Here is a 52,500-nt window from a genome sequence, read left to right on the forward strand (position 1 = left end):
AGAGAGAGAGAGGGAGGGAGAGAGAGAGAGGGAGAGAGAAAGAGAGAGAGAGGGAGGGGGAGAGAGAGAGGGAGGGGGAGAGAGAGAGGGAGAGAGAAAGAGAGAGAGAGAGGGAGGGAGAAAGAGAGAGAAAGAGAGAGAGAGGGAGAGAGAGAGAGAAAGAGAGAGAGAGAGAAAGAGAGAGAGAGAAAGAGAGAAAGAGAGAGAGAGGGGGGGAGAGAGAGAAAGAGAGAGAGAGAGGAAGAGAGAGGGAGGCAGTGAGAGACAGAGAGACAGAGAGAGATAGAGACAGAGGGACAGAGAGAGAGAGAGAGAGAGACAGAGAGAGAGAGAGACAGAGAGAGAGAGATTGACAGGTGCCTCCCACACATGCCCTAACCGGGGCCAGAGGTCGAACCTGCAACCCAGGTACGTGCCCCTCGACCGGGAATCGAACCCAAGACCCTTCGGTCCCAGGGCCGATGCTCTAACCACTGAGACACACCAGCCTGAGCCCCAGTTCCCTCCTCAAGGGATAAAATCGTCTGCCCGCAGGGCGCCCCCACCCACTTTATATGCAGGACCTAGAGGGGACCTCCACAACCCACCCACCCACCCCCCCACCCCCCACCCATCCGGGGGCCTCAACATTGCCTGGTTAATAGCATGAGGTCACGCCAGCACCTCCTGCTGGCAAATAAGTCAGCGCAGCCTTGGGTGGTGTTGCCCAGTGGTTAGAGCCCCAGCTCACCCATTGATGGGTCTGTCTCACATCCATGTTTCTCTCTCCGTCTCCCCCTTGCTCCCTGCCACTCTCTCTAAAAGTCGATGGGAAGCCCTCACCGGTGTGGCTCAGTGGATAGAGCGTTGGCCTGCGAACGGAAGGGTCCCGGGTTCGATTCCGGTCAAGGGCATGGACCTTGGTGGCGGGCACATCCCCAGTGGGGGGCTTGCAGGAGGCAGCGGATCGATGTTTCTCTCTCATCGATTTTTCTAACTCTCTATCCCTCTCCCTTCCTCTCTGTAAAATATCAATAATATATATTTCAAAAAATTTTATTTTATTGTTTAAATATGACACATAGTAGTACATATGTCTCCTTTTTCCCCCCAATGACCTTCCCCCGGCCTCCCCCACCCCCGGGAACACACCCTCACCGCCCCCCCAGTGTCTTGTGTCCATAGGTTATGCTTATATGCACGCATACAAGTCCTTCGGTTAATCTCTTACCTCCCCCGCCCCAGCCCCCCGAACCTTCCCCAGCCTTCCCGCTGTCATTTGAGTATGTTCAATGCTGCTCTGCCTCTGTAGCTGTCTTTTTGTTCATCGGGATATACACCGAGTGGCCAGATGATGATGATCTCTGAACGCATAATAATCTGGCCACTCAGTGTGTGTGTGTGTGTATATATATATATATATATATATATATATATATATATATATATATATATTAGAGGCCCGGTGCATGAATTCGTGCATGGGTGGGGTCCGGCCAGCCTGGCCAGGGGGAGGGGACATGGGTGGTTGGCCGGCCTGCCTGCTGGTCACACTCCTGGTCGAGGGGACCATGTGTATATGAGCCTTTTATTCTATAGGATTGACACGGAGTGGCCCGAGGATGATGCGTTCAGAGATCATCCTCATCTGGCCACTCTGTGTCATACTCTTCATTATCCACAAGTGAGTGAGATCGTGCGGTATTTTTCTTTCACCGACCGGCTTCTTTCGCTGAGCATCATGGTCTGCAGGTCCAGCCATTCCTCGGATGAAAATCTGTTTGGTTAGAATTCAAATTTACTTTTATTTTATTTTATTTTTTTTAAAAAAACTATTTCTTAAATTGATTTCCGAGAGGAAGGGAGAGGGAGAGAAAGACAGAAACATCCATGAGGAGAGAGAATCATGGATCGGCTGCCTCCTGCATGCCCCCTCCTGGGGATGGAGCCCACAACCCGGGCCTGTGACCTCCTGGTTCATAGGTCGAATGCTCAACCACCGAGCCGTGATTCTCTCTCATCATGGATGTTTCTCTCTCTCTCTCTCTCTCTCTCTCTCTCTCTCTCTCTCTCTCTCTCTCCCTTGGATGTTTCTCTCTCATTAATGAGAGACCAAGGTCCATGTCCTTGACTGGAATCGAACCCAGGACTCTTCCGTCCGCAGGCTGACGCTCTATCCACAGAGATCATCATCATCTGGCCACTCCGTGTATATCCCAATGAATAAAAAGACAGCTACAGAAACATCTCCCATGGATGTTTCTCTCTCTCTCTCTCTCTCTCTCTCTCTCTCTCTCTCTCTCCCTTCCTCTATGAAGTCAATACACACATATTTTAAAAATACAACACTTTACCATAAAATATCTCCTTGGATTTGGGACTGGAAAAGGCAACCCCCTTGACGGTTTGGGGTTCAGGGACAGTGTCCCTCCAAATCCATCAAAGCCCCCCACCCCCACCCCAAGCTCCCCGCATCCGGCCTGAGGCCCTGGGGGGGCTGCTAGGGGAGAAAGCAAACCCCTGAGGTTGTCTCCGCTTTCTGAGGCTTTGGGGACAACCCCACAGGACGGGGTGGGGGGTGGGGGGGTTCGTGGGCACCCCCATATTTTGGGGGTGACTTTTGTCATCGCGGCTGTCCCCATTTTGAGGCCTCAGCAAAGTGAGACCGTGCTGGGGATGTGGGGACGTTGGATGGATGAAGGACAGCCCGCACGGGGGGGGGGGCTCCCCTCGAAGGGATGGGGACCCAGAGAGATACCTGGACGGGGTCATGGATAGGTCACGTGTCGGTGTCACACCCCCCCCCCCCCCACCGCCCGCTTCTGCAGCCGACTCTGTCACCGGGGATGTCACCCAGCGCGTGGAAACCACGCCAGCAGCGCGCGCACGCCGCCTGCCAAGGAGCCGGGAAATGAAGGGAGAGGAATTAGAGCAATTACCCGTGCCGCCCGCCGAGACCCCGCTTCTCCTCTTGTCATTCACGCCCGGGTGCAGCCCCGCCGAGCCTGACTTCTCTGCCTGTGGCGTTTTCTCACACAGGGTTTCGTTGTGCAAAAAAAAAAAAAAAAACAATAAAAATAGATTCCTCTCCGTCACGGGGTTGTTTGGGGGAGCGTTGGGGCTGGGAGGCGGGAGGCAGCAGCTTTTCAAAGGGGGGAGCTGACTTTGTCTGCTTCTGCGTCTCGTCCGTCCGCAGAGGCTGTTTGTCGGTGCGACGCTGTGTGTGCGTGGAGGGTGTGCATGGAGGGTGTGCATGGAGGGTGTGCATGGAGGGTGTGCATGGAGTGTGTGTGTGTGCATGGCCTGTGTGCATGGAGTGTGTGAGGTGGAGTGTGTGCATGGCCAGTGTGCATGGAGGGTGTGCATGGAGGGTGTGCATGGAGTGTGTGTGTGTGCATGGAGGGTGTGCATGGAGTGTGTGTGTGGAGTGTGTGCATGGCCAGTGTGCATGGAGGGTGTGCATGGAGGGTGTGCGTGGAGGGTGTGCATGGAGTGTGTGTGCATGGAATGTGTGCATGGAGGGTGTGAGGTGGAGTGTGTGTGTGGAGTGTGTGCATGGAGGGTGTGCATGGAGTGTGTGTGCATGGCCTGTGTGCATGGAGGGTGTGAGGTGGAGTGTGTGTGTGGAGTGTGTGCATGGCCTGTGTGCATGGAGGGTGTGCATGGAGTGTGTGTGTGGAGGGTGTGCATGGCCTGTGTGCATGGAGGGTGTGAGGTGGAGTGTGTGTGTGGAGTGTGTGTGCGTGGAGTGTGTGTGCGTGGAGGGTGTGCATGGAGTGTGTGTGCATGGAGGGTGTGAGGTGGAGTGTGTGCATGGAGTGTGTGTGCGTGGAGTGTGTGTGCGTGGAGGGTGTGCATGGAGTGTTTGAGGTGGAGGGTGTGCATGGCGTAAGGGCTAGGAAGGATTGCGGCCACGCGGGTCTGCGCACAGCCCAGAGTGTTCCCGGGCTCACAGGGCTGATTGCGAAGAACAGAAAGCCGCCTCTTAGACAGACAGACAGACAGACACCTCAGCGCCCCTCCCCCACCTGCTCCGATTGGGCCCGGGAGCACTTTTCCTGCGCACACCCCGCTCTCACCCCGGCGCACACCCCGCTCTCACCCCGGCGCACACCCCGCTGTCACCCGGCGCACACCCTCCTGAAGCCACGTTGCCCTCTGGCCGTCCGGTGCCTCTCTCGAGTCGGGTCCCACGGGTGTTATTTTTCTCCTGTGGGAAGTGACAGTGATTCTGCGGCCCGTTGGGCTGTTCTGAGGAACGGAGACAGGCGTGAGGGGGCCGGATGACCCGTGGGTGCTGGGAAGCAGGAGTGGCTCCTGGGTGGGCCTCGGCCAGCGGGGGGTGGATGCGGGAGCCTTCGCCCGGCCCAGGGGACGTTCGGGGCGGTCTGCAGACTTGGGTGGTGCTCACTGTTGGGGGGAGGGGGAGGGGTCTCCCGGCATCTGGTGGGTGGAGACCAAGGAGGCTGCTCCACACGCTACAGGGCACAGGGCGCCCCGCAGAGACGGGTGTAACCCCAAATGTCAATGATGCTTTTGCTTGTGGGACTAAGTCCTCATATCGATGTATCTATCGCTTATCTATTACCTATCGATCCACCCGTGGGGCATCCTTTCTTCCTTCTTATCTATCATCTGTCATCTATCATCTATATCCATCATCTATATCCATCTATCATCTATCTATCTATCTATCTATCTATCTATCATCTATATCTATCATCTATCTATCATCTATATCTATCTATCTATCTATCATCTATATCTATCATCTATCTATCTATCATCTATCTATCTATCTATCTATCTCTATCTCTATCTATCATCTACCTATCTATCTATCTATCTATCTATCATCTATCTATGTCTATCATCTATCTATCTATGTATTATTTTTCTATCATCTATCTATTATCTAGCTATCCATACTATCTATTATCTATCCATCATCCATCCATTATTTATTATCTATCCATTATCTATCTATGTATATCTATCTATCTAACTATCTATCTATCTATCTATCTATCTATCTATATCTATCTAAATCTATCTATCTATGTATCTATCATCTATGTATCTATCATCTATATCTATCTATCTATCTATTTATATTTATCTATCTATATATATCTATCTATATATCTATCACCTATCTATCTATCTATCTATCTATCTATCTATCTATCTAATCTATCATCTATGTCTGGACGTGGTTTACATCTAGAGATGACATTGTCTCTCCCCAGGGAATGACTGGGGATGTGGGGGTGACATTGGTGCCACTGTTGGAGGGAGGAGCTGGTGCTCCAGGCCCCGAGGGGGTAGAGAGCAGGGATGGTGAGCAGGCTGCCCCACACCACAGAGCGACCTGCCCCTGAGTGTCCCTAACCACTGGCCTGCCTGATCGCCCCTAACCCCTCTGCCTGCCTGATCGCCCCTAACTGTCTCTGCCTGATGGCCTGATCGGCTCTAACCGTCTCTGCCTGCCTGATCGCCCCTAACCACTCGCCTGCCTGATCGCCCCTAACCGTCTCTGCCTCAGCCCCTGCCTCTATGGCTTCATCAAGAAGGATGTCCAGAATGACGTCCAGAAGGTCGTTCAGCTGTCCAGTCTAGTTAGCATATTATGCTTTTAATATAGATATAGATAGATATAGATATAGATATAGATATAGATATAGATATAGATATAGATATAGATATAGATATAGATATAGATATAGATATAGATATAGATAGATATAGATAGATAGATAGATAGATATAGATATAGATATAGATATAGATATAGATATAGATATAGATATAGATATAGATATAGATAGATAGATATAGATATAGATAGATATAGATATAGATATAGATATAGATATAGATATAGATGATATAGATATAAAGAGTGGTGAATGGCTTGTATGGAAGAGAGAACTCGACCTGTTTGTCTATCTAGGAGTCACCTGTCCATCTATTTAACTCTCTATGACCCACCTCGATGTGGCGTTTCACTCAGTCCCTAGAGCAGGGCCGTTGGCATTTCCCAGGTGGGGTGTCTGCTCTGTGCAACCACGTTCGTGGAAGATCCTGACCTTTTCCAAGTCAGGGAGAAACGGGCCTCCGGAAGGGACCTGGGAACGCTAATGAAACACACACACACACACACACACACACACACACACACACACACACACAAGAGCCCGGCTGGTGTGACTCCGTGGCTGAGTGTCGACTCAGGAACCAGGAGGTCACGGTTAGATTCCCGGTCGAGGTTCCATTCCTGGTCAAGGGCACATGCCCGGGTTGCAGGCTCGACCCCCAGGACGGGGCGTGCAGGAGGCAGCCGGTCCATGATTCTCTCTCCTCGAGGATGTTTCTCTCTCTCTCTCTCTCTCTCTCTCTCTCTCTCTCTTTCTCTCTCTCTCTCTCTCCCTCTCCCAGAACACAGTGCCATCTGCCTCGAGGGCGTGTTTACGTGGGAAGAGTAAATGCGGACCGTTTGTCCCAGTTCACGGGTTCTCCAAAGCTGCGAGTTCAGCAGACGACCTACAAAAAAATCCCTCTGGTCTGTCAGCTGCCTCGAGACACCCCTCCGGCCCCGCGCCATGGCCTGGAGGGGGGACTGCCTGGTGGACTTAAAATTAGGACCGCGCTCGGGAACAAAGCCTCGTCTCCGAGGCACCTGTCTCTTGCAGAATGGGGCCTCTTTGGATTTGGGTACCTCGTCCAGCAAGGGGCAAAACCTGGGATGGTTGTGTGGGGGTAGCTATACGAATAAAAGGGTAATGGGCTAATTAGACCGGATAGACTGGACGTCTTCTGGACGTCCTTCCAGACAAAGCCAGAGTGACGGGGGCAGAGACAGAGGCGGTTAGGGGTGATCAGGTCAGCAGGGGAGAGCGGTTAGGGGTGATCAGGCCAGCAGGGAGAGCAGTTAGGGGTGATCAGGTCAGCAGGGGAGAGCAGTTAGGGGCGATCAGGCCTGCAGGGAGAGCAGTTAGGGGTGATCAGGTCGGCAGGGGAGAGTGGTTAGGGGTGATCAGGCTGGCAGGGGAGAGCAGTTAGGGGTGATCAGGTCAGCAGGGGAGAGTGGTTAGGGGTGATCAGGCTGGCAGGGGAGAGCAGTTAGGGCGATCAGGTTAGCAGGGGAGAGCAGTTAGGGGCGATCAGGCTGGCAGGGGAGAGTGGTTAGGGGTGATCAGGCTGGCAGGGAAGAGCAGTTAGGGCGATCAGGTTAGCAGGGGAGAGCAGTTAGGGGCGATCAGGCTGGCAGGGGAGAGTGGTTAGGGGTGATCAGGCTGGCAGGGGAGAGCAGTTAGGGGTGATCAGGTCAGCAGGGGAGAGTGGTTAGGGGTGATCAGGCTGGCAGGGGAGAGCAGTTAGGGCGATCAGGTTAGCAGGGGAGAGCAGTTAGGGGTGATCAGGTCAGCAGGGGAGAGTGGTTAGGGGCGATCAGGCAGGCAGGCAGAGTGGTTAGGGGTGATCAGGCCTGCAGGGGAGAGCGGTTAGGGGTGATCAGGCAGGCAGGCAGAGTGGTTAGGGGTGATCAGGCCAGCAGGGGAGAGCAGTTAGGGGCGATCAGGCAGGCAGGCAGGTGAGCGGTTACGAGCCAATGGTCCCGGATTGTGAGAGGGGTGTCTGACTGCCGGTCCCGGGCCTAAAACGGCATTTGGACATCCCCTGAGGGGTCCCGGATTGGAGAGGGTGCAGGCCGGGCTGAGGGGACCTCCCCCCGCCCCCCGTGCATGAATCTCATGCCCTGAGCCTCTAGTGTGGCAATAATCATGGTCAGGACCCCTTGGTGAAGGGTGATGACCCTCAACGTGTTTTCCTGCGAATCCCCCCAAAAACATTCCCAATGGGGCATCGAGTGCTGCTTCCGGATGCTTCTCTTCGTTCCCCAGCCTCCCCAAACCGTGTCCGTGTCCCCATGTTCTAACCCAAAATGCTGCGTCGTGGAGTGTGTCCCGGGGGGATCACGGATGCTCACCTGTGGTGCCTGTGGACGGTGTGTCTGCTCACCTCCGGCTTCCTCCAAGAGCAGGCCCTGCTGATGTGACATTCTCCCTTCGCCTCCAAACGGGAAATGAATCATTCCTGCCCCTCTCACCTCCAAAATTCATGCCGTCAGCACCCTTTTCCTCTTGCAATACCTGGTATTGGCTATGCACAGACAGAGAAGACCTTTCAGCACAGGTGTATCTCACCTGTACACCCAGCACCAGGCACAGGTGTATCTCACCTGTACACCCAGCAACTGACACAGGTGTATCTCACCTGCATCCCCAGCACCTGGCACAGGTGTATCTCACCTGTATCCCCAGCACCTAGAACAGGTGTATCTCACCTGCACCCCCAGCATCTGACACAGGTGTATCTCACCTGTACGCCCAGCAACTGACACAGGTGTATCTCACCTGCATCCCCAGCACCTGGCACAGGTGTATCTCACCTGTATCCCCAGCACCTAGAACAGGTGCATCTCACCTGTATCTCCAGCGTCTGACACAGGTATATCTCACCTGCACCCCCAGCACCAAGCACAGGTGTATCTCACCTGCACCCCCAGCACCTGGCACAGGTGCATCTCACCTGCATCCCCAGCACCAAGCACAGGTGTATCTCACCTGTATCTCCAGCACCTGGCACAGGTGTATCTCACCTCTATCCCCAGCACCTGGCACAGGTGTATCTCACCTCTATCCCAGCACCTGGCACAGGTGTATCTCACCTGTATCTCCAGCACCTGGCACAGGTGTATCTCACCTGTATCACCAGCACCTGGCACAGGTGTATCTCACCTCTATCCCCAGCACTTGGCACAGGTGTATCTCACCTGTATCTCCAGCACCTGGCACAGGTGTATCTCACCTCTATCCCCAGCACTTGGCACAGGTGTATCTCACCTCTATCCCAGCACCTGGCACAGGTGTATCTCACCTCTATCCCAGCACCTGGCACAGGTGTATCTCACCTCTATCCCAGCACCTGGCACAGGTGCATCTCACCTGTATCTCCAGCATCTGGCACAGGTGCATCTCACCTGCACCCCCAGCACCTGGCACAGGTGTATCTCACCTGCATCCCCAGCACCTGGCACAGGTGTATCTCACCTGTATCCCCAGCACCTAGAACAGGTGTATCTCACCTGCACCCCCAGCATCTGACACAGGTGTATCTCACCTGTACGCCCAGCAACTGACACAGGTGTATCTCACCTGCATCCCCAGCACCTGGCACAGGTGTATCTCACCTGTATCCCCAGCACCTAGAACAGGTGCATCTCACCTGTATCTCCAGCGTCTGACACAGGTATATCTCACCTGCACCCCCAGCACCAAGCACAGGTGTATCTCACCTGCACCCCCAGCACCTGGCACAGGTGCATCTCACCTGCATCCCCAGCACCAAGCACAGGTGTATCTCACCTGTATCTCCAGCACCTGGCACAGGTGTATCTCACCTCTATCCCCAGCACCTGGCACAGGTGTATCTCACCTCTATCCCCAGCACCAGGCACAGGTGTATCTCACCTGTATCTCCAGCACCTGGCACAGGTGTATCTCACCTCTATCCCCAGCACTTGGCACAGGTGTATCTCACCTCTATCCCAGCACCTGGCACAGGTGTATCTCACCTGTATCTCCAGCACCTGGCACAGGTGTATCTCACCTGTATCTCCAGCACCTGGCACAGGTGTATCTCACCTCTATCCCCAGCACTTGGCACAGGTGTATCTCACCTGTATCTCCAGCACCTGGCACAGGTGTATCTCACCTCTATCCCCAGCACTTGGCACAGGTGTATCTCACCTCTATCCCAGCACCTGGCACAGGTGTATCTCACCTCTATCCCAGCACCTGGCACAGGTGTATCTCACCTCTATCCCAGCACCTGGCACAGGTGCATCTCACCTGTATCTCCAGCATCTGGCCCAGGTGCATCTCACCTGCACCCCCAGCACCTGGCACAGGTGTATCTCACCTGCATCCCCAGCACCTGGCACAGGTGTATCTCACCTGTATCCCCAGCACCTAGAACAGGTGTATCTCACCTGCAGCCCCAGCATCTGACACAGGTGTATCTCACCTGTACGCCCAGCAACTGACACAGGTGTATCTCACCTGCATCCCCAGCACCTGGCACAGGTGTATCTCACCTGTATCCCCAGCACCTAGAACAGGTGCATCTCACCTGTATCTCCAGCGTCTGACACAGGTGTATCTCACCTGCACCCCCAGCATCTGACACAGGTATATCTCACCTGCACCCCCAGCACCAAGCACAGGTGTATCTCACCTGCACCCCCAGCACCTGGCACAGGTGCATCTCACCTGCATCCCCAGCATCTGGCACAGGTGTATCTCACCTGTATCTCCAGCACCTGGCACAGGTGTATCTCACCTCTATTCCCAGCACCTGGCACAGGTGTATCTCACCTCTATCCCCAGCACCAGGCACAGGTGTATCTCACCTGTATCTCCAGCACCTGGCACAGGTGTATCTCACCTCTATCCCCAGCACTTGGCACAGGTGTATCTCACCTCTATCCCAGCACCTGGCACAGGTGTATCTCACCTGTATCTCCAGCACCTGGCACAGGTGTATCTCACCTGTATCTCCAGCACCTGGCACAGGTGTATCTCACCTCTATCCCCAGCACTTGGCACAGGTGTATCTCACCTGTATCTCCAGCACCTGGCACAGGTGTATCTCACCTCTATCCCCAGCACTTGGCACAGGTGTATCTCACCTCTATCCCAGCACCTGGCACAGGTGTATCTCACCTCTATCCCAGCACCTGGCACAGGTGTATCTCACCTCTATCCCAGCACCTGGCACAGGTGCATCTCACCTGTATCTCCAGCATCTGGCACAGGTGCATCTCACCTGCACCCCCAGCACCTGGCACAGGTGTATCTCACCTGCATCCCCAGCATCTGGCACAGGTGTATCTCACATGCACCCCCAGAACCTGGCACAGGTGTATCTCACCTGCATCCCCAGCATCTGGCACAGGTATATCTATGCTCAAGAGATGTTGGTGCATGTCAGCTGCCCAGGGGTCTGTCTTTGGGGCCAAAGGTGGTGAATGAACGGACGAACGAATGAATGAATGAATGAAGTGAATCCAGGGCCGCCTTTGCCTGCGTGAGCCCCTGGAGGCCTGGCACCCACTGTCCACGCCTGGCCTCACGCACCCTCGCACCCTCCTCGCTGGGAGGGGCCAATGACAGGTGTTGCGCTTCCCTCAGCCCCTCAGAACGCCCCAGCCGGCGGCGGGACAGCACACGGGGCAGGAAGGTGTCCAGGCCGGCGCTTGGGGACATGTCTGGTGGATTCTGCTTCTGTTCTCACCCAGCACCAGACACAGAGCCCTCCTGTCCTGCCCCCCTTCTTGCGCCTCCCCCCCGCCCTGCAGCCTGAAGACACCCTCCCCGCCCCCCCAGGGCGCGCATGCCTGCACCCCTCCCCTGCACAGTCCGCGCGCTGGAGCGGCAGGCGCGAGGGGCGGGTGGTTGGTGGTGCGGAGCGGAGCGCAGAGGTGGGCTCCTGGACTGTGTCCAGCCGCCCCGCTCAGCCCTCTAGCCCCAAGCTTCGCCTCAGGCCAGGAGGCTGAGCCTCCGTGGCAAGGCCAGAGGCAGGCGCGCGTGTAGCATTCCCTCCCTCCTCGCCCCTGGGGGGGGGGGCCACCCCCGCTCTCTGGCTGGGGGGGGGGAGGAGGGCTGCGCCTAGACTCCCCAATTAGCCTGCCCCCACATCCTCAAACCTGTGTCCCACCTGCCCCTGCCTCCTCCCCCCTCCGGCCCACAGACAACCCATTACTCAGTGTATTTAGGGCAGGGGGCACACCCCTGCTCTCCCCGCGCCCCCCCCCCCCCCACTATCAACCCTGGCCAGTCAGCATGGATGCCTCATTAGTGGGGGGCGGGGCATGAATGGGTCCCTGGAGAGAGGCAGTACACGCCCCCTTATCACTAAAGCTCTGATGAATGATCCCCCCTGTTCCTTGGAGTGTGTGTGTGGGGGGACCCAGTCCTGTGGTTTGACAGTGAACTTGGGGGGGGGGGGGGACGCGTGCGCAATGTGTGGGTGGCAGAGACAAGCTGTGACCTCCTGGTGCGCCCTGGGAGGCCGCTGGGTGGGTGGGTGGGGGGGCAGGGGCCCTGGGGTTCCAGGGATGGGCAGCTTGGGGCCCAAGCATTCTTAGGCGCCCCCCCCCCGCCCCCCGCCCCGTTCCCCAGCGTCCTGACGCTTGCGGGCTCCCAGATGAGCTGTGGATACGTACACTGGGGCCTGCTTCCTGAGGGGATGCTGGGTTCCAGGGCAGCCCCCAGAGGTGGAGGATTGGGGACGGGGCGGGGAGCGGGGGGAGTAGGTGGTCATCTTCTGCAGAAATTGGGCTCCCCAATTTCCAGGAGGAGGGTGGACAGATGGCCCTTCCCTGGGAGATATATATATATATATATATATATATATATATATATATATATATATATATATATATATATATTTTTTTTTTCTCTAAGATATTGGCACCTGAAAGTCGAGGCCAACCGAACACACCGCTCTCGAGCGCAGAGCGCGCTTAGCCCTTCAGCTTGGGAGGGACCCCCTGCAAAGTGTGGGGGGCGGGGGGAGCCAAGGAGGGTGCCCCGCAAGGCTGCACAGAGAGAAGCTCAATATTCGTTGGCACGGGGGTAGGGGGGGGGCGCGGGGGGCGCACAGACAGGAGCCTGCACCAGGGCTGAAGGCAGCGCTGGCGCGCGCGCATGGGCACCGGTCCAACAGGGCCCGCGGGGACAGCGCCCTGGGCGCGCCGCGTGCGCACCCGGGAGGCCCGCGACCTCCTGCTGTCAGCACCACCGGGCCAGGCGGGTGCCAGCTTCCCACCCGGGGGCCGCTGTCCGCGGGAAGAAAAGGAAAAGTCTGGCTGGCTCGCTCTAGCTCGCTCTAGCTCGCTCGTCGCTTTCATTTGCATTTTGAAGTGGGAGGGTGCGCTGGGGGCCTCTGTGCGCCAAGGGGAGGCCGATTTGGGGAGGTGGTGCAGGAAGAAGTTAGGACGGAGGCCTGGTGAGAGAGAGAGAGAGAGATGAGAGAGAGAGAGAGAGAGAGAGAGAGAGAGAGAGAGAGAGAGAATCAAATCCAAACACACCCCACGCTGATGGATTCCTCGGGACATTAATTACTGAGAAACTGCTCCCCGCGCGCGCTTGTCCGCGGGGAGAGGGCTGTTTTGTTGGTTTAGCGCGGGAGGGAGGGGGGCCTCCAGAAAAAAAAACAAAAACAAAAAAACCCCAAAAATCAAAAAACACGACCCTTCCTAGAGGTGTCATCGGCGCTCCACAGCCTGGCTTCCTGCAAAAAATAATGTTTTTCCTCCAATGAAACCGAAAGTGAGGGCCCGTGGTTCCATCAGAAGCAGAGAAGTTTAAAGCCCACCGTATGTTCCGAAGAACACGGGGCGAGGGAGGGGGGAAAGGGGGGGACAAGAACATTTCACAGGAAGCAAATCGCGTAGCTTCCCACGATGTATATTGTTAATCATGTATTTTCTTTTATTTTATATTTTATTTTATATTTTATATTTTATATTTTATTTTATTTTACATTTTATTTTATATTTTATTTTATTTTATATTTTGTTTTATATTTTATTTTATTTTATATTTTATTTTATATTTCATTTTATTTTTTATTTTATTTTTTATTTTATTTTATATTTTATTTTATTTTTTATATTATATTATATTATATTATATTATATTATATTATATTATATTATATTATATTATATTTTATATTTTATATTTTATATTTTATTTTATTTTATTTTATATTTTATTTTATATTTTTTTATTTTATTTTATTTTAATTTTATTTTATTAGCATGGGCGGCCAGTTTAGGATCACCTCTCCCCCTCCCCTCTTACCCCTTCTTACACACATCCATCCTGGGATTTCTGGCAAAAGTGAGACCAAATGAAAGAAAAATAACCGTGCGTTTTTTTGTTTTTTTTTTTCCTAGGCAAAGCCCACGGGCTAGCCAGACGCGGGCTGCGAGCCTGCCCCGTGGTGGAAACCGTGACCAATATTATAGATATCGGCCGTGGCCCACACAATCCGTCTCCTCCGTTCAGGAGTCGGATTCAGGGCTCCCCCCTGTTTGAAACCATGATGTTTTGGGGTCAACGGATACCCAGCAGGGCAAGACAGGTGACAGATGCAGGTTTTTACACGAAAAAAAAAAAAAAATCCGGGAGGAGGGACGGAAAGGAAGCTGCGTGGAAAATATGTGAAGACTCTGTGAATTGCTGACCCGGATCGATAGGGATAAATATTTCATGGGCGGGGACCGCTGGGTGGTGATTGTTGTTAAAAAGGCTCATGGATCAGCTGGAAAAAAAAAAAAAAACACCAAAAAAACAAAAAACAAGCCCATGAACATTTTCCTCTTTGTTGTTTTTTTATTAATAAGAAAAGGTCGTTGGAATTACAGGCTGGGAGACAGGCCCCGGGGGGAAAGGGGGATTTCTGGATATTTGTTTTTCTGGATTTCTGGGGAAACAGAGTGTGTGTATGTTGGGGGGGGGCGGGATCCTGGTTGGGGACAGGGGTCTGAGTTGATGGGGTGTTGGGGGGACAGGGACTAGGCCGGTAGACACTCCGCCCCCCCCCCCCCCCAAGTCCTGTGGGAGCAAATACCTGCTATTAAGAGCTCAAGGCGTGGGGTTTGAATTAAAGGAAGTACATCCTGGGTCAAAAGCAGCTTCGTTCCACTGGGCCGACGGACGGGGGGGAGAACGCCCAGCCTTTAGTACGTGGCAGGAATGAAATAAGGCAAATGTTAAATATTGAAGTATTCATTGCGTCTTTCTCTTAGCATTGTAAATAAGGGGGAGAGAGAGAGAGAGAGAGAGAGAGAGAGAGAGAGACCAGGGAGAGAGACAGAGAGAGAAAGAGAGAGAGACAGAGACAGATGAGAGAGAGACCAGGGAGAGAGACAGAGAGAGAGAGAGAGAGAGAGAGACCAGGGAGACAGAGAGAAAGAGAGAGAGGGGGAGAGAGAGAGAGAGAGAGACTGAGATTGAGAGACAGAGACCAAGGGAGAGAGAGAGATAAAGAAAGAGAGACAGAGAGAAAGAGAGAGAGAAAGAGAGAGAGAGAATGAGAGAGAGAAAGAGAGAGAGAAAGAGAATGAGAGACAGAGAGAAAGAGAGAGACAGAGAGAAAGAGAGAGAGACACAGAGAGAGAGAGACAGAGAGAGGAAGAGACAGAGATGAGAGAGACTGAGAGACAGAGAGACAGAGACCAAGGGAGACAGAGAGATAGAGAAAGAGAGACAGAGAGAAAGAGAGAGATGAGAGAGAGAGAGAGAGAGAAAGAGAGAGAGAGAATGAGAGACACACACACAGAGAGAGAGAGAGAGAGAGAGAGAGAGAGAGAGAGAGGAAGAGAGAGAGAATGAGAGACAGAGAGAGAGAGAGAGAGAGAAAGAGAGAGAGAGACAGAGAGACAGAGAGAGAGAGAGAGAGAAAGAGAGAGAGAGACAGAGAGACAGAGAGAGAGAGAGAGAGAGACAGAGAGACAGAGAGAGAGAGAGAGAGAGAGACAGAGAGAGAGACAGAGAGAGAGACAGGAGCACTATATTCATTAAAATTCTACCTGACTCCCATACCCAAAGCCAGATGGTTTTATAAAATCCAAAAAACGCCCATGTCCACTGAGTCTCCCCAACCCAAGTCTGCCCCCCCCTTGGGGTGTGTCTCCCCCGCCTGGTGTGCCCCCTCCCCCCGCCGGACTTGGGGTCCTCTGGTGGCCGGGGTGGGCCGTGTCCAGTTTCTGTACCAGGTTTCCTGGGGATTTGACGGACAGGAAGTACATTTAAATCTCGTCTTGTTTTCCATGAAGGTCCCGTGAATGTTCTGGCCCATTTCTCTCCTGCAGATGGAGGCGAAGACGGGGGGTGGGGGGAGCCCCCCCATGAAACGGGGAAGGAGACAACCCCTTCATCACCACCACCAGCACCCCCAGGGTCCTGCCTGCATTCATCGCTCTGGCCAGAGGGGTGCATCCAGGAATGGCCCCTTCTGGCCATTTTCAGAGGCTCCTGGGACCAGCGTGGCCGAGCTTTCTGGCTCTGCCTGGGTCCTCGGGGTGAGGTTGGGGCGGGGGGGGGGGGGCATGTCCAGCTTGGAAACAGCCAGCCTGACCTGGCATTCTTCAGGGCCTCATCTGAGGAAAGGTCCCCAGCATTTGGGGGGGGGGGAAGGGGAGGGAGGGAGACTGAGCCAGGGTGGAGAGGGGGGGCAGGTGCCTGAGAGCAGTAAGGATGGGGTGTCTGGATTGGGAAGCGTGTTGGCCTCCTGCCTGGGGTGCACCCTATGGAGGGGGCCTCAGAACCTCATTCTGACTTGGGGGTGCTCACTTCTCCCCCCACAGGGTGCTTGCCTATTTGCTCCAAACTCCAGGAGCGAATTTTTGTTTCAAAACAACCCTGCCTCCCTCCTCCTTCTCTCCCCCACCCCCCGCCCCCGCCTAAGACAAGCTCTCCTGGCATTTTTTAAAAAAAATATCTTTCTTTTTATTGCATTTTTTTTTGTGGGGCGTCAAGGCCGGAACCTTAGGGTAAGTCCCGGCTGTGAACTCACAACCAGTCACAATTCTGGGGTGTGTTGTGTGCAAGGCAGTTTCTTCCAGAAAGTAGACCCTGTGAATTAGTCTCTTCCCCCCCCACCTCTCTCCACCTCAGAATGTCTTTTTAGGGTGGCGGGTGTTTTTGTTACCGGGAACCCTGTCCCCCCCCATTTGGGCTTGGGCTGCCTGTGGCTGTGTCCAATCACGAAGGCAGGGTTGCATCCTATCAGGGGTTTATTGAGAGGCCAGCCCACCAAGAGGACAGGGCGCTTACAAGCATCAAATCCTGTCTCCCAGCAAGGTGCAGGGGACAGGGTCATAAAGGGGAAGGGGCTGGGGTGCCACATGCAGCTCTGGGGGTCCATGGATATCAGCTGTAGTCCTTCGTCCTCAGGCGATGAGATGACGTGGACGAGATGATGTGGGTGAGATGATGTGGGTGAGATGATGTGGGTGAGATATTGTGGGTGAGATGATGTGGGCGAGATGATGTGGGTGAGATGATGTGGGTGAGATGATGTGGATGAGATGATGTGGACGAGATATTGTGGGTGAGATGATGTGGGTGAGATGATGTGGATGAGATGATGTGGATGAGATGATGTGGGTGAGATGATGTGGATGAGATGATGTGGGTGAGATATTGTGGGTGAGATGATGTGGGTGAGATGATGTGGGTGAGATGATGTAGGTGAGATGATGTGGGTGAGATATTGTGGGTGAGATATTGTGGGTGAGATGATGTGGACGAGATGATGTGGACGAGATGATGTGGATGAGATGATGTGGGTGAGATGATGTGGATGAGATGATGTGGATGAGATGGTGTGGATGAGATGATGTGGATGAGATGATGTGGGTGAGATGGTGTGGATGAGATGATGTGGATGAGATGATGTGGGTGAGATATTGTGGGTGAGATGATGTGGATGAGATGATGTGGGTGAGATGATGTGGATGAGATGATGTGGGTGAGATGGTGTGGATGAGATGGTGTGGACGAGATGATGTGGGTGAGATGGTGTGGATGAGATGATGTGGATGAGATGATGTGGATGAGATGGTGTGGGTGAGATGGTGTGGGTGAGATGATGTGGGTGAGATGATGTGGATGAGATGATGTAGATGAGATGATGTGGGTGAGATGATGTGGGTGAGATGATGTAGGTGAGATGATGTGGGTGAGATATTGTGGGTGAGATATTGTGGGTGAGATGATGTGGACGAGATGATGTGGACGAGATGATGTGGATGAGATGATGTGGGTGAGATGATGTGGGTGAGATGATGTGGGTGAGATATTGTGGGTGAGATGATGTGGGTGAGATGATGTGGGTGAGATGATGTAGGTGAGATGATGTGGGTGAGATATTGTGGGTGAGATGATGTGGACGAGATGATGTGGACGAGATATTGTGGGTGAGATGATGTGGGTGAGATGATGTGGATGAGATGATGTGGATGAGATGATGTGGGTGAGATGATGTGGATGAGATGATGTGGGTGAGATATTGTGGGTGAGATGATGTGGGTGAGATGATGTGGGTGAGATGATGTAGGTGAGATGATGTGGGTGAGATATTGTGGGTGAGATGATGTGGGCGAGATGATGTGGACGAGATGATGTGGATGAGATGATGTGGGTGAGATGATGTGGGTGAGATGATGTGGATGAGATGGTGTGGATGAGATGATGTGGATGAGATGATGTGGGTGAGATGGTGTGGGTGAGATGATGTGGATGAGATGATGTGGGTGAGATATTGTGGGTGAGATGATGTGGATGAGATGATGTGGGTGAGATGATGTGGATGAGATGATGTGGGTGAGATGGTGTGGATGAGATGGTGTGGACGAGATGATGTGGATGAGATGATATTTTGAGTCCTGGTGGGTCGGCCTGACCCTGCGTATGGGTTCTCCTTGCTGGATTCACAGCTGAGTCACCTCCCCCATCGCTTCCCACAGGCAAAGGAAACTTAAGAAAAACGTAACCCCGATCTTCCCATACGAGAAACTGAACCCCCTCTTCACATACTAAGTATATGTGTTCTAAGATTTAAAATAGAATTTTTTTTTGCAGACGAATCCAGGGGCTCTATCAGATTATAAGTCTATCATTTTGAGGAATCAAAGATGCTCCCCTTTTTAGACCCTGCAGACACCCTAGCACCCACGTTCTCACCAGACACCACGAGGCTGTGAATTGCTATCCTGGCCTCCAGCCCGGTCCTTCCGCCCTGCCCTGGCAAGCACCTGAGAAGTTCCAACAAACACCCCTTATCCCTCCACCAGGGAGGGGTGTTTCTCCTTCCCCTATCGCCTGCCCCCCGCCCCTGCCCCCCAAATGTACCCACCCTGTGACCTCAGGGAGTGCCTTGAATTAGCAAATCTAAGCGGCAGGGAGGGTCCTTGCTGGGGCTAAAATATAAAGAAGAAGACGAATAGGTGACGTTTGGTGTCTGTCTTGATGTTTATTTATTTTTTTAAATATATATATATATCATTTATTAATTTGGGATGGCAAACCCACTTTATCTTGTTCGTTCTGCATATATATATATGGATTTCAGAGAGAGCAAGGGAGAGAGAGAGAGAATCATGGATTGGCTGCCTCCTGCACGCCCCCTACTGGCGATCGAGTGCCCTGACGGGGAATCGAACCATGACCTCCTGGTTCATATAGGTTGACATTCAACCACTGAGCCACACCGGCCCGGCTTGTGTCTGTCTTTCAAAGGGGGTAAACTGGGGAAGCTTATATGCCATGGGCCCAGGAGAGGAGGAAGAGGATGTTAGGGGTTGGGGGTGGGGGTGGGGGGGGGAGTCCATCTGGCGCTGGTTGGGGAGATTATTGGAGGGGCCAGATCCAGGTCTGGGCAGGGTAACCTGGTGAGTGGGGGTGGGGGTGGGGCCAAGGTCGGGGTCCCCACCTCAGGTCTGGCAGGGTCCAGGCCCTATGGATCGATCTCCAGGGAAGGCCAGGTCCCTGTAGGTTGTTTTTTTTTTGGGGGGGGGGCGGCAGCAGCTTGGGGGTTCACTCCCAGGTCCCTGGAGATCTGGCCTTTACCCCTGAGTCTGGAGGGCAGGCTCGGTGCTGCCACTCAGCACCCCAGAAATTTTGCCCTGGCCCAGAGCCCTCTCCCTAACAGTCCCGTGTCCCCAAAGAAGACCTCCCTTGCAGGCGGGTTCCCCAGACTCCGTGGGGACCCAAGACGCGCCCCTCCCCGCCCTGCCGTGGGGGTGGCAAGGTGCGGAGACTACCCGCCTGCAGGGAGGCAAGGATTGCGCACCCCTGGGCCGCCACGTGCCCGCCTCCCGAGCGCCCTGCCCTGCGCACCCCGCTCCGCTCCGGAGGCAGCGGCCTGGCGCGCGCGCGCCTCCGGGCGGGACGCCCTCCCGCCTGCATAATGGATGAGCGACGATTTGTAATTCCGTCTGATACCCACGTGCCGCCTCCTTCGCTTTGATTCGCGGGGCCGCAGCGACAAAGACCTGTTTGTTCCGTGGCGAGGGCGTCTTCGGGGCTTTCAAGTCCAGGAGACGGACGGGCGGCCGGCTGCTCCCCCAATTCCCCCGGCGGCTCCCTCCTCCAGTTGCGTCCGTCCGCAGCACGCGGGGCTGAGCAGCTGGGACCGAGAGCGCAGAGACGCGGGCGCTGTACCAGCGCTCCCGGAGCAAGGAAGAGGGCGGACGAGAGAGAGAGAGAGAGAGAGAGGAGAGAGAGAGAGAGAGAGAGAAGATAGAAGAAGAGAGGGAGGGAGGAAAAGCGCAAAAGCGAGGGCCTGTGCCTTCAATCGTTCAATCTCGTGGCCCTCCTCCTTCTTCCCCCGCCTCTGGAGCGAGCGACACCTTTTGGGGAGACCCCCCCCCCCCCCGCGACCTCTCTCCACACTTGGATGAGAGAAACTGGATCGGTGGGTCCAAGTGGCAAGGCGCCTCGGCATTTCCTCTCTTTGTAATAAAAAAGTATACATTGTAGCCGTTCCCAGCCAGGCTCCCGGAGAAATGTAACCAATTTGTTGCCAGAGATGGATCGTTTGTTCATGGCCCCGTGGTTCCTACAGCGGTGCCTGCTCCCCCCCCCCCCCCACGCCGCCCCCCGGGGATGGGACTGCCCCTGCCGTTTGGAAAACTCTCCTAATTTTGACATTTTCCCCCCCTCCTTCCCCCAGATCAAGACACACACCCCCCTCCCCAACACACATACACACACACATACATGCACGCGACCCCCAGGCCCCGTGATATTCCGGAGAAATCAAATCCTTCACTTTCCCTTTTCGCGCGCCGCCAAAGGATACGACGTTTGGCTTCGGAGGTGAGGTGGCCCGGATGCTGGGTCTAAGGACACAGACTTGTCCCAACTTCCGAAAATGCAAAAATCAAACTCTCCAAACAAAAAAAACCACAAGAAAATACACACCATCCCTCTTCCCCCAAAACCTCGTCCTAAGGGGAAAAGAAAGGCAGGGGTAAGGGGAGGGGGGAGGGAGGGAGAAAAAAAGAGGGAAAAGGAGAAAAAAAAAAAAGTCAACTTTCTTTCCAGATGGAGTTTTGCGCCCCGCGAGCTTGGCATGTGCTTTCGGCGACTGAAGTGGTTTCATCCGAAGCGCTTTGGAGAGGGAGGGGTGCGCGGGAAGGGGCTTGCCAGGGACAACCGTGACACAGCCCAAATGTTATATATATATATATATTTCCCCCAAAATAAATATCCTAGACACCAGTTTGACAGCTTTAAAGAAGGAGGCACCGGTCCGGGCCAGCGGGATTGGACGCGCGCGCGCGTGCCAAAAAAAAACGATTCTTGTAGACAAATTAGTTTTTTCCGCGACCGGCGGGCATTTCCACGTCCTCCACAGAAGCGCCCCCAAAGCCGGTGGCTGAGCAGCAGCGGCCCTGAGCCACATCTTATGGTAGAACGGAGGCGAGGGGAGGCGTCTTTCTCTCCCTTTCGGGGTCCCGCAAGCTGTCCCCCAATCGCGCAGCCCGCGCCCAAGGCTCCTCCGGTTCTCTCCTTGGCCAGCGCGGGCAGGTCCCCCAGCCAGCCTTCCGCCCCCGCATCATCTCCGCCTCCCCGCAGCCCGGAAGCCCTGGGTCTTCTCCGCGTGGCTTCGCGCGGACCCAACCCGGCCTGGATACATCCTAGGCCCGCGCGCGCGCGCGCGCGCTCGCGCGCGGAGCTGCGCTCCCACTGGGGGCCCGGCCTGCCGGCTAGGACCTCCTCATCGCCGATCCTGAAACTCGTTCTCGAGTTTCGTTTCAGCCAGCAGCGGAGAGGAAATGTGGATACCTGTTTTTTTGGGGGGCGCTGACGCCTGCGCCCGCCTGCCCGCTCTCTCGCTTGCTGGCTGGCGCGCGCGCGCCCCCTCTCTCTCTCCCTCTCTCTCTCTCTCTCTCTCTCTCTCCCTCTCTCCCTTCCACAAATTCGATGCGTACCTCTGCGCACCAAGGTGCAACAGACGCCCAGCCCGTGATGAAATGAACAGAAAGCCAATTGCCGATGTGGAGGTGGGGGGGGTGGGGGGTGGGGTGGGGGGGGGCCGAGATTGCGTCTCGGCGTGCGCCCCGCCGCCCCGGAGTCTTAATTGCTGCCGACAGGGGCGAGCGGGGGGGGGGGGGCGGGGAGGGAGGGAGGGGGGGGGCGGCTGGGCGGAGGTAGCCGCGTATAAATAGTGAGATCTCCAATTGAAAGGCATAAATCACCGCAGGAGGGACCCACTCTTACACGGAGATCCTCGTCGTCCCTGCGCGCGGGGAGGTGAGCGCACTCCAGCCCCGGCTCCCAGCCAGAGCCCCGCCGAGCCCCCCGCGGACCCCCGGCAGCCTCCCACCCCCACCTCGCCCCCCCCGCCCCGCGCCGCCCCTGGATCGTTATGGAGGAGCTTACGGCATTCGTCTCCAAATCTTTTGACCAGAAGACGAAGGAGAGCGGCGGCGGCGGCGGCGGCGGCGGCGGAGGAGGAGGCGGCGGCGGCGGCGTCAAGAAAGACTCCATCACGTACCGGGAAGTTTTGGAGAGCGGACTCGCGCGCGCCCGGGACTTGGGGGCCTCGGACTCCAACCTCCAGGACATGACGGAGGGCGTCGGCCCCTGCCCGGTGCACTTGTTCAAGGACCACGTGGACGGCGACAAGGACAAACTGAAGGAGTTTGGCACCGCGGGGAGGATTCCGGAAGGTAAGATCCCTGGGCCCCTCCCGGGGCGGGGGTGGGGGGCCTCGTCTCCTCGCCGCCGCGGAGCCTGCACCGCCTGCCCCTTCGCTCCGTGCGCGCGGGCGCGTGCGGCTTCGGCTTCGGGAACCGTGGTCTTCAGCTCTCCGTTCTTCCCCGCAACGGACAGCCACGGCTCTCGGAGGGAAAGGATCTGGCTTTTTTTTTTTTTTTTTTTTTTTTTTCCGTTCGAGAGAAAGAAAACGAGGAGACCATCGCGGAGGCAGGGAGGGAAGAAGGCAGGCTGGGGAGCGAGGCTGTCCCCGCGCCGCCCGCCAGCTGCCGCCGCCGCCCCGTTAGCGGACTTTCCCTTCTCCGGGCGGGGAACTTGCCCGGGTTAGGGTCGATCAGAGAGAGGACGGGGGGAGGGGGGGGGCGGGAGGGGGTGCCTAAAAACCGAAATTAGCCCCCCCCCGCCGCCAGTCTCCCTTCAATGCAGGCACCCTCATGCGCACAGAGCGGAGATCCCCACGCGCCCTGCGCTCCCCGGCTCCCCAGAGCTAGAATCCGGCTGCGTTTGGGGACGAACAGGTCCCCCCCGCCTCCCCCGTAGTCGGGGCTGGAACGCGCGTTCGCCTCCTCCGCCTCCTTAATCTCTCCAAACTCTCTCTCTCCCCCCCACCACCCCCTGCCCCCAACCCGCTCCCTTGAACCTGGAGATTGGATCCTGGCTGAGCCGGGCCTGGAAATTAAAACCACTCCTGCGCCCGCAGGTGGCCAGCGTCTGGATGTGGCTTTGAAGGGCGCCCGGGGAAGCTCGGGGTGGCGACGGCGGGCGGCCCTACCCGAGGCTGTAAGAGCGCAGCCGGCCTGCTGTTCGCAGATGAGAAATCTGCGCCCTGGGGTCGCCCCGTTGCTGAGTCCTTGGGGAGAAGGGATGGGACAGGAGGAGGGGGGGGGCGCGCAAAATCAGGATTAGGAGGGCTTTCCCAGCTGGACAGAGGTGGTCCAGACAGCGAGCCATCCGTCCGAGGCAACAAATTGGTTACATTGCTCCGCGAGCCTCTTTGCAAGCGGCTACAATGTTTCATTTTTTTTTTTTTTATGACGAAGGCAGGGCAGGCAGAGGACGCTTGCCATGTGGATACAGGGATCTCGCTTCTCTCATTTGAGTGTTGAGAGAGGTCGGGGTTCGGGGGGGTCTCCCTAAAAGGTGGTCCCTCCCCTCGTTCTCCCCTCTAACACCCACATCTCTCTCTCTCTCTCTCTCTCTCCCTCCGGCTGGTTTGGGAGCCTAACACGGTGGTGGCCTTGAAGCCCTAGGTCCTGGGTGCATGACCCAGCCATGCTTTGGACCAAGGCCTTGACCTTGTAGAAATAAGCCGCCCCCCCCCCACCTCCTGCCGGGGCCCCCCATGGCTGGCTTGCTTTGCCTCGGGGTAGGTCTCTCACACCTGGCTCTGTAAAATTCATACAATGACTGTTTGCTTTTAGGGAGAGAGAGCTGTTGACTGAGCAGGACTAGGGGCTGACGTTTAATTTCAGAGGGTTTTACGGCAGCGCTAGATGGTTGGGGGGGGACATCCTGGGGCTCCCGACTGGCTCCCCCACTTCTTCCTAGACTCCAACACACCCCCCACCCCGACTTCTCCCAGGAAAGCCGAGCCGGAGCCCCAGGAATATCTGGGAAGACATCCGAGTGCAACGCTTCAGACCCTTTCGAAAAGTGAGAGGAACATTGAAGAGCATTTTCGTAGGAAAGAGAGAGAGAGAAGCAGAGGATGGATGGAACCTATGTTCCTTTTTGCACCCCCCCCCCTCAGCCGGGGGTACAGCCCCCCGCCCCCCCCCCCCCGGCTGATATTCTGAGGAGGTCAGGGCACCCTTGGGCTCCCCAAGAAACCGGGAGGTCGGTCGGTCGGTGGGTCATGGGCGCTTCTAAGCCCCGTGCCCGCGGCCGGCCGGTGTCTGTGGATTTAGCAAAGCCGGCTGGTGCCCTGGCTGGGTTGAAAAGACTTTGAAAGCTGGCGTTCTCAGCTGGGATCCATCCTGGGAGGTTCAGAGTTCAGACACATAAACCGGAGCATGTGGTCCCCTCCGGGAAGGGGAAGGAATTTTTACTGCCGGGGGAAGGGACAGGGAGCTCTCGTGGAAAAACCTGTTTTCTGTTTTTTTTGTTTTTTTGTTTTTTTTTTAAAATGCAAGTTGGGGTCGAGCATCGACCTAGGAACCGGGTTCCTGGGTGTGGGGAGCGTGCAGGGGAGCAGCCGGGTCCCCGATTCTCTCTCCTCATTGGTGTTACTATCTCTCTCTCTCCCTTCCTCTGCGAAATCGATAATAATAAAAAAAAATGTATTGAAAGAAAATGAAATGCAAGTGGGGCATTTCGGCAGCCAGCAGCCGGCAGCACCCTTGATGGGGAGACGCTCGGGCAGCGTCCTGAATGGGCTTCTGGTGGGTGGAGGGCCAGGGGGCCCCCCACTTCTCCTCTCCTCACAGAAGCCCCGGAACCCCCTCCCCCACCTCCCCTACCCCCCCCCTTGAAAGTTTCTGATTTGATTAGTTGATGGTGCTTATTCGAGTCGGTTTCAGAATTGGTAGAACCCGGGAGTTTCAGGAAAGTCAGTATCTTTTTTTTTTTTTAAAAAAAAACACACAACAAAACTATTCATTTCAGAGAGAGAAAGAGAGAGAGAAACATCCATGATGAGAGGGAATCATGGACCGGCTGCCTCCCACTCGCCCCACGCTGGGGATCGAGCCTGCAACCCTGGCCTGTGACCTCCTGGTTCATAGGTCGACGCTCAACCACTGAGCCACGCAGGCCGGGCCGGAAGCTCAGCTTCTTATCTTTGCCCGCCCCCCCCACACCCCCAGGGGACATACGGGGAGCTCAGTCACCCCAGGATGGGAAGGAGAAGGGAAGGGAAATGTTGGGGACCCAGCTCACGGGGCAGTGATGAGTGGATTTTACATCCCCGAGCTTGGCGAGAAAAGACTGCATTTCCAAAAATCGAGGGAGAAGTGTCTGAGGGAGACTCTCCTAAAAGCTGACCGAATTTGCCCCGGAGACACAGACCTCCCCCCCCACCCCCACGCTGCCACTCACTCCTCCCAGCAAATACGGACGCTGCCATAATTTTTGGAAATAAGAAAGCACCCTACTGAGGCGTGTTCCGGACGGACCCGCGTGGGTGCGAATATGGGTGAAAGAGAGAGAGAGAGAGGGATAACAGCTGGAAGAAGCCGAGGGGCTGTGCGCACGGGCGCACCCCCTGATGCGCATGGAGACCAGGGTGGGGGGTCGTGCGCCCAGGTTCACGGTGTGCGGAGGGAGTCTCCGGCTCCTAGGGCTCGGCTGGCGCTTAAGGAGAGAAAGAGAGAGAGAGAGAGAGAGAGAGAGAGAGAGAGAGAGAGAGAGAGGGAGGGACAGGCAATCTTCATCTGTCAACAGATACAAAGTAACAAAATGAAGGGAACATTTGGAAATCAGGCCAAGCAAATACCGCCCCGCCAGGGCCTGAGTTGTTACAAAGTAGCGAGCTGCTTTTATCGACTTTGATGCAGACTTTGCGTCAAGGCGCGAGTTGATGCCAAGGTCCCCCGCACGCACACGCTTCGGTTCCCACCAGGGCACGCAAAAGCGTCCACCCCCAGCGCGCGCGCGCGCGCCTGCGTGCGTGGCCCATCCGTCAGGGGCCCCGGGGAGCCCTGGCCCGCGAGGTGCCCACCGGTGGGTGGTGGAGGGACTCTGGGGCGGGCGCCCCAGGGCGGTGGTGGTGGTGGTGGTGGTGGCGACTCGGAGAGGCCTCAGCGCTGTGCCCTGCGCCCGCCCCGCAGGTATCTACGACTGCAAGGAGAAGCGCGAGGACGTGAAGTCGGAGGACGAGGACGGGCAGACGAAGCTGAAGCAGAGGCGCAGCCGCACCAACTTCACGCTGGAACAGCTCAACGAGCTGGAGAGGTTGTTCGACGAGACGCACTACCCCGACGCCTTCATGCGCGAGGAACTCAGCCAGCGCCTGGGGCTCTCCGAGGCGCGCGTGCAGGTAGGACCTCGGCACCCCTCCCCGCCCCACGCCCCCCGCCCCACGCGGGCCTCCCCACCGCCCCCGGACCCCTGGCGCGCACCAGGGCGCCTGGGCACCTTCAAGGAGAGCTCTGGAGACCCTGGAGGCCGGGCTGGTACCAGGCCCTTTTGGAGATGCCCCAGGTCCTGGCGCGCGCATGGAGGCGGGGGGCGCACGGTTCGCGCGCACGAAGGGACGTACCCTGCCTGACCCGCTGGCCGAGAGAGAGAGAGAGAGAGAGAGAGAGAGAGAGAGAGAGAGAGAGAGACTATCTTACTATGTCTAAGCTATCTTACTATGTCCAGATTGTCAGGAATTTGGCTCATTTTTTCCCTCCTCCTCCTCTTCTTCCTCTTGGCCAGCCTCCTCCCTCCATTCAGGGAACAGAAAGATGGGGGGGGGGAGGATTTGGGGAGCGAGGGTTTGCACATCCGGCATGTTGGTGAGCTGGGCTGGTGCCCGCGCGGGCCCGGATTAGCCCCAGCGCGCTCGCTCTCTCGCTCGCTGGCTCGCGGGACTCCAGGAGGGAGGAGGAGGCGGTGGGGTGGGGGGGGACCGGACGGACGAGGGCGGGCGCACGCACCAAAAGCCTGGTGCCCCATCTGGCGAGCCACTGTCGGAGGCGCCCTGGGTGTGCGCACAGCACGTGCTAGGAGGAGGCGGAGGAGGGCGCCTGAGCGAGCGAGCCATTCTGGGACTGGTGCGAACGCGAAATTAATAAGTAATAATTTATGGATGAGGAGGGTACAGACTAGCAAAGGTCCGGTCCCTTCGCGCGTCAACAGGGCTGACACCCCCGGGGAGGTCGGCCTTCCGTCTGTCCCTCGGTCTGTCCGTTGTCCCAGTTCAGAGGAAGACAGGAGGGCCAGGGAGTGGAGGGCAGGATGGGGGGTTGGGGGGTGGGGGTGCCTCTAGGGACCGGTTTTACATACACGGAATTAATTTTGCCAACCGGGAAGCAGCTGGCTTTAAAGGAGCCGAACTCTGTCCCGAATGTTTGTGTTCCCAACGAAAACATCAAGTGCGTTTTTTACAGAGAGAGGGTGTTGTCCGAAAATCCGCCGATCCAAGAAAGCGTGTATATATCTATTTTTTTTTCTCTTTTAAAAATAATATGTTTTTATTTGATTTCAGAGAGGAAGGGAGAAGGGAGAGAGAGAGAGAGAGAGATAGAAACATCCACGTGGAGAGAGAATCATGGATCCCGCTGCCTCCTGCACGCCCCACACTGGGGATGGAGCCCCAAAACCCGGGCTTGTGGTTATTGAAATCGAACCCAGGACCTCCTGGTTCCTAAGCCGATGCTCAACCCCCCGAGCCATGCCAGCTGGAATATATATATATTTTTTCTTTTGCTCCCAAGCGTGTTCCATTTTTTTGTTGTTTGTTTTTGGACTTCAGAAAGCGAGGGTGGTTTAAGATGAAACGCAACCAATGAACCTTCTTCTGTCGGTTTTCAGAACCTTCGGGGCATCGGTGCCACCCCTATGGGCAGACTAGGTCTGGGGACCCTTTTCCTTTTTTTTTTTTGGGGGGGGGGTTGTCTCCGGGGCCACAGCCAAGGGGAGAAGACTTTTTTTTTCTTTCTTTTCTTTTCTTTTCTTTCTTTCTTTCTTTTTTTTTTGCCGGCCACCCTTCTCCGGGAAGATGAATTGGGCTGCGCCCTATAAATTAATGAAAAGATTAAACTTTGGCCGGAGGGGACATCAACTCTTATGTCATTTCCCCCTGTGTGTGTGTGTGTGTCTATATGTGTCTCTCCGAGCCCGGCCTCGGTAATATCTCTCAGGCCTTGATGTAGTGTTTCGATAAAAATAAATTACTTGTAATTGAATTCCACACTATTTCACTCTGAAGTCTATTACTCCCAGGCTGGCCACGGAGCACAGCAAACGCGCACAGCCACGCGCCACGGAGCGGGGGGGGGGGGGGGCGGAGGGGCGCGGATAATTGCTGGGTGGGGTGCCCTCAGACCTTCCTAAAAAGCCCTAACAGAAAAGGGGAAAGCCCCCCCTTTGTCTTCCCCCCGCCCCCCCAGTGAGTAGCTACCGATCCCACCCGGCAGGCAGGCAGAGTTACAATGTAACGACTAAATAACAATAAAAACGAACGCGCGCGTAACAGAAGCCATGCGTTTGGGCCACCGGGGCGAAGATCGCGGGGGCGGGGGGGGGGCGCGGAAAGAAGGTGAAAATCAGTTAAATGAAAACGTGTAGGTCTCGCGCGTGTGCGAAATCACGGAGGGGGGGTGGCAGGGGGAAAAATAAACAAACAAAAAAAAAGGGGGTGGGGGGAGAAGCGAACCCCAAGAGATGTATTTCTCATCCGCGCGCGCCTCGGCGTCTGTCCCCCCACCCCACCCCGCACGCCTGTGCGCGCCCTTCAAAGCTAGTTTCCATTTCGTTGGGGGTGGGAGGTGGCGGGTGTTGGTGGTGGTGCGGGGGGCGGGGAGGGGGGGGACGGCGGGATTTGTTCTAAATAAATTGCGGCTCCGGCAACGAAGCTGTTGCTGATTAACCTTTTATTTTGGAGGGTTGTCCCCGGGTCCCAGCTGCCAGGGTTGTAAATGGGAAGTTATGAGACCAGCGCGGGAGGAACGGGGGCGGTAATTTAATTACCAACAAATATCTTTTTTTTTTTTTTTCCGGGGTGGATGGCGGGCGGCGAGCGGCTAAATTAAATGTCATTATTCACTGTCGGTAATGGAAATCAAAAAGGAAATCCGATTAGGGGTGTTTGGGAGAAAGATGGGTGACTGGGCCGCCTCCCCCCCCCCTTTCCCCCCCCCCCCACCCACACGTAAATGAAGAAATAAGTGTCTAACGCAGTGTCGGCCGCGTTACTTAGCATTTTCACGACTAATTGGAATTGATCGCAAGTCACCCCAAGCTTGATGGATAGCCGCGCGGCCGACGCGCGCCCCGGCTAATTCATCACTTTTATTCCTCATAATGTTTTTGTGTGTTTTTTTTTCTCCCCCCTTCTTCCTCCCCCCCCACCCCCGCCCAACCTTCCCCCCTTCCTTTCTGCCCTTGAAGGGGAAGTAAGCTTGGCTTTTCGGGATTTTAACTAAGATGGTGCTTTTTGGAAAATGCGCTTGCGGGGTGCAGGGCCCCGGGGGAAGGAGGGTGCGCGCGCGCGCAGGCATTCGGAATGGGCCCTGGTTCCTCTGAGTGTATGCTCCCCTAGAATGGGGGTGTGGGGACCCCACCCCCAGGAAGGTGAGAAATGTCCAGGGCAACCGAATGGGGTTGGGGGGGGGGCGGTGGGCAGGAGGAATGCGATCCATCCTACAGTTTGGGGGTGGGTGGGTGGGGGGAAAGAAAAACAAAACAGGGGTCAAGATTAGGGAATTTCAAACTTGTAGATTGTGAGGCGTAGCTGATCTACCACAGAGAGTCCCCAAACCCCAACAGGCAGCCACAATGAGGAGACAAAGAATCAGAACGCCCCCCCCCACACACACACACACCTCCCCTAAATGAAAGAACCAGAGAATTCTCCAGAAGAAGCGATAGATGAAATGGAGATAAGACGCGCGTGTCGGATCGGATACAAAGTTTCAATAACGATGGAAAAGTAGCTCAACAGCCTGAGAAAAGATACAGTAACCACCAAGGCAGATTGGACGGCCCTGACCGGTGTGGCTCAGTGGATAGAGCGTCGGCCTGCGGACGGAAGGGTCCTGGGTTCGATTCCCATCAAGGGGCATGTGCCTTGGTGGCGGGCACATCCCCAGGTGGGGGGCGTGCAGGAGGCAGCTGATGGATGTTTCTCTCTCATCGATGTTTCTAACTCTCCCTCTCCCTTCCTCTCTGTGAAAAAAATCGATAAAATAGATTAAAAAAAATAAACCAAATAGGAACCATTGGAAGGAATACAAACTAGTAGGTTGGGAGGGGGGGTCCTTTTTTTAGGGGAAGGATTTTCAGCAAAGCTATGCACATCCCCCCCTCCCCCCCCCCCCCCCCCCGCCTCCCTGCAGCCTGGCGAGATGAATTTTGGAAACTTCTGGAAAGCCAGTTCCCACCGGGGGGCATGGGGTGGGGAGGTGGGGGCGGGGATGGCCTTGGCCTGGGTGGAAATCTTATTTGTTAAAAGTCTAGCGCGGAAAAGTTCAGTTTCCCCCTCCCCCCCTCCCCGCCCCCGCCCTAATGGGGGGAGGGGACGATTCCTTTGTGTCCTGGACTCCCGTGGCGTGGTCAGTGAGCGTGGATACTAGTTAGAAAAAGAATTGAGTAACTGGGAACTTTTTTTTTTTCTGGGGGGTGTGTGGGGGGGAGTGTCCAGATTTGTCTGCGCGCCTGAGGGCCTCCAGTGGACCGATTGGTGGGGTGCGGGGAGGAGGTGCTGTGCAGCGCCGGGGAGGGGGTTTTGGGGAGTTGGATGCTGAAGATTTTTGCCTTTGACCAGCGAACCCAGCTGGGCGAGGCCTGCCTTCCCCTGCCCTTCCCCCCTCCGCCCACACTCTTCATCAGGCACCCCAAGAATTAGGCGTCTTTGGAAAAGCTAAGCCACGGCCAAAACCTGCATTTGAGGGGTGCCCACCCGCCGGGTCCCCACAGATCCAGGAGGTTCAGGACTCTGTAATATTAAATAAAAAAAAATACATTTATAGCCCTGACCGGTTTGGCTCAGTGGATAGAGCGTCGGCCTGCGGACGGAAGGGTCCCGGGTTCGAATTCCGGTCAAGGGCATGTACCTTGGTTGCGGGCACATCCCCAGGTGGGGGGTGTGCAGGAGGCAGCGGATGGATGTTTCTCTCTCATGGATGTTTCTCACTCTCTCTCCCTCTCCCTTCCTCTCTGTAAAAAAAATCAATAAAATATATTTTAAAAATACATTTGTATTGATTCAGACAGAGAGGAAGAGGGAGAGAGAGAATCATCCATGAGGAGAGAGAATCATGGATCGGCTGCCTCCTGCACGCCCCCCACTGGGGATCCAGCCCCCAACCCTGGCAAGTGCGCTGACAGGGGGGTGTGGGGGGGTGGGAATCAAACCGGGGACCCTTGAGTCTGCAGGCGGACGCTCTGGAGTGTTAACTGGACATGGAACTTTATGGATTCAGGGCGTTTGTTCTGAGCTTGATTGGGGAGAAGGCCGGGATTTCAAACTATTTATCCACCTGTGGGCGCGTTCCCCCCTCCCCACTCCCTTTCTTCCTTAAATGTAAGATGGGGGTGCCCCAAGGGGGGTGACAGGGTGGAGGGGCAATACCCACAAACAAGGCTTCTCTCCCTGTCCGATTTGGCTCAGTGGCTAGAGCGTCAGCCCCATGGACGGAAGGGTCTCGGGTTCGATTCCCCGTCAAGGTTCTCAGGCCCTGGTGGTGGGGGCGTGCAGGAGGCAGCCGATCCATGATTCTCTCTCATCATGGATGTCTCTCTCTCTCTCTCTCCCTTTCCCTTCCAGTATGAAATCAATAGAAATAGATTAAAAAATAAATCAATGTTTGCACGCCCACCCTCCTCTCTCACGTAGTGGGTGGGAAGGGTCCAGAGTGAGCTTGGTGAACCCCCCACCCACCCTTGGCGGGGAGGGGGGGAGCCAGTTTGGAGCGTGAGGTTAGGGCAGGGGATTAGATGCGGGTAGGGGCCTCGTCCCTGGGCGGGTGATCCACGCCAGAGCGCTTGGTGTAGCGAGGAGGTGGTGGAGGGTGGCTGGGGGGTGATGGAGACACCCTCCGCGTCTCCCTGGCTCACCAGATTCTCTCTCTCTCTCTCCCTCTCTCTCTCTCTCTCTCTTTCTCTCTCTCTCTCAGGTCTGGTTCCAGAACAGGAGAGCCAAGTGCCGCAAACAAGAGAACCAGATGCATAAAGGTAGGTGCGCGCGCGCACACGGGGGGGGGGGGCGGCGGGGGGCGCGCGCTGAGGCGCAGACGCGCGGGGAAGAAGCGCGCGCGCGCGCGGCCCGTTCACGCCTCCCGTCTTCCCTCGCAGGAGTGATCCTGGGCACCGCCAGCCACCTGGACGCCTGCAGGGTGGCGCCCTACGTGAACATGGGCGCCCTGCGGATGCCTTTCCAACAGGTAGCCGGGTTTTTTTTTTTTTCTTTTTCTTTTTCTTCTCGCTGGGGCCCCCTCCTCCGCCTCCGCCGCCTCCGCCTCCGCCTCCCTCTGCCTTCCCCTCGGCTCCTCCCGCCCCCCCCCTTCTCCCCTCGCGCAAGAAAGGAGTCCGCTGCTACAAAAGAGCATTTATAGACCCGTTGGCACGCATTAAATTCACGCCGTAAAACTCCAAGGCTCACCTTCGGGGGAGGCCCAGGCCATAAACTTAAGCACCGAGTTACCAAAAGGGGGGAAAAACAAAATCTCACCTACGCAAGGAGCCACCCACATACTCACCTCCAGGAGCCTGGGGGCGGGCGGGGGGGGGCCCTTGGCGGGCACTTGGGTGTGAGGGCGGGGTCGACGCCCAAACCCTACCCCACCTCCCACCCGCCCTCGCGCGCTAAGGGTCCAGGCTAGAGGTGTCTGCAGGCTCCTGGACCCAGCCTTGCCCCACATCTCGGAGTTGGGGGGCCTCTGGCTCAGCTCCGAACACTGTCCGGAGCGCGCGCAGAGCGCAGCCTGTCCTACATGGACAGGGAGCGGCCCGCGGGGTTGAAGGGCGCATGGAGTCCTAGTGTCCAAAGGGCCACACGCCCGGTTCGGTTCGGGGACCAGAGCTGGGTAATATGGTGGAGGTATCCTGAAAACACAGCGCGCCCCCACCCCCATTCCTGCGCCCCTACCTTGCGTGCGCGCAAAACCTCTTGGCACCTGGTTGGAGCCCCCACGTGCGGTGGGGGGAGGGGGGAGGAGGAGTGTGAGCACTGGAGCAACTTGGGTGCCCTGGGCCAAGCAGAGGCGTGGATGGGTACATAGCGGAGGCACCCCCCTTTTCTAGCGCTAGAGTGCCCCCCCCCCGCCCTGCGCCCTACCTTGCGTGCGCGCAAAACCTCTTGGCATCCCGGTTGGAGCCCCCACGTAGGGGTGGGAGTGTGCACGTTGGAGGGACCGGGGCGCCCTGGGCCGAGCAGAGGCGTGGCCACGAGGTGATATTGGGACCAGTGTTTGCTTGGGGGAAGGGACAGAGGTCCGGTGGGTCTGGCCTGGCCTGGGCAGGTCAGCTAGGACGCGGGTGTTGGGGGAGGTGTAACGAGACGGATAGGGGGGTGGGTGGGCGACGGATGGGGGGCGAGTTGCGTGATTTCAGGCTTAACGTGCCCAAGGCCCTAAGGACGTCCAGGGCCACGGAGCTGTGCGTGGGGTGCACAGACATGGAGGGGGGGGTCCAAGCTCCCCTCTTTTGCCTGAGCCTCTCACAGCGCAGCCCCTCTTCCCCAGGACAGACAGGGTGGCCCTTCAGCCTCCCGGGTACCCGGACGTGGTGTCAGCCACGAGGCCCTGATGAAATGAGCCCGAGGATTTGGCTGTGCGCCCCACGAATTTGGGAGTTCCCTGGGAAGGGTTGTGGGCGGGGGGGGGGGGGAGACCTCTGCTAAAACCCAGTGGAGTCTAATGCTGGGACTCGTGTGAGGTCAAAGAGAGAATTTGGGGGGCTCTGGTGAGGAGGGGGCCCCAGCTGTTGACACCCCAATGTTGGAAAGGACTTGAGAGTGGGTTGGGGGGGGGGGGGGCGCGCAGATCTGGTGGGTTCCCCAGTTCAGGATGGGGCAGACACGGTGAGGAGAAGACAGCCCCGAATCCCCCCAGCGGGAGTGGGTGGGGGTCCCCAGGCTGGGGCAAGGGGATAGAAGGAGAGAAAGCAATTCTTGGAGTTCATTTGGGTAAGAAAAATCCTCGCGTCCTGACGTGCCCCATTCGCCCCTCTCCCCAACCCCGCAGGTCCAGGCGCAGCTGCAGCTGGAAGGCGTGGCGCACGCCCACCCGCACCTGCACCCGCACCTGGCGGCGCACGCGCCCTACCTGATGTTTCCGCCGCCGCCCTTCGGCTTACCCATCGCGTCGCTGGCCGAGTCTGCGTCCGCCGCCGCCGTCGTGGCCGCCGCCGCCAAGAGCAACAGTAAAAACTCCAGCATCGCCGACCTACGGCTGAAGGCGCGCAAACACGCCGAGGCGTTAGGGCTCTGACCCGCCGCGCGCTCCCCCCACCCCGCGCCCGCGCCCGCCCCGGCCCCGCACCCCGCCCACGCTGCGTCCTGCACTCGACCCCCCTGCGCGCGCCCCCCCTCGGCCACACGGACTCCGGACCTGACCCTGGCGCAGCGGCCTCCCTCCTCTTCCTCGCCAGAGGGGCGGGGGGGAACCCCACGTTTGGCTTGGAGAGGGGGGCCTCCCGGGAACGCACGACCCCGCCAGACCCTCGCAGAAATTGGGCAGGCCAGAGATCTGGTGACTTGGGAGACCCTCCGGCCGACCCAGCCCTCGACCTGGGACCCTGGGCCACGTGGCGCGCGCTCGGACACGCTTCTCTCTGTACCCCGTGCATGCGGCCTCCTCCATCCACACCTGTTCGAAGATTACGACCCTCTGAAGAGTCTCTTTCACACAAAAAAACAAAACAAAAACAAAACAAAACAAAAAAACTTGGGGCTGGTCTCCGCGGAAGATGCGCATGTTCTCGGTCTGCAACGCTAGGGGACTCCACGGCCAGGAACTTCGCTTCTCTCCATCCCAAGAGCCGGATGAAAACCGTGTGGATTTCAGGGTGGACACGGGTCACCTCCAGAAGCTGGGATGGTGCGCCCCGCGCGCGCGCGCGCGCGCGCCCCCGTCCCCCCGCCGCCGGCAGCAGCAGCAGCAGCAGCAGCAGCAGCAATAACACAGCGCACACCTGGTGACCTCGCCAAGGTGGGGGCGGGGAGGACCCGATCTTCCGGTTCAGGTGGGCATCTCCCCCCCAACCCCCACCCCCGCGCCCCCCCCCCCCAGCGCCGAGTTTAGGATGTTCTTTGCGCAACTGTGTAACCTTGTTGCCACGGTCTCTCATGTTTCCAGAAGAGGAAAAACTGTGTCACCTTTTCGGACTCTGGTGACCCAGCCATGGACACTCTTGGCAGGCGCGCGCGCGCGGGGTGGGGTTTGAACGCATACACCACGGAGGTCAGCCTAGGGGGTTGGGGTTGGAGTCGGGGTCGGGGGTCGGGGGGGGGGGGACAAATGCAATGAAATCAGCGAAGTGCAATACTGTACATACGATAGATTTTAAAAGAAAAAAAAAATTAGCCGTGCATTCTGGACCGGTCCGTCTCGGATGTATGAGGGCATGGGTGACCCCTGCATGCTGGGTGGGAGCCTGGCAGGGTGCGAGGGGTGGGGGTGGGGCGGCCGTCTGTCCAAGGAAAGGGAGGGAGGGGTTCAGGGTGCCACCGGATTGGGGGCCAATGGGGTGCGTGGCGTGGGGGTGGAGGGGGCAGGATGGGGGTCCCTGGAGGTGACCCCTGTGGCGGAGTTGGTTCTGGGACTGCCAGGGTGGGAAGTCATGCCAACATCCGTTTTTGTAGGCCAGGCGCGTTTTTTTTTCAACTTTTTGTTCTTCTGTGTGTTTTTGTGTTTTTTTGTTTTTTTTGTTTTTTTCCTTCTTTTCTTCTCTATTCGTTGATGGCTCCCCGTCACTCCCCCCCAATAGCAGGGGACATGGGGAGGGATCGTCGGTGACAAGGAGGTCCCCAAAGGGTCAGGGTTCAGTATCACACACCTGCATTTGGGGTGTGTGTGTGTGTGAGGGGGGTGGTCAGGGGGTGGCGTGAGGCCTGGCCAGTCCGAACCACCTTCTCCGTCCTTCTGTCTCCCCTACCCGGACCGTTCAGCCGGCATCGTCCGAGGACTGGCTGTTTTCCCAAAGAGGTTTCTGTTCTTTCTCTGTTTATCCGTGGCCATTTTCTTTCCTTATTCCCGCTCCCCCTCTCCTCTTCCTCCTCCTCCGGCCCCGAGGTGGGTCCATTTCTCCTCCAACACACACACACACACACACACACACACACACACACACACACAGTTCCTTTCACGGAAAGCAGTGGTTCCCAACCCTTTCCTGGTCAGGCCCCACTTAAGTGTCTCTCAAACCCTGATGCCCCCCGACTCCACCATGACATAGAATTCTTTTTTTTTTAAAAAAAATATATATTTTATGGATTTTCTACAGAGAGGAAGGGAGGGGGAGAGAGAGAGTTAGAAACATTGATGAGAGAGAAACATCCATCCGCTGCCTCCTGCACGCCCCCCCACTGGGGATGTGCCCGCCACCAAGGTCCATTCTCGCGTCCAAAGAATACGGCAAACACAAAAGGAAAAAAAAAAATAAATAAAAGAACGAAAGGACCGTGGAGGTACCGAGGAAGAAATCAAGAAGACGTTGTCTTAAAAAAACAATAAATAATAATAATAAGGGATAAGAAAAAAAAATAGCAAAGAAAACGTAGAATGGAGCACTGACGTGAGCCGAAATAGGTCACGCGATGGAGTGACATCCGGATGGGAGGCCCCTAGCCCAGGGGTCGGCAAACTCCTCCGTCCACGGAGCCCCATATCCGCAGGACGACGATCGACGTTTCTTGGGAGGGCCACATTTTTTAAACGTCAACTTCTTCGAACGCCACCTCTTCCACACAGACTCGCCCAGGCCCCGTGGCATTTTGTGGGAGAGCCACACTCCAGGGGCCCCAGAGCCGCCGGTGGCTCGCGAGCCGCGGTTTGCCGACCACCACGGCTCTAGAATCCTAAGAAATGGTAACTCATTCTCCGATGCTCCCCCCTCCCCGCCTTAAAAATCAAACTGCCCCCCCTCACCCCTCACTGTGGGAACCCCTTGTCCACGGGGGAACCAATCCTTCTCGATCTTTGGGCCGAATCGTCGAGGTGTTGGTATTCATGCGTCTCGTCTGAAAGTCTTTAGCGAAATCCAAAGACTCCTTCACCTTTTCTTTCTCTCTCTCTCTCTCTCTCTCTCTCTCTCTCTCTCTCTCTCTCTCTCTCTCTCTTTCTTTCTTTCTTTCTTTCTTTCTTTTTTTTTCTTTCTTTCTCTTTCTTTCTTTCTTCTTTCTTTCTTTCTTTCTTTCTTTCTTTCTTTCTTTCTTTCTTTATCTCTCTCTCTCTCTCTCTCTCTGTCTTTCTTTCTTTCTTTCTTTCTTTCTTTCTTTCTCTTTCTTTCTTTCTTTCTTTCTTTCTTTCTTTCTTTCTTTCTTTCTTTCTTTCTTTCTTTCTTTCCCTTGTCCCTGGTTGAAATTTTAGTCAAAGCTCTAAAATGACAGAGAGAGAGAGAGAGAGAGAGAGAGAGAGAGAGAGAGAGAGAGCAGGGTCCGTGTTTGAAAACCCCTCGCCACTCTTTCTCCTCCCCAGACGCCCGCTCACGGCCGTTCTCCACGTTGGCCCCCTCGAATGGGCCGCCCTTGAGCTTTTAAGCAGCTGTGGGAGCAGACAAGCAGGTACTGTGTCTGTTCGAAGCCAAAAAAAAAAAAAAAAAAAAAAAAAAACCACCCCAAAAAAACAGGCAAAGAAAAAAAAAATCATTTGGACTCTTTTACAAGTAGCTGCGTTGATCTGAAATTTTAACACTCGGCTGACGTCGGAGGGAAATGTGTGTACCCTCCCTCCTCGCCCGCCCCCCCCCCTCTCTTTTTTCCCTCTAAAAGGTTTATGATACTTTTTATCGAGACACGGCCGTCTGTCACCACCCGCACCCCCCCCCCCCCCCGAAACAAAAACTCACTCAAATGTGAGCATGATCCCAGCAGGCCCGGATTTAGCAGAAGCCGAGGTTTCGAAACACAGCTTGGGGCCGTCAGCTTCAAAGCCGGTGGCCCCCAGCCTGCTGGGTTGGGGGTGCCGAGGGGGGGGGGACGGTCCCCAAATCTTGCTTTAAAAATATATAGCTATATACACGGAGTGGCCAGATGATGATGATCTCTGAACGCATAATAATCTGGACACTCTGTGTGTGTATATATATATGACAGGCCCGGTGCATGAATTCGTGCATGGGTGGGGTCCGGCCAGCCTGGCCAGGGGGAGGGGACATGGGCGGTTGGCCGGCCTGCCTGCTGGTCGAACTCCTGGTCGAGGGGACCATGTGCATATGAGCCTTTTATTCTACAGGATAGACACGGAGTGGCCCGAGGACGATGCATTCAGAGATCATCCTCATCTGGCCTCTCCGTGTATATTTTTAAAAACGGATGTCAGCGAGGAAGGGAGAGGGCGAGAGAGACAGAAACATCCATGAGGAGAGAGAATCATGGACCGGCTGCCTCCTGCACGCCCCCCTGCTGGGGGATCGAGCCCGCCACCCCGGGCAGATATGTGCCCTTGACCGGGAATCGAACCCGGGACCCGTCAGTCCACAGGCCAATTGCTTTTGGGGTTTTTATCTGAACACGCACCGTCAGCAAGCCGGATGGAGCTGGACCCCCCAAAACGGTGTGAGTGAGTGGGTGGCCGGGCCAGGGGGCCGAACTGGCTTTGCTTTTGTTTGGGGAGCAAACGCTACAAGAGACACAGCCCCCAGTCCCCCCCCCACCCCCCCAGATATTCCAGGACGCACGTGAGTGAGAATCTGGCCTGTGTGGTCACGTTTGGTGGCTGGAGATTTTTTTTCCTCCACGTCGTCTCTGCTCTCGGGCTTTGAGCTGGGGTGCTGAGTGCTGGGTGCTGGGTGCTGGGGAGGGGGGACTTGCATGCATGGTCTGTGGTTCATGCTTCCCCCAGGGGGGGGGCCCACGGGAGTCACCGTCAGTCCCCGAGGCGTCCGACGTGACACGGAGGGACGGACGTATGTTGGCTGTCGGCGGCTGTCGGCCGCCTTCTGCTCCACACGGGAGCCTTTTCAACTCTGTTTGTGTGGTTTCCACGTGGCATTTTTGGGGAGCGAGCCGGGAAGGTTGGGAGGTCAGCGGTGGGACCCCCCGGGGGGACCGTGGGCCAGCTGGCCAGGGTGCAACGGATTTCTCAAGATTTGTTTCAACCCCAACACACGGAACCTTTTCCCTTTTTTTTTTTTTCTGGGAATCGACCCGCTTGGGGACACCCATTTCTTCTCTCTATCTCTCTCTCTCTTAAACGGGAAGTTTTTAAAAAAATATATATTTTATTGATTTTTTACAGAGAGGAAGGGAGAGGGAGACAGAGTTAGAAACATCCATGATGAGAGAGAAACATCCATCAGCTGCCTCCTGCACGCGCCCCACCTGGGGATGTGCCCGCCACCAAGGTCCATGCCCTTGACCGGGAATCGAACCCGGGACCCTTCCGTCCGCAGGCCGACGCTCTATCCACTGAGCCACACCGGTCAGGGCTTTAATTTTAATTTTAATTTTAAATCTATTTTTATTGATGTCAGAGAGGAAGGGAGAGGGAGAGACAGAGAGAGAGAGATAGAAACAGCCACGAGGAGAGAGAACCACGGACCGGCTGCCTCCTGCACGCCCCACGCTGGGGTTCGAGCCCGTCCCCCGGGCCTGTGCCTTGGACCGGGAATCGAACCCTGACCTCCCGGTTCCTAGGTCGATGCTCACTCGACCACGGGGCCACACCGGCGTGTGCGTGCCCTCAGCGTCCACGGTTGGGTGTCTGGACAACGTGGGAAAATCTAGTTGTTTTTTTTTTGTGTGTGTGTGTGTGTTTTTTTTTTTTTACTTCTTTTCGTCCGAATGTGGGATGCCGATGGCCGGAGAGGGCTCCTTGGGGACACGCGCGACATTTGAAAAAAGACATAAACACACACACACACACACACACACACACAGACACAGACACAGACACAACCCCCCCCCCCAAAAAAAAAAACAAAAAAAAACAAAAAACCGGTGCCTAATTTATTAGAAATGAGCAGAAAAGGATTTGCTGGTGGTGGCTGGTTATTTTTGGTTGGTTGTTGGGGTGTTTTTTTTGTTTTTTGTTTTTTTTGGGTGTTTTTTTTTTTTTTTTTTTTTTCGATGCACGCGAGGACCGGTGGCGATGGACGGATGTTTTATGGAGCTGGGATATTTAGGGAGAAGACACCCTCGAGGGATGTGTGAAAGGTCTCGGGTTTCCAGGCGAACGAACCGAGACAGGACGCATTTATTGGAGGAAAAGCGATCCTTTCGTGAACCCCAGCTTTCCCTCCATCCCCCCCACTCCACCCCACCAGGGTGGGTGAGACTCAGCTGGGGGCCTCTCTCTGCTTCTTCCTCGTGTGGATATTTATTATTTTCATCCTTATTATGATGATGATGATGATTATTAATTTTAAAAATTTTTCGGTTTTGTCTGGGGGTCCGCCCGGCCCGGAACGTGGTGCTGGTTTCGAGCCGTGGGGTGTAAATTTGACACTGTTGTTGGGTGTATGTTTCTATTTGAGGATCCTTGTTGCTTTTTCGCCTTCCCCCCCCTTCTTTCCCCCCCTGCGCCCCTCGATTTACGAGCAGCGAGGATGATTTATGATCCACGTTGGGGGGTGATGCTTGCACACGGGGGAAGGGGGGGGGCGGGGGGCGTCTGGACCTCCAGACACATCCAGGGCTTCTGTGTTCCCGAAATCACATCTCCTTCCTCTAAACGTGCGGTCCTGAAAAATCCTAACATTGGCATCCGTCGGATGGTCGTTTTTATTTTTTATTTTTTTTTTTTGGGGGGGGTGCGGGATCCATGCCGGAGAGAGGGGTTGTCCCCCGGGCCACGCCGGGCATCCGGGGGGGTCCAGACACCCAATGACCCCCCTGCCTCTTCGTTCTGGTTACAACGTGTATTTTGTGGAAACCCAGCGTATGAATGTACACCCTTGTCCCCACGGAGATATAAATAAACTTATAAATATTTGTAGTCAAGTGTGAAAAGAGGGGAAAAAAAAAACAAAAACAAAAACCTCAGCTCTCACCCCCCCCCCCCACCTTTCTCCAAGGAGCAGATCAGGGAGGAAAAAAAAAAAAAGGGATTTCATCTCCAGGGAAGGCAGTGGGATGTGTCGGGGTTCACGGGGTGCGAGGTCTGTGTTTTTCGTGGGCATCTCGAGTGTGTGGGCCTCGGACGTCTTCCCACAAACGTCCTTTTTAATCGGGGTGTTCCTGTTTGGGTCCCGGTTCCCCCCCTCCCCCCCAAAAAAAAGTGGGGACAGTAAGACGGATAAGCGTTTTGGGGGGCGTTGGCGAGAAAAAGCTCAAACGCTTTCGTTTTATGTGGTTTTTCTTTTATTTTTAATTTTGTTTCTTCTCTCTCTCTCTCTCTCTCTCTCTTCTCTTTCTTTCTTTTTTTTTTTTTAGGGGGGGGGGGAGACAGAATGAATTCTCCACCACAATGCTTGAGCCATTTTGACCAAAAAAAAAAAAAAAAAAAAAAAAAAAAAAGAATAAATGGGGGGAAAAAATCCACTTTTTGAAATCGAGAATGTCTGTGGCATTTGCTTTCTCTCTCTCTCTGTGGAGAGTGAAGTTAATGGGCTGGTTGAGCCGCTGGGCTGACAGCGTCCAGGCCTCCATCAAAACCACATGTGGGGGGGTGAGGGGGGGAGGCTGGCCGGTGTGGCTCAGTGGATAGAGCGTCGGCCGCCAGACAGGAGGGTCCCGGGTTCGATTCCCCGTCAAGGGCACGTGCCCGGGTTGCAGGCTCCATCCCCAGGAGGGGGCGTGCAGGAGGCAGCCGATCCGTGATTCTCTCTCCTCCTGGATGTTTCTCTCTCTCTCTCTCTCTTTCCCTCTCCCTTCCTCTCTCTGAAACCCATAAAAATATATTTAAATTATAAAAAAGAAAGAAAGAAAGAAATGAAAGAGCCCTGACCGGTGTGGCTCAGTGGATAGAGCGTCGGTCCGCAGACGGGAGGGTCCCGGGTTCGATTCCCGGTCAAGGGCACGTGCCCGGGTTGTGGGCTAGATCCCCAGGAGGGGGCGTGCAGGAGGCAGCCGATCCGTGATTCTCATCCTGGATCTCTCTCTCTCTCTCTTTTTACTTTCTCTTTCTTTCTGTTCTCCCTCCCTTCCTTTTTTTTTTTTTTTTTTTACATTTTTTTTTTTAAAGCATAAAGGTCTATTTATTTTATTATTTTTAAAAAGGGTCACTCTCTAGCTCGGCCTGCATGGCTCAGTGGTTGAGCATCGACCTAGGAACCAGGAGGTCACACGGTTCAATTCCCGATCCAGGGCACAGGCCCGGCTTGCTGGCTCCATCCCCGGTGTGAGCTGGTGCAGGAGGCACGGATCGGCTCATGGATGTTTCTATCCACCCCCCGCCCCTGCCCCTGTCTGTCTCCCTCCCTTCCTCTCTGACATCAATACAAATATATTTAAAACAAAACCAAAATAATAATAAAAAAATAATAAAAGGAACATCGTCCCAGTGTGCAAAAATCCCACGTCCGGTCGGGGCACCTACAAGAATTCACCCATCCGTGCATCCATCCGTGGAACCACACATCCATGTGTCTCTCTCTCCCTCTCTTTTCTAAAATCAATTTTTTTAAAAAAATAAATAAAAGAGAAAGAAAGGTCAAGAAATGAACGGCATCGAGGTACACGGGACAGGACTCACACAGGCGTGTTCCTCTCTGACCATACAGGGAGAGCGACAGGGCCCCCTTCACCCAGCCGGTGAGCATTCCACAGGACGGAAATGATGGATATTTGTCAGGTGGACAGGGAGGGGTTCGGGGTCACGAAATAAGGAGGACGCCTTCCCAGATCGGAGATTTCCCCGTAAGCGGCCCCAGCTGGCCGGCACTTGGAGCGGTTTGGGGTGGCCGCCTCTGGCTGGCCTGTTATTCTCTCGTCTCCGTCTCCCGAGAGCCCTGTCATTTCGGGCACTTTTCAATCTTGTGGCTTTTGCAACAATGTAACTGCTGACATTACGCAGCAACAATGTAACCGCTGGCGTGACGTAGCAACAATGTAACTGCTGGCATAACGTAGCAACAATGTAACTGCTGACGTTACATAGCAACAATGTAACTGCTGGCGTGACCCTCAATGTTTGCACTTGTTTCCCGAGCTCCTGGTTTCACAATCGTTTAAAAGCCACTCTTTTTTACCTTGGAAATGGTTACTTTGTGGCTAACTTGTCTCAAATCCTTTTACACCCAGGTCTGTATTGCTGGACCCCAAACATAATTCTGCCCTGGCCAGTTTGCCTCCGTGGATAGAGTGTCCGCCTGCAGACGGAAGGGTCCCGGGTTCGATTCCCCGTCAAGGGCACAGGCCCCGGTTGCAGGCTCGATCCCCAGTAGGGGGCGTGCAGGAGGCAGCCGATCCATGATCCTCTCTCATCATGGATGCTTCTCTCTCTCTCTCCTTCTCCCTTCCTCTCTGAAATCAATTAAAAATATATATTTAAAGAAACAACAACAAAAATTCCCCCAAAACATAATGCTCTCACTCCGAATTTCTGTTATTTTATTTTTATTTTCGTTAATCCTCACCTGAGGATTTTTTTCCCCACTGATTTTTAGAGCGGGTGGAAGAGAGAGGGAAAGACGGAGAGAAACGTTGGTGTAAGAGACACATCGATGGGTTGCCTCCTGCACCAAGTCACCCTAAATTTCTTGCTGATTTATTTTTATGGCTTGGACTTGCCGACGTTGCTTGGACCAGGACACTGGTTTTTTTTTTTTTTCTTTGTGGTTCTTTTTTATTTTCTTAATTTTTAATTTATTGATTTTCTGAGAGAGAGAGAGAGAGAGGGGAGGGGGAGAGAAAGACATCGGAGCAGTGTCTCACCGATTCATGCATTCCTTGGTTAATTCTTGCATGTTGCCCTGACCAGGGTTCGAACCCACAACCTTGGCGTATCTGGATTTTTGCTGCTCCCCCCAACTCTGCTACCCAGCCAGGGCCTTCGTGTGTGTTTGTTTTTGTTTTTTTAAAAAGGATTTTCACTGCCTTAGCCGGTGTGGCTCACTGGATAGAGGGTTGGCCTGCGGACTGAAGGGTCCCGGGTTCGATTCCTGGTCAAGGGCACATGCCCGGGTTGTGGGCTCGATTCCCCAGTCCAGGGGGGCGTGCAGGGGCCAGCCGGTCCACGATTCTCTCTCGTCAGGGATGTTTCTCTCTCTCTCTCTCCCCCTCTCCCTTCCTCTCTGAAATCAATAAAAATATATATTGATTCTCTCTCATCGTGGATGCTTCTATCTCTCTCTCCTTCTCCCTTCCTCTCCGAAGTCAATTAAAAAATATATATATTTAAAGAAACAACAACAATTTATTTAAAAATAAATAAAAGGATTTTTTTTAAATGGCCGTAGACAGCTGGGGTGTATACGTAACTGCGTGCAACGAGAGGGGACCTCCAGGGGCTGAGAGAGAGGCGGACGCAGGAAAGACAAAACCACAGACCGGCCGGGACCGGGGCGAGCCTTCGAAAGAGTGGCCTTGTTTTCCATCTCACAGCATTTCTATTCCCGCCTCCCCCCGGCCCCCCGACGATGAGACAGAGCCGGGGAGCGTCTCCTTGCCCGTCCACGAAGCCAAAACCCTACTCTCTTTTTCCGAGTGTCAGATCCTAAAAAAAAAAAAATAATAATAATAAAAAAAATAGATTTATTTCGTGTCCACATGAATTTCTCAGCATGAAGGGCCAATTCCGAGTGTGTATTGCCGTATAGTATGCCTTATTGCTCATGAACATCCAGGGTGTTTTTTTTTTTTTTTTTCCTCTTTTTTTTTTTTTAAAATATATTTTATTGATTTTTTTTTTTTTACAGAGAGGAAGGGAGAGGGATAGAGGGTTAGAAACATCGATCAGCTGCCTCCTGCACACCTCCCACTGGGGATGTGCCGCAACCAAGGTACATGCCCTTGACCGGAATCGAACCCGGGACCCTTCAGTCCACAGGCCGACGCTCCATCCACTGAGCCACACCGGTTTCGGCTTTTCCTCTTTCTTTTTTCTTCTTTTCAGCGGATCAAAATCAGGTGAGACTTTTCTTACATCTCGGTACAGGTCCTTGACCCCGAATCGCGCGGAATTCGCTGACCACGCTCACGTGTCCCAACGTCGCCTACTTTCACGGGAGTTTGGGGAATAGAATCCACAGTCCGGCCGAAACCGGTGTGGCTCAGTGGATAGAGCGTCGGCCTGCGGACTGAAAGGTCCCGGGTTCGATTCCGGTCAAGGGCATGGACCTTGGTGGCGGGCACATCCCCAGTGGGAGGTGTGCAGGAGGCAGCTGATCGGTGTTTCTTTGTCATCGATGTTTCTAGCTCTCTATCCCTCTCCCTTCCTCTCTGTGAAATATCAATAATAATAAAAAAAAGAATCCACAGTCCGTTTCGGCAGAGCGGATGGGGTGGGACACACACTGTAAACATATAGGGTACCATCGGCTCCCCGGTGAGCACCTTTTTAAGAAAAAATATACATGTTTTTATGGATTTTCAGAGAGAGGTCGGGAGAGGGTAACATTTGTATTTTGAGAGTCGACCTCAATGAACCAGGAGGTCATGGGTTCGAATCCCGGTCAAGGGCACATACATGCCTGGGTTGTGGGCTCCATCCCCAGGAGGGGGTGTGCAGGAGGCAGCCGATCCATGATTCTCTCTCATCATTAATGTTTCTCTCTCTCTCTCCCTGCCTCTCTGAAATCAATTAAAAAAAACAATATTTTATAAAATAAAATACACTCAGATAGGCCTAGCCAGTGTGGCTCAGTGGATAGAGCATCGGCCCTGCGGACGGAAGGGTCCCGGGTTCGATTCCCGGTCCAGGGCGTGTACCTTGGTTGCGGGCTCGATTCCCCAGCCCAGGCCCATGTCTCTCTCATATCAATGTTTCTCTCTGTCTTTTCCTCTCCCTTCCACTCTCTTTAAAAAAAAAAAATCAGCCCTAACCGGTTTGGCTCAGTGGATAGAGCGTCGGCTTGCGGACTGAGGGGTCCCGGGTTCGATTCCGGTCCAGGGCATGGACCTTGTTTGCGGGCACATCCCCAGTGGGAGGCGTGCAGGAGGCAGCTGATGGATGTTTCTCTCTCATCGATGTTTCTAACTCTCTGTCCCTCTCCCTTTCTCTCTGTAAAAAAGCAATAAAGTATATTTAAAAAAAAAATCAATGGAAAAATATCCTCGGGTGAGGATTAAGGCAAAAAAAAAACTATAATAATAATAAAAGTATAATATGCTAATTAGACCGAACCGCCCAACGACCTTCCAGACGTCCTTCCTGACGCCCTTTCCGACGAAGCTGGGGCTGTGGGGGGGGGGGGGGGGGAGGCCGAGGCCCTTGCACGAATGTCATGCATCGGGCCTCCAGTAAAAAATAAAAGGGGCAGGGGGTGAGGGTGTCATTGGAAAAAACAATACACTATCACACACACACACACACACACACACACACACACACACTCACACACACACACACACACACACTATCACACACACACACACACACACACACTCACACACACACACACACACACACAGGAACATGTAACCCGTTGCAATGACGTCGCCCTGGGCTCAGGAAGTTCAATGGGGTGTGACCACAGGCCTCGCTGATTTACTGAGCTCATAAAGGGGGTGGATGGAAATTGCTCTCGACGGCCCCGACGGGTCCCGGACCACACCGATTACCTGGAACGTTTCCGCTGCCCCAGGTGGTCTCCGGAGCAGGTATGGGAGAACGGTCCCCACCCCCCCACCACCACCCCTTCCCACCCCCGGCTCCCCACCAACCGGGGAAACCCAGACCACACATATCGAGCGAGACGTGTGGACGCAATAAGAGCGGGCAGCCGGCCCTCACCGGTGTGGCTCAGTGGATAGAGCGTCGGCCTGCGGACGGAAGGGTCCCGGGTTCGATTCCGGTCAAGGGCATGGACCTTGGTGGCGGGCACATCCCCAGTGGGAGGTGTGCAGGAGGCAGCTGATGGATGTTTCTCTCTCATCGATGTTTCTCTCTCTCCCTCTCCCTCCCTCTCTGTAAAAAAATCAATAAAAATGTATTTTAAAGAATGAGCAGCCGGCCCGAATCATCCAAGGCTCTGAGGCAATTTTTTAAAAAAATTAATTTATTGCCCTAACCGGTTTGGCTCCGTGGATAGAGCGTCGGCCTGCGGACGGAAGGGTCCCGGGTTCGATTCCGGTCAAGGGCATGGACCTTGGTGGCGCGCACATCCCCAGTAGGGGGTGTGCAGGAGGCAGCTGATGGATGTTTCTCTCTCACCACTGTTTCTAACTCTCTATCCCTCTCCCTTCCTCTCTGTAAAAAATCAATAAAATATATTAAAAAATTAATTTATTTTTTAAACTTTTATTGTGGCAAGTATTACAGACGTCCTCCCCTTTTCTCTCATGGACCCCCCTCCAGTCCCCCCTGCACCCCACCTCAGGCCCTCACCCCCTCCCCCATTCTCTGTATCCATGGGCCCTGCATAGATGCACAAAAGGTGTTTGCTGGATCTCTTCCCACCCACCCACCCTCCCCTGCCTTCCCTCTGAGATTCCGCACCCTGTTCGGTGCTTCTGTGTCTCTGCCTCTATTTTTGCTCGTCCGTTTATGTTGCTCATTAGACTCCACAAATCAGCGAGGTCATGGGAGACGTGTCTGTCTCCGACTGGCTTATTTCACTCGGCACCCTGCTCTCCAGGACCCTCCGGGCTGTTGCAAATGGTAAGAGTTTTTGTTTTTTTAAAATATTTTTTATGGATGTCAGAGAGAAAGGGAGAGGGAGAGAGAGAGATAGAAACATCCATGAGGAGAGAGAATCATGGATCGGCTGCCTCCTGCACGCCCCCTACTGGGGATCGAGCCCGCCACCCCGGGCATGTGCCCTTGACTGGGAATCGAACCCAGGACCCTTCCGTCTGCAGGCTGACGCTCTATCCGCTGAGCCAAAGTGGCTAGGGTTCTTTTCTTTTTAAAGAATAAAATATTTTTATGGATGTCACAGAGAAAGGGAGAGGGAGAGAGAGAGAGAAACATCCATGAGGAGAGAGAATCACGGATCGGCTGCCTACTGGGATGGAGCCTGCAACCCGGGCCTGTGCCCTTGACCGGGAATCGAACCCGGGACCTCCTGGTTCCTAGGTCGATGCTCAACCACGGACCCACGTCCGCCGGGCCATAAAACCTGTGTGTGTTAATTTGGAGTTTTTTCTGCTTGCTTTTTCCCGTTGTGTGTGCATGTCTGTGTGTGCGTGTAATTATACAGTTTGCATGTGTGTGTGTGTGTGTGTGTGTGTGTTGAGCTACAATATGCACTTTTCCCTGAAGCCACGTCCATCATTATCACCATTGCATCACCGCCATGGCCTGCCCCATTCCCAGCCTCCCTGCCGGGGCGAGAGGACCCCCCTAAAGAAATGCATTTTTTTTTTGGAGCCGGGGAGGGGGGTCCCTCCGACCCTCCACGCCCCAGTCTCCCACCTCCACCGGCCAGGACCTCCCAGGCTCCGCTCTGGACTTGAGCAATGTCTCACCCGCCCGCCCGCCCGCCCGCCCTGCCAGGGAAATGAATGGAATGTTGAGGAATTCCAAAGTCCCTCAGCATCCCCGCCCTGGCTGCTCGGAGCTGGATGGTGTGTGTGTGTGTGTGTGTGTGTGTGTGCCTTATAGGGAGCCAGCGAGGGTCGTCTCTGTCCCAGAAAGAACAGACAGCCAGAATTCTCCGAGGTTTCGGGGCCTCACAGGGGGATGTCCGGTGGGAAGGAACGGGCCTTCTCGGCCTCCCCATCTTGTCCGTGGGGGATCCGATGCCTGGACCTTGAAGGGTTCGTCCTTCATTTTCTCTGGCTTCCTCCGGCCGCTTCGGGGCCCAGCAGACGGGCTGTCTCAGGGGTCCTCACACTTTTTAAACAGGGGGCCGGTTCCCTGTCCCTCAGACCGTGGGAGGGCCGGACTATCGTTTTAAAAAATAAAAAACTATGAACAAATTCCTATGCGCACGGCGGGCCCCGGGACGCGTCGGCTGCTAAGCGGGACGGGCAGCGGCCCCCGGCGGGCCGGATCCATGTCCTCGGCGGGCCGCCTGTGGCCCGCGGGCCGTCGTTGGAGGACGCCTGGCCGCATTGTCGCTGTCTCAGACAGTCCTGAGAACCACCGCCCGACTCTGAGGATTAAGCAAGCCACCGTGGACAGGGATTTAGTTAGGGGAGGGTCCCCCAAAACTCTCTCTCTCTCCTCTCTTTTCTCTCTCCTCCCCCCACCTCTCCTGCTTTCTCTCTCTTGCTCTCAAATGCATGAAAACATGTCCTCAGATGAGGATTAAAAAAAAACAAGGCCGGTGTGGCTCCGTGGTTGAGCATCGACCTAGGAACCAGGAGGTCACGGCTCGATTCCCGGTCAAGGGCATGGACCTTGGTGGCGGGCACATCCCCAGGTGGGGGCGGGCAGGAGGCAGCTGATGGATGTTTCTCTTCCATCGATGTTTCTGACTCTCTATCCCTCTCCCTTCCTCTCTGTAAAAAAATCAATAAAATATATTTTTAAAAAAAAGCGAAGACCAACAGCGTCCCAGTCGGTCCCTCAGACAACCCCTCTTCTTGGCTTACAACCCAAATGCTCATATCGGCTCCATGGAGATTTGAGAGAGAGGAACCCCCCCCCACACACACACACAAACACACGCGCACACACACACACACGCACACACACACAAAAAACCATCGAAAGCTGACCTAGGCCCCCCAAAACGTATTTCCTTGGAGAACAATTTGCAAAACACACAGTTAAATTTCTCTCTCGAGGACTGGGGAACAGGGAGCTTTTTTTTTGGGGGGGGGAGGGGGTGTGGGCTCCTGAGGACAGATTTCAAATGCATGATGGGGCCAGGTGTGTGTCAGGGGAGATGGGACATATGGGATGTGTCCTGTCAACGCCAGTCGGGTCCCGAGGAGGCCTGACCCTTGACCCCGGGGCCTTGGGTTAACACCATCCTGACAATCCGCTGATGGAGCAGGGTCGTCTGGGCGGGTGGTGAAACCCCATCTCTCCTCAGACGTCACCCCACAGCTTTGGGGCCGTATCCGGTTTCGGGATATGGATGGGGAAACGTGAGAGGCGTCCGAGTGGTTACGGGGAACGGCGTGCTAATGAGGGCTAATGACCTCATTCCTGCCACCGTCTCCGGCAGGGAGCCCCCCCCACCCCCCGGCATCTTTCAAAATGCACCCCCCGCCCCTTTTTTTCAAAATGTTTTTCAATGACAGTTTCCATTCAATATTATTTTATTTTATTTGTATTTAAAATACTTTTTTTTTTCTTGATTTCAGAGAGGAATGGAGAGAGAGAGAGAGAGAGAGATATCAATGAGGAGAGAGAATCGTGGATCGGCTGCCTCCTGCACGCCCCCTATGGGGGGTCCAGCCTGCAACCCGGGCATGTGCCCTTGACCGGGAATCGAACCCGGGACCCCTTCAGTCCACAGGCCGACGCTCTATCCACTGAGCCACACCAGCTAGGGCCAAACATGTTTTTCAATGTCAGTTTACATTCAATATTATTTTTTTCTTTCTTTTTTCCCATTTTTTAAAAAATTTCTTTATTGATTAAGGTATTACATACAATATTATTTTTTAAATTTAAAATGCAATTTTTAATGATTTCAGAGAGAGAGAGAGAGAGAGAGAGAAACATCCATGAAGAGAGAGAATCATGGATCGGCTGCCTCCTGCACGCCCCCACCTGGGGATGGAGCCCGCAACCCGGGCCTGTGCCCTTGACCGGGAATCGAACCCTGACCTCCTGGTTCACAGGTCGACCTTCAACCCCTGAGCCACGCCAGCGGGTCCTGGCTCTTTGCAGCCTTTTGATCCCATCCTGCCCCCAAGTTCCCACACCTGATATGAAAACACACACACTGGGGCCCCGATGCCAGGCCAGACACGCCTCCCGCCTGCCTCTGGAACGAGCAAAAAAAAAAAAAAAAAAAAAAAAAAAAATCGTAAGCGCCCGCATGCCTTTCTAATAAAAATTCATTAAATATTGGTTAGAAGGGATGAAGCCGAGGCCTTAAGCAAAGTGCACAATTACAGGACTCGCTTTGAAGTTTTACCCCGAAATACAAAGCAAACATCGGCTCGGCCTGCAGCTGCTCCCCCTGCCCCCCGCCCCCAGGACAAAGGGCCTCAGGGTCCCCCCCTCCTGTAAGCAGGTAATGAGACGTACCTACCACCCGGGGCCTGCAGGCTGGGCCACATGCTGTCTGTCTGTTTTTTTTTTTTTTTAAAAAATCTTTTTTGTTGTTGTTGTTGAAAGTATTACCTATATCCCCTTTCCCCCTCCCCCATGGACCCCCTCCAGCCCATCCCCATCCCCCCAACCCCAGACCTGCACCCCCTCCTATTGTCTGTGTCCATGGGGGATGCATCGATGCAGACACGTTCATGGGTTCATCTCTCCCCGCCCACCCGCCCTCCCCCGCCTTCCCTCTGAGGTTGGACGGTCTGTTCGATGCTTCTGTGTCTCTGGATCTATTCTGTTCATCCGTGTATGTGGTTCGTTAGCTTCCACGTCGGAGTGAGGACATGGGGGTCGTGTCTTTCTCCGACGGGCTTATGTCGCTCAGCATCATACTCTCCAGGTCCCTCCGTGCTGTCTCAACGGGAGAGAGAGACCCACCTTTTTCATGGCTGTGTAGTATTCCACGGTGTCGACGGACCCATTGCTGTTTTATCGACTCGTCTATGGATGGGCACCCGGGCTGTCTGCAGATCTTTGCTGTCTTCTATCTATATACACGGAGTGGCCAGATGATGATGATCTCTGAACGCATAATAATCTGGCCACTCAGTATATATATATATATATATATATATATATATATA

General features: G+C 54.9%; 1 protein-coding gene across 3 annotated transcripts; it reads left to right on the forward strand.

The window, feature by feature from the left end:
* Nucleotides 1-22,267: 22,267 nt before the first annotated feature.
* Nucleotides 22,268-35,874, forward strand: SHOX (SHOX homeobox). 3 transcript variants are annotated; one of them, XM_080652535.1, is made up of 6 exons: nt 22,268-22,376; nt 22,537-22,795; nt 26,609-26,817; nt 32,603-32,660; nt 32,781-32,869; nt 34,670-35,874. In XM_080652535.1, the coding sequence occupies exons 2-6, from the start codon at nt 22,690-22,692 to the stop codon at nt 34,913-34,915; spliced, it is 708 nt and encodes a 235-aa protein (XP_080508661.1). In that variant the 5' UTR covers nt 22,268-22,376; nt 22,537-22,689; the 3' UTR covers nt 34,916-35,874. The 3 variants fall into 3 exon arrangements, with proteins under 3 accessions (XP_080508661.1, XP_080508660.1, XP_080508659.1); XM_080652534.1 differs by having other exon boundaries at nt 22,283-22,376; nt 22,534-22,795; XM_080652533.1 differs by having other exon boundaries at nt 22,341-22,795.
* Nucleotides 35,875-52,500: the final 16,626 nt, after the last annotated feature.

This window comes from Plecotus auritus (assembly GCF_963455305.1).
Source record: "Plecotus auritus genome assembly, chromosome: X".
Lineage (NCBI taxonomy): Eukaryota > Metazoa > Chordata > Mammalia > Chiroptera > Vespertilionidae > Plecotus > Plecotus auritus.

Coding starts and splice junctions, on each gene's coding strand:
- SHOX (XM_080652533.1), top strand. CDS start 22,492: ATGGAGGAGCTTACGGCATTCGTCTCCAAATCTTTTGACCAGAAGACG. Junction 26,818..32,602: donor TCTCCGAGGCGCGCGTGCAG/GTAGGACCTCGG, acceptor TCTCTCTCTCAG/GTCTGGTTCCAGAACAGGAG. Junction 32,870..34,669: donor TGCGGATGCCTTTCCAACAG/GTAGCCGGGTTT, acceptor CCAACCCCGCAG/GTCCAGGCGCAGCTGCAGCT.